This window comes from Xyrauchen texanus, chromosome 4 (genome assembly GCF_025860055.1).
Source record: "Xyrauchen texanus isolate HMW12.3.18 chromosome 4, RBS_HiC_50CHRs, whole genome shotgun sequence".
Taxonomy (NCBI): domain Eukaryota; kingdom Metazoa; phylum Chordata; class Actinopteri; order Cypriniformes; family Catostomidae; genus Xyrauchen; species Xyrauchen texanus.
The window spans coordinates 29584129-29649938 of record NC_068279.1 but is presented as its reverse complement, the minus strand read 5'-3'; the positions used below and the strand labels follow the sequence as shown (position 1 = coordinate 29649938).

The 65810-nt window shown below is 40.0% G+C and overlaps 1 protein-coding gene across 2 annotated transcripts; it reads right to left on the bottom strand.

The window, feature by feature from the left end:
* Positions 1-11613: 11613 nt before the first annotated feature.
* LOC127643105 (NADH dehydrogenase [ubiquinone] iron-sulfur protein 4, mitochondrial-like) lies at positions 11614-65195 on the bottom strand. Of its 2 annotated transcripts, XM_052125677.1 has the most exons (5): positions 65110-65195; positions 51221-51299; positions 13038-13210; positions 12048-12115; positions 11614-11785 (listed from the first exon to the last, which is right to left on the bottom strand). In XM_052125677.1, exons 1-5 carry the CDS (start codon positions 65178-65180, stop codon positions 11682-11684), a joined length of 495 nt encoding a protein of 164 aa, XP_051981637.1. In that variant the 5' UTR covers positions 65181-65195; the 3' UTR covers positions 11614-11681. The 2 variants fall into 2 exon arrangements, with proteins under 2 accessions (XP_051981637.1, XP_051981636.1); XM_052125676.1 differs by having other exon boundaries at positions 11614-12534.
* Positions 65196-65810: the final 615 nt, after the last annotated feature.

Here is a 65810-nt window from a genome sequence, read left to right as displayed (position 1 = left end):
TGTAAATACACTCACCTAAAGGATTATTAGGAACACCTGTTCAATTTCTCATTAATGCAATTATCTAATCAACCAATCACATGGCAGTTGCTTCAATGCATTTAGGGGTGTGGTCCTGGTCAAGACAATCTCCTGAACTCCAAACTGAATGTCAGAATGGGAAAGAAAGGTGATTTAAGCAATTTTGAGCGTGGCATGGTTGTTGGTGCCAGACGGGCCGGTCTGAGTATTTCACAATCTGCTCAGTTACTGGGATTTTCACGCACAACCATTTCTAGGGTTTACAAAGAATGGTGTGAAAAGGGAAAAACATCCAGTATGCGGCAGTCCTGTGGGCTGAAAATGCCTTGTTGATTCTAGAGGTCAGAGGAGAATGGGCCGACTGATTCAAGCTGATAGAAGAGCAACTTTGACTGAAATAACCACTCGTTACAACCGAGGTATGCAGCAAAGCATTTGTGAAGCCACAACACGCACAACCTTGAGGCGGATGGGCTACAACAGCAGAAGACCCCACCGGGTACCACTCATCTCCACTACAAATAGGAAAAAGAGGCAACAATTTGCAAGAGCTCACCAAAATTGGACAGTTGAAGACTGGAAAAATGTTGCCTGGTCTGATGAGTCTCGATTTCTGTTGAGACTTTCAGATGGTAGAGTCAGAATTTGGCATAAACAGAATGAGAACATGGATCCATCATGCCTTGTTACCACTGTGTAGGCTGGTGGTGGAGGTGTAATGGTGTGGGGGATGTTTTCTTGGCACATTTTTTGGCCCCTTAGTGCCAATTGGGCATCGTTTAAATGCCACGGCCTACCTGAGCATTGTTTCTGACCATGTCCATCCCTTTATGGCCACCATGTACCCATCCTCTGATGGCTACTTCCAGCAGGATAATGCACCATGTCACAAAGCTCGAATCATTTCAAATTGGTTTCTTGAACATGACAATGAGTTCACTGTACTAAAATGGCCCCCACAGTCACCAGATCTCAACCCAATAGAGCATCTTTGGGATGTGGTGGAATGGGAGCTTCGTGTCCTGGATGTGCATCCCACAAATCTCCATCAACTGCAAGATGCTATCCTATCAATATGGGCCAACATTTCCAAAGAATGCTTTCAGCACCTTGTTGAATCAATGCCACGTAGAATTAAGGCAGTTCTGAAGGCAAAAGTGGGTCAAACACAGCATTAGTATGGTGTTCCTAATAATCCTTTAGGTGAGTGTATATATATATATATATATATATATATATGAGAAAACAGCTATGGTAGGTTATATATATATATATATATATATATATATATATATATATATATATAGATAGATAGATAGATAGATAGATAGATAGATAGATAGATAGATAGATAGATAGATAGATAGATATGGAATCGTGTCACCACCAGTGCAGAGCTTGCTCAATATTGGCAGCAGGTTTATGTGATTACATCTGAACGCACAGTGAGGCGAAGACTTTTGGACAATGGCCTGGTGTCAAGAAGAGCAGCAAAGAAGCCACTTCTGTCCAAGAAAAACATCAAGGACAGACTGAAATTCTGCAGGAAGTACAAGGATTGGACAGCAGGAGACTGGTGCAAAGTTATTTTCTCTGATGAAGCCCCCTTCCGACTGTTTGGGACATCTGGAAAATCGATAGTCCAGAGAAGAAAAGGTGAACGCTACCATGAGTCCTGTGTCGTGCCAACATTGAAGCATCCTGAGACCATCCATGTGTGGGGTTGCTTTTCATCCAAGGGAGTGGGCTCTCTCACAATTCTGCCTAAAAACACTGCCATGAATAAAGAATGGTATCAAAATGGTATCCAGCAAGAGCAACTTCTCTCAATGATCCAGGTGCAATTTGGTGATGATCCGTGCATTTTGCATGTCACAAGGCAAGAGTGATAATGAAGAGGCTCGGAGATCATTACATTGAAATTTTGGATCCATGGCCAGGCAACTCCCCGGATCTTAATCCTATAGAGAACCTGTGGTCAATCCTCAAAAGGCGAGTGGACAAGCAGAAGCCCACAAATTGTGATCAACTCTGAGCACTAATAAGGCAAGAATGGATCGCCATCAGTCTGGATTTGGCCCAGAATCTGATATCCAGAATACCAGAGCGAATTGCAGAGGTTATGAAGAACAAGGGTCTACATTGTAAATATTGACTCTTTGCATATATTGAAAGTTTTTGCCAATAAAAGCCTTTAAATCTCGTGAAATGCTTATCATTGTTTTCCAGTATACCATCTACAAATACTGGAGCAGCAAATTTTGCAAAACAAAATTTATGTCACTGCCAATACATTTGGCCACGGCTGTATGGGGCTGTGGGGGTACAAAAGACAAAAAAGTATAGGGAACACATGGCACTCTAAAGGGAGAATAAGTTATGGGAACATATATATATATATATAGTTTGGGCGAGTACATCATTCTTTATGAACAAAAAAACATAATATTTTTCAAAACATGTTGCATGTAACTTATGGAAGACTAAGTTGATAATATGTGGGTTATTTCATTATTAAAGAGTTGTATTGAGTTTAGTCTTTGCATTGCCAATTTATGTATTTTGTTAAGAAATACCTATATAACCTGTGTTTGTTTCCTTTTAACATGTCCTGAACTGAACAATCCAAAACTATTTGTGATTCATTTGAAAGTTATAATTTCTGTTTAATATGTTTAAATGAATAGTTCACCCAAAAATGAAAACTAATGTGACTTAAACCTAAATTGTTATGGTATGTTTGTTAAATCATCATAAATGATAAAACAGATATAAAAATATTTTGCAATAACATTACAATGTAACTATTAATAACTTTTGAGAGGGCTCATGCTCATTGTACAGTGGAAGTGTGTGTACTGAGCAGTGTTTCATGTAATGAGAGTGCAAATAATTTACTGGTTACTTTTAAAGAAAAAAAAAAAAGCAACGTAACAATGGTATTTAAATTATTGTAATTGGATCCCATGTACCCAGGACTTTTAATCAAATGAATCATGTTTCAATACACTGTTAAAAATATTTATAAAATAATGTTATGTATGTAGAATACATTTAACACATGCATATATGCACATCTATTTGTTTCTTTGACAGCTAAAGGGACAATGAAAATGAACAAACAGGAAATGTACATTATTTTGAATTTGGACATTGAATTATAATGAGAGAATATTTTTTCGTATGAAAAGTAATTTGTAGTGGATACAAATGTTTTTGTAACTTGCCCCACACTGTGTGGAACCAATTTCCTTTGCAAACTGGATGTAGTTTAATTATATAGTAGTTAAAATTGTATGCTATGTCTGAGTTAAAGGAACGGTTGACCCAAAAATTTAAATTACTGGCCTCCATGCCATCCCCGATGTCTATGAATTTCTTTCTTCTTCAGAACACAAAATAAAAATTTTAGAAGAATATTTCAGCTCTGTAGGTCCTTACAATGCAAGTGAATGGTGGACAGAATTAAAACAGTGGTTTTAATCCAAAAAGCTCCAGTGGTTTAATCAATTTCTTCAGAAGTGATACGGTAAGTATGGGTCAGAAACAGATCAATATTTAAGTCCTTTTTTGCTATAAATTCTCCTCCCTGCAAAAAAGGTTGCAATATGCACAAAGAATGTGAATCACCATAAGCAGAAGAATGTGAAAGCGAAGATTGATAGTAAAAGAGGTCTTAAATATTGATCTTTTTCTCACCCAGACTTAACATATCGCTTCTGAGGATATTGATTTAACCACTTAAATAATATGGATTACCGGTACTTTTATTGTGTCTTTATGTGCTTTTGAAGCTTCAAAATGTTGGTCACCATTCACTGCATTGTGAGGACCAACATAACTTAATATTCTTCTAAAGAACTTTGTATTGAGCAGAAAGAAAGTCATACACATCTGGGATGGCATGAGGGTGAGTAAATGATGAGAGGATTTTTATTTGGGGTAAACTTAACTCTTTAAAAAAGCAAAATCCAAGTGAAATGGGAAAATCCCCAGAATGGGAAATTAGTATTTCAGAAAACTAAAACAGGTTCTTGCAGTACTTACCTGCATCATCCACTTTTTTCTTCTATTTGAACCTTCTAAGTATGTCCAGTCCCTGTGGATGAAAGGGAATACACAGAATGATGCTACCACCTGAAACGACACGGAATTTTGGCTCTCCCCAGACGTCATCTGACCACAGAATCTTACAGTTACAACTGGGTTCCTGTGTCTCTCACAATCTCCAAACAAGCATTCCCACGATTCTATTGTAGAAATGGCTTCTTTTGTGCCATCCTGTCCTATAAGCCAGTGTTATGCAGAACTCACGTTGACTGGTGCACATGTTCTCTATTCTCAAATTCTGAATTGTGAAACTCCATCAAAATGAGCATTGGCTTCTGTCTGTCTACTCTCACTAGTCTCCTTTCTGTTTGCACTCAGGGTTGTGATGGGTCATTTTTAGGCAGTGACTGGGTGCTTTGTGACATTTGACCAAAAGTGCACATGAAGACGTCGAAATTCTTCTTGGGGTTCTGTTCTTTTATTTATTTATTTTTTCATGTCTAAGGCAATTGTGTCCTTATTAGGTTAACTGTTTTTCATCTGTGTAAACAGCTTTTGCAACACAGTGACTCAATGCTTATGTAAACAGCAAAATGATTTACAAAAATAATTGTTTTATATTATAAATCAAATTCACACCAAAGTAATTTATTTTGACTTCTAATACTAATACTTTGGCATAAAAAAACGAAGCAAGTTTCAATCTAGGATGCACGATGAAAGCGAAAACAATTAATGTGTAGCAACCAAGATAGTGTTCATCAGAATGCTACAATGATGGGGTAAAATGATCACAAGTTTATAGAAAGCAGGCAAGTGCAAGCACTCATCTCAGCTCATCCCTAGACGTGTATGAGAGTAAACACATCTAGCCGCATTCAGTCTTTTGAAGCTTGACATTTACCTCATCCTCCCAATTCAGAAACATTAACAACACTAAACTTCAAGAGGCTTTGGATGGTTGAAAAACAAACTGCCTGAGAATAATTATTTACAAAGGAGATGAAGAGATGAGTTATCGAGCACATGGGTACCACACACAACAATCAGTAACTTTAGTAATCCTAAGTGGGCACGTAGTCACACTTCCAAAAGCTACTTAACCACATATTTTGCTTCAGAAAATATGGATTTAACCAGTCATTTGGATTATTTTTATCCTGACTTTATGTGATTTGTGGAGAGTAAAATTTTTGGCACCCATTCACTTGCATTGTAAGGACCTACATAGCTAAAATATTCTTTTAAAAATCGTAATTTGTGTTCTGAAGAACAAAGAAATTCATAGACATCGGGGATGGCATGGAGGCCAGTAAATAATGAGAGAATTTTTATTTTTGGGTCAACAGTTCCTTTAACTCAGACATAGCATACAATTTTAACTACTATATAATTAAACTACATCCAGTTTGCAAAGGAAATTGGTTCCACACAGTGTGGGGCAAGTAAAAAAAAAAAATGTAATTCACTACTAATTACTTTTCATACGAAAAAATATTCTCTCATTATAATTCAATGGCCAAATTCAAAATAATGTACATTTCCTGTTTGTTCATTTTCAATGTCCCTTTAGCTGTCAAAGAAACAAACAGATGTGCATATATGCATGTGTTAAATGTATTCTACATACATAATATTATTGTATAAATATTTTTAACAGTGTAATGAAATAATGAATTTGATTAAAAGTTAGTACCTGAGATCCAATTACAATAATTTAAATACCACTGTTACGTTGCATTTTTTTCTTTAAAAATAATTAGTAAATTCTTTGCAATCTCATTACATGAAACGTCTCGGGTTACATGTGTAACCCATGTTACCTGAAAAAAGCGGAACGACATGCTGCGCTGCTAAGCGCTATGGGGAACAATCCTAGTTGTGACTGAGCTGAATAATGTGTGTAACACGTCAATGAACATTGACTGGAATTTATAGCCTCGGCTGATGTAATTATTAGATGCACCTGCGGCCAGGCTATAAATGGATACGTCACCGGGTGTCGTCAGATACTTCTTTTTGAAGAGCAGTCCTGGGACGTCCCAGTGCGGCAAAGAAGCACAGCATCTCGTAACCCGAGACGTTCCCTTTACAAAAAGCTTCACTATGATGCTGCGCTGCTAAGCGCTATGGGGAATGCAATACACACGCCGCCGCACTTGGGGCTGTCCTGACCCCTACGGTTGTGCAGTGTACTCACAAAAACACGAGAAGTCTCAGACATGAGCTTGAGATGTCGACTCAAGGGCATAAGAGCCCGGAGTAGCATAAACATCTAAACCATTAAATTTTGATGAATGTGTACAGAGAGGACCAGCCTGCCGCATCACAAACTTGTTTAGGCATGGGCTGAGATGTCGACTCAAGGACATAAGAGTCCGGAGTAGCAAAGCATCTAACCCATAAAGTTCGATGAATGTGTGCGAAGAGAACCCTATCGCAACACAAACTTGTCATAAAAACTGATGAATGCGAGCGGAGAGGACCAGCCTGCCACATCATAAACTTGTTCAGGCATGAGCTGAGATGTCGACTCAAGGGCATAAGAGCCCGGAGTGCAGAACATCCAAACTAAAAAAGTCCAATGAATGTGTGCAGAGAGGACAACCTGCGGCATCACAAACTTGCTGCAGAGGGAGACCTCTAGCCAAGGTTTTAGAGGAGGAAAGCCCTCTGGTAGAGTGCGCCCTAAAACCTACTGGCGAAGCTTGATCGCACGCCTCGTAGGCCCGGGCAATAATGAGGATACCTCTTTGAGGGCACCACGCCCACCAAGCCGTGGCAAACCGCAGTGGCCACATAAGTGCCTGCTGACAGTTCTTTCTACAGAAAACCCAGAACTGAAGCAAACTGGCAGTTAGCTGGTTCTGTAATATGAACTTTAGTAGAAGGAAACGCATGCAGGCACATGTTTTTTTTTGGGGGGGGGGGGGCTGGGTGACTCGGGGAGAAGTAGAAGAAACATTGCCCTATCAACAGAGGCGAAGAGGTCCTCTTCTGCCTTGTAAATCAGATCAGTTCCAATTGGAGGGAGCCCTAGCACTTGAAATGGTCTCGATAACCTCAAGCGAAAACCCTGTGAACCTCATTTGGTACCCTTAGGGGCCAGACATGAAAGGTTTCACAATTCGGGCTAAGGATGAGAAGGTCCTCCCTGTTCGGAATCGCCCAAGGTGAGCCGTCGAGGAGAGGAATTAACTCCAAGAAACATATCCTGTTCGGCCAGCGCAGCGCCATTAATAGGAGGCAAGACCCTTGCTGGTGAACATCGCTAAGACTCCCGGGAGCAGAGAAACCAGGGAAAGAAACGCATACAGACGCATTCTGGGTCATGTATGTGTCTTAACGTCCAGACCCAAGGGGGCTGGGTGATTTCAGGGAGAAGTAGGGGAGACATTGCGCTATTCATAGAGGCGAAGAGGTCCTCTTCTGCCCTAAGATCTCACCCAAACTTGTTCCAAGTGGAAATAGCCCGGCAAAAGATCTCGATAACATCAGGAGACAGCCCTGTGTCCCTCAATTGGTACCCTTAGGGGCCAAACATGAAAGATTCCACAATTTGGGACAGGGATAAAATATTGCCCTGTGCCTGAGATAGAAGATCCTTCCTGTTTGGAATCGCTCAAGGCGAGACGTCGAAAGAAGAGATTAGCTCCGAGAACCAAGCCCTGTTCGGCCAGCTATCAGTAAGAGGCAAAAACCCTTGCTGGCGAACTCTGGGCAACTACTACCTTAGGGTGGAGTTCTTAACTCCCCCGTTGGTATTTTCTGTCTGGACCGTAAATCTGCTCCGATATACGGGCATCCAGGGATATAACTTACCTGAGTGACAGAAGCTTGCCCTGGGCCCTAAGGAGAATCCGACGTGTCAGAAATACAGCTGACAAGAACGTGGGTCTCCTTGATGATTTATGTAAGAGGCTACCACTGTATTGTCCACCCGCACCAAGACATGGCAGCCTCAGGAGGAGGTATTTCAGGGCCAGAAATACAGCCATCAACCCGAGACAGTGACTGTGACAACCGAGCTGACGACACTCCTATCCCCTTAAGCTGGATGACCACTTAAGGCCGCTACCCCGCCCGTCAGGGAGGCGTCTGTCGTTAGCAGCCTGCAACAACAAGACGCACCTAGAGTGGGACCCAAGGCAGAAAACCGGGGTCTGAACCACATTGAAAGGGAACGAAGCCTGAGGAACGTAACCCTTTTAAGCCTAGGGGTTTTGGCCCTTGGAAGAAATCCCCACAACAAAAATGGTCTCATGAGCAGAAGGTCCAGAGGGATCACCGTGGATGCGGTCGCCCTGAGACCTGGAAATCATTGATACTGATAACAGTGACCTAGCCTGACTTTGCTCAGGGTGATCTGAATGGACTCAATCCTAGCGGGAGACGGTTGTGCCTGCATTGTGATTGAACTCCATACGATGCCCCGATAGACAGTGTTCTGAGTGGGAGAGAGGACGCTTTTCTTGGCGTTGAGCCTCAACCCCAGAGAAACAGATGAGCCAAGACGATGTCCCTGTGCTGAACTGCCAGTTCCTGGAACTGTGCTAGGATCAGCCAGTCATCTACATAATTCAGAATACAGATGCCCCGGAGTTGCAAGGAGCCAGCGCTACATTATGCATTGTGAATGTGCGGGTAAAAAGGGCTAGGCCGAGTGAAAGAACCTGACCCTGGAAGACTTCGCCCCCGGAAGTGAACTTCAGGAACTTTCCATGTTGTGGCAGAACTTCTAAATGAAGTATAGAAGTGCGTCATAAGAACGATGGTGACCAGCCAAATGAGTTGTAGGGCTTGAGACACGACCGTCTTGACAGGCATCATCTTGGACTTGAACACCCACGGGCAGTTCAAGCTTTAAGATCTAAGCCAGACGCCACCCCTCACCCTCCATGGGAAACGGGAAGTATTTAGTGTAATAACCTAACTCTCTCTGGAAGGGGAACACATACCATGGCCCCTTTAACCAGGAGATTGAGTTTTTACAGAAATCCGGTTTACGGTAGTGAGAACACGCCTTTGAAACACGGAAAAGCGGCGAGTGAATTAAATCCTGACGCCCTTATAAGACCCACAGAAAAGAATATATCTGGCAGAAGTTTCCACGCTGCCAGGATCTCTGAGATGGGTATTATATTTTAACACTTCCTGTTGAGGGGTTGTCGAGTGTTTCGCGTCCTGAATAAAATGCAGGAACAGCGAAAACACCCAATTTTGATGTAAGCCTCTGCAACCCGAAACACCAAGAGGTGGCGGGAATGGAGGGGCTTTGAGGGGGTACCGGGAATGGTTAAGTGAAACACGCGCCCGCTCCGAGGGAGCTACCCCTAATCTAGGCGCAAGACCGTCAGGGTTTTCTCTTACTAGAAATTATAGTCCTGAGGTCTTGCTTCGGGGCTGGCGAGGGCGCAGACTGTCCCCAATCCCTGGGAGGAGGAGCACGACTCGCCATGCTTTGCTTTTGAGCCTCCCTTCAGACAGGACCGAGGCGGGTCTGAGGCTTGCTCGTCAAGCGCAGAACCCACACTCAGGTCGTCCAGGAGGTCGGCCTGGTATGCCTGTAAAACAGCATAGTGTGCAGAGCAGCACCAGCCTGACCTGCTGCTTGATAAGCCCTTCCCACTAAAGTGGAGGTTGTCCTACAAGGCTTTGAGGGGAGAGAGGGCTTCCTAAGTGACGATGCCGAGCCCGGCGAGAGATAGCCCGCAAGCGTCTCTCCGACCGGCGGCATCACTGAATACCCCCGTGCCTCAGCACCCACGATAGTAGAATATAATGACGTCGAGGTTACGTGAAAACGGGAAGAATCTTCTTAGACTGGAAGATAAAATCTATCCCCTAATTTGGAGATTTTGGGATCTCTTTTTCTCCGTAGATTTTTTATTGTGGACGGAAAGCTCTGAGGCGGGAAGAGAATCGCGATCCTCCTCATGATCCGAAGAAGCGTTGGAATGCGCTTCGAGATCATGTGAAGGACCAGCTGGGTTTGGGGAGAGAGCGAGAGAAAGGGATCAACCTGTTTCTTGCTCCTCAGCCAAATCCATGCAAGAGCCCCACAAACTATCTTTTTTTTTTTCGTGAGTGCAAGCGAGGCGAGCGCGAAGCACTTTGCCTGTTAGAGCAAATCGCAGTGCTCGCACCTGCCCTGCTGCAACTCGAGAGCAGCGTGCTCTTACCGCCAAACAAACAGCAAAAACTGATGCAGTGTTTGCGGCTTTCAGTCATTCTCTCATTTTTTTCTTTTCTTTTTTAGAAATATATATATATATATATATATATATATATATATATATATATATATATATATATATATATATATATATAATATTTTCTAAACAGAAGAGAAAAGAGAAAAACATTCACTGCACACTGCCTAAACAATTCTAACTCCTAACAGAGGAAAGAAAGATTTGACAGGGTTTGTAAAACACACAGAAACAGAATAGCTCTGAAAAAAGAGTTTCTGACGACACCTGGTGACGTATCCATTTATAGCCTGGCTGCAGGTGCATCTAATGATTACATCAGCCGAGGCTATAAATGTTCATTGACGTGTTACACACATTATTCAGCTTGGTCACAACTAGGATTGTTCCCCATAGCGCTTAGCAGCGCAGCATCATAGTGAAGCTTTTTGTAAAGGGAACACTGCTCAGTACACACACACTTCCACTGTACAATGGGCATGAGCCCTCTCAAAAGTTATTAATAGTTACATTGTAATGTTATTGCAAAATATTGTTATATCTGTTTTATCATTTATGATGATTTAACAAACATACCATAACAATTTAGGTTTAAGTCACTTTAGTTTTAATTTTTGGGTTAACTATTCATTTAAACATATTAAACAGAAATTATAACTTTCAAATGAATCACAAATAGTTTTAGGTTTTTCTTAACAAACTACAAAAATGCACATTGGCAATGCATTATACACATCCGGTCTCTTATCAGGCTAATTAAGCCTCCAAGAGGGATAAAGGCCGATTGCGGATGGTGGTGCGACAAGAGAGAGACAGATCGTTTACGGACATGTCCGTCATGTGTGTGTGTTTGTCTTTTGTTTAAGTTAATCATTAAAATATTGTTTATATCGCCAGTCCGGTTCTTGCCTCCTCCTTTCCATTGAACTGCTTTACACTGGTGCCGAAATCCGGGAAGGAGGAGGGATACGCCGTAGTAGAGTTCTCGCCACTACCATCCACCCAAACACAGCAGCCGCGAGGGGAGAAGGGGCTCCTAACCGACTGCCTAGAGCGGTCAGGGCTGAGAACACAGCCAGGCGTTCCGTCCGCCAGAGGCTGGAGTGCCTCCGACCTGCCCGGAGAGATAACATTAAGCCTCCGAGAGGGATAAAGGCTTTTGATAAAGGCACCACCATCCGCAATACCAATTTAGGTTTAAGTCACATAAGTAGGTGTGTACTCACACTAACAGAACCATTGTGTATTTAAACTTAATACAATTCATACAGTAAAATTCAAGATATCATTAGAAATAAAACCTCTGGTGTTGTGAAGATAGATCCTTTATTAGATATAGATAGCATGTTATTCTTTACAGGTCTGTTAAAGATAATACAGACAGGAAGAAATGACAGTCTACTTGGTCGACCTTCTTGTCCTTTTGTCCCATGAAAAGTTTGCTCCATATGACTTCACTCTCGGTTTCAGGACTCTCTTTTCTGTTATATCATAACTCCAACCTGTAAAAATAAACATTCTCAGCCAAGTATATCTTACAGATTGGATTTGGGTGATGTCCACTGCTGCTGCTGAGTAGCTTAAACTCCACATTGAAGACAGGGTGAGGATAAATGCACATCTTTATGCCACAAACAACACATTTCCTTCACAAAGTTCAATGTCCTTTCACTCAAAAGACATTTTTTGGATGCGATTCTGATCAGAACATTATTGTACTTAAAAATATGGTAATGATGTTGGAAAGATAATAAAACAAATTACCATTCTTCTCTGCAAAAGCAATCACGTCCTCCTTAGTACTAAATGTCAGCACCATGTTGGACAGGGGGCTCGTCCGGATTTTCCCTAAATTGGAAATTTAGGGAAAAATTTCCAATTTCCAATTTCCAAAAACACGGGGGCCGCACGGTGGTGCAGCGGTTAGCACTGTCGCCTCACAGCAAGAAGGTCGTGGGTTCAAACCCTGGTTGCCCCGGCCTGTCTGTGTGGAGTTTGCATGTTCTCCCTGTGTCTGCGTGGGTTCTCTCACGGGTACTCCGGCTTCCTCCCACCATCCAAAAGACATGCAGGCTAGGTTAATTGGTGTCTCCAAAAAAAAAAAATTGCCCTAGGTGTGGATGTGGATGTGGAGGTGAGTGTGAGTGTATGTCTGTCTGTGTGTGGCCCTGCGATGGATTGGCGACCTGTCCAGGGTGTCCCCCGCCTTTCGCCCAATGTTAGCTGGGATAGGCTCCAGCTCCCCGCGACCCTGTACACAGGATAAGTGGTTGACGATGGATGGATGGATGAATTACTTCACACACTGTATTTAGTAAATCAAAAGTCCTTAAAGGAATAGTCACCCAAAATTAAAATTTCAGTCAAAATTGACTAACCCTTATGTCATTCCAAACCTGTATGAATTTCTTATTAAGAACACAAAAGGAAAAGTCAATGAATATCCTGGTCTGTCTTATATGATGGCGGTTGATATTTATTCACTTCAAAGCTTAAAAAAGGACACAAAAGTATAATAAAAGTAGTGCATGCAACTCGTGCATCATATTCCAAGTCTTCTAAAGGCATTAGGAAAGTTCTGGTGAGAAACATTTTTTACTGACAATCTTGACATCCGTTGCACGTTCATAAGTGCATGAAGCTTTTTTTGTTTTTGGTGCTGAACAACTAGCACCAAGGTGAACTATTTCTTTAAGGGATTCTAGGGTTGGTTTGAGAGGCCAGGGTAAAATGATCACAATGATTTGTACTCACGTGGAAGCCCAGCCCATCAGTGCGTTCTCCCAACGTTCCCTGGTATCAAAATCCATTTTCCACTTCTGTGTGTTTTTGACTCCAGACTGCATGGCATTGCAGGCAGGCACAAAGATACGAACCTTGCGGGTCTTAATATGCTCCTCGGGAACACCGGTGAGAGTCTTGATGTCCTGAAAAAACAAGATATATATATAGTTTCACATTGTAAAAATATGATCACTACATAATGCAAACCATTTAATGTGAGTTAGTCAAAACTTAAGTTCAAGTGTGATTTGCCAGAAACAAAATTTCAAAGATCTAATATTTGTACACTTAAAAAACATTGCATAATAGGAGTTCTCACATATTTACACTATTCTCCTAAGGGCATAAACGCACAAATACTTTGCTTTTTGAATGTAGACATGCACTTGTCTAGACAAGCTAATTTCTCACACTCTTAAAATGCTTTGAGACAGCCTATTGTGAACCTCTCTACAGGTCTTCAGTCACAGGCCAGAAACCTGGGCTTTCAGGTGTGAAGGCAAAAAGAACGCTTCAGACTTGTATGCCAGCTGAATAGTATATTAAACCTGGGGCACTGTCAGCTGTTCAGTAGAATACATATTTCTGAGCAATGACCATATTAATCATACTATGGACCAGTTGATTTTAATTGAAGGGTTTAACTTTGTTTGTTTTTTTCTAATTGCAACAATGGTCTTTCAGAGCTCTGACATAATGAAAAAAAATATTTTATAACCAAACAATTCTTAAGTAAATACAAAATATATGGATTATTTTATGAAAATAACTAATATGCTGTAATTGCAAAACATTATTTTTGTAAGATGTTTCTCTTAAAACATGCGGCATAGTCCTATACAAAGTCCTTGGCAAAGAGAGTCCAATTCCTCTGGGAATTAGCAGTCAGTAATGGGAAGTAAAGGGAAGTCGGCAACAACACACAGACAAACCTCCCAGCAAGCCACCGGTAGCCACCCAAGGTTGTGAATCCAACAAGCAGCTCCCACTACAACGTGGGAACTTCACACATTTTAATGGTCATTACTATTTCAAAGAACACATTTTACATAATTGTCTGTCATCTGACACTTGATTAATATAAAGAGCTTCTTAAGCATGAAAAGCGAACAAAAGGCTGCCAAACACGCAGACTTAAAGTCTTCACATGAAAATCGCGTAGTCGGCACTCTGCAGTTTAGCACGCTGCAAAGAACATACAGTACCATATGGTCTATTTCATGGGACAACTTATGTAAGGAGTAAAAATATGTTTACCTTTATAATGAACAAGACTTTAAACTTTGGGGGATGTAACATTGTAAAATATGACTTCAATCACTTGCTTGGATCCACACTGTCTATTTAGAGATATATCAAAAACAAAGTTTTAGGAAACATCAGAATTTTCCATTACATATCTCTCTACAACTCATTCATCCAAGATTCATTTGGCTTGAACTTTGCAATGGCAAAATATCTCAACATGAGAATTTATCTTTTCGCTGAAAATACTCATTGCAGATAATTGAGGAATAGGGGACTCATACAAAGACACTGGTGAGCAGAATGACAATCAGTCTAAACAGACATGCAAGAATTATATTCAATGTCTACGATTAACAGACCATGGTATAAGTTCCTAGTTACAGAATCCGCTGGAGAGCAAATCTATAATATTATTGCTACAAGCAATTCCTTTTGTAACCTACCTTCAATCCAAATTTATACAAAATTGAATATGATGGTATATTTGAAAAATACTGAAACTACTTTCCATTGTCCAGCAAAATAAGAGAGAGAAAAAAAAAAAGGAGATAAAAAAAGTAGTCTAGACTTGCCTGCATACATTACGGAAACAAAAACTACGAGGGTGATCTATGCAACAGACGAATGGACAATGGCCCATAGACAAAGTGAGCGACTGTGCCTTAAATATGGTGCTTCAAGAAAAAAAAATGTAGGACAGCGAGAGAGACCACAAAGGAAAACACTGCACTTTTCTTTTTACATGTACAGGAAGCAAAATGAGAAGTACGAAGTTTGACACTATTCACAGAGCCCTCAATACCTGTATGTGCAGACAGAATGCCAGGCTTAAGAGATGGGGAGAAAATGCTGGCAAAGTCTTTGTCACGTGAAAGCGTGTCTATATTTCTGACACCTCTGGCTCCTCAGAGAATAAAGGGAATGGGAGCCCTTTCATAGCAGCAGACTGTGGGGCCGACTGCTTGAATGAGCCCTGCATGGAGCTCGGTAAAGCCAAGTGTGGCCAACGGTTTCATATCTAAGTGTAAACAAGAAAGAATTCACAGTGCAACCAGAACTACAGGAAAAAATATAAATGCTCTTGAGATGGGTGAGTAATACTTCTGACTTCTGAAAGTAAAACTTTGCTACTTTACCACAAATTGCAATCAATTTCACATTTTAATTAAATAAAATGCACTGATAAAGAAAAAAGAAATATATATATAACAGATTTGTAGTTCAAAGACTGATGATCCACATGTTAAACATGGAAGACCAGTAACATAAACATATTTATGTAGTTTCCAAAATATCTTTCACTTTTCAATATGAGACTAAGTGAAAAAGATTTGCACATAATCTCTGCCAATTAGCTGACATTACAGGCCTTCTTCAGTGCTGGGAGTGGTGGAGGCATAGTGGGCTAAAGCACTGCACTGCTAAGCAGAAGGTTGCCATAGCCACCACCACTGTGTTCTTGAGCAAGGCACTTAACTCCAGGTTGCTCCAGGGGGATTGTCCATGTAGTAAGGGCACTGTAAGTTGCTTTGGATAAAAGTATCTGCCAAAAGCATAAATGTAAATGTAAAATGCTGAAGGAAGAATTATCTTCCTATTCTGCAGGCTTCTTCAGCAAAGTTTTTTTTCTTAACTGCATTCATTTAAATGTTTGATGAGTAGATACAACTTGAGACCTCTGTGCAGAATTACATCGATCAGCCACAACATTAAAACCACCTGCCTAATATCGTGTAGGTCCCCCTTTTGCCGCCAAAACAGCTCTAACCCGTCGAGGCATGGACTCCACAAGACATCTGAAGGTGTACTGAAGTCCTGCGAGATGGGGCCTGCATAGATCGGACTTGTTGGTCCAGCACATCCCATAGATGCTCAATCGGATTGAGATCTGGGGAATTTGGAGGCCAAGACACCTTGAACTCTTTCTCATGTTCCTAAAACCATTCCTGAACAATTTTTTGCATTATCCTGCTGAAAGAGGCCACTGCCTCCTAATGTATTCCTAATGTATTCAGGGAATACCGTTGCCATTAAGGGGTGTATGTGGTCTCCAACAATCTTTAGGTAGGTGGTACGTGTCAAAGTAACATCCACATAAATGCCAAGACCCAAGGTTTCCAACCAGAACATTGCTCAGAGCATCACACTGCTTCCGCCGGCCTGCCTTCTTCCCATGGTGCATCCTGCTGTCATCTCTTCCCCAGTTAAATGATGGACAGGCACCCGGCCGCCTACATGATCTTAAAAAACACATGATTCATCAGACCAGGCCAGCTTCTTCCATTGATGGAGCCAGTTCTGATACTCACATGCCCATTTGTAGGCGCTTTCGGCGGTGGACAGGGGTCTGGATGGGCACTCTGACTGGTCTGCAGCTACGCAGCCCCATATGCAGCAAGCTGCAATGCACTGTGTGTCCTGAAACCTTTCTATCATAGCCAGCATTAAGTTTTTAATTTGTTGGATCGGACCAGATGGGCTTGAATTCGCTCCCCATGCTCATCATTGAGCCTTAGGTGCTCATGACCCTGTTGATGTCCTTCCTTGGACCACTTTTGGTAGGTATTAAACACTGCATATTGGGAACACCCCACAAGACCTGCCGTTTTGGAGATGCTCTGACCCAGTCATCTAGCCATCACAATTTGTCCCTTGTCAAAGCACTTCACATGAAATTCAAGAACTGACTGTTCACCAGGGGCATGTGTAGCTAGTAAAGATGCTGATTACCACATCTGGAGTCACAAGTTTGAATCCAGGGTGTGCTGAGTGACTCCAGTCAGGCTTCCAAAGCAACCAATTGGCCCGGTTGCTAGGGTGGGTAGAGTTATGTTGGGTTAACCTCCTCGTGGTCGCTATAATGTGGTTCTCGCTCTCGGTGGGGCACGTGGTGAGTTGTGCGTGGATGCCACGTAGAATAGCGGTAATGCACTCAAGCCACGTGATAAGATGCGCGGACTGACTGTCTCAGACGTGGAGGCAACTGAGATTCGTCCTCCACCACCTGGATTGACTTGATTCACTACGCCACCACGAGGACCTAGAGTGCACTGGGAAATGGCAGTAACAAATTGGGGAGAAAAGGGGAGAAAAAATAAATAAAGAAAGAACTGACTGTTCACTTGCACATGTTATTCACTTCACCTGTCAGTGGTTTTAATGTTGTGGCTGATCAGTTCATGTTGGTTTAAAATTAAATGAAGTTCTCCAACCAGTGCTGGGTAGATCTAAATTGCAATCTGGTACTGATTACAATTTACATAAAATGTTTTAATCAGTAATGCAAAATTTTCGATTATAATTTTAGATAATCTAATCAGATTACTTTTGGATTACCTTTATATTAAATTTAACCTAACTCTTGTTAGGTTAAGCCCAAAAAAAAACATTTATATACTGATTCCTATCTGGCTAAGCAGAAACGTGATCATGGTAGAGCGAAAACTAGAGTGAACATTGGCAGAGCATTTGATTCTTGGAGGGAACTTTGTTTGTTTTGGGGATCAAAACAGACACTGAATTGGCATTTTTTTATTGGACAGGTAAGCTTACATAACTGCAAAGCATGTGAAATATAGTGCCATAAGGATTGATCTGTGCAATTTTAGCTAAATTGATCTTACCTGCACAGTAACTGTCATAACAATGTTAATCTGTAATTATTCAGCAAGGTAAACTACAATAATACATTAAATGAATGCTAGACATTGTTCAAGATGATGTAAAAAGATCCATTCATTAGTGTAACATAACTTGGTCCATCCATCCATCCATCCAACCATCCATCCATCCATCTTCAGCCGCTTATCCGAAGTCGGGTCGCGGGGGCAGCTGCTCCAGCAGGGGGCCCCAAACTTTCCTATCCTGGGCCACATTAACCAGCTCTGAATGGGGGACCCCGAGGCGTTCCCAGGCCAGTGTGGAGATGTAATCTCTCCACCTAATCCTGGGTCTTCCCCGAGGCCTCCTCCCAGCTGGACATGCCTGAAACACCTCCCTAAGAGGCGGCCAAGGGGCATCCATACCAGATGACCAAACCATCTCAACTGACTCCTTTCGACGCAAAGGAGCAGCAGCTCTACTCCGAGCTCCTCACGGATGACTGAGCTCCTCAACCTATCTGTAAGGGAGAAGCCCGCCACCCTTCTGAGGAAGCCCATTTCGGCCGCTTATACTCACAACCTAGTTCTTTCGGTCATGACCCAGCCTTCATGACCATAGGTGAGGATAGGAACAAAAATTGACCAGTAGATCGAGAGCTTTGCCTTCCAGCTCAGCTCTCTTTTCGTGACAACGGTGTGATAGAGCGAGTGCAAAACCACCACCGCTGCCCCGATTCTCCGGCCAACCTCCCGCTCCATTGTCCCATCACTCATGAACAAGACCCTGAAGTACTTAAACTCCTTCACTTGGGGCAATATCTCCTTCCCTAGGTGGTAACTTGGTAATACAGAAAATATATACAATCTATTATTATAAAACAATAGCGCATCGATATAATAGCGCACATCAAAATGACAGTTGTGATGGAATCACATCAATACTGAATTGTCTCAACATATTTATAATGTACAGTCTATTTTATAAACTGCATTTGTCATCATCCATCAAATTTAGCTAACAGCTATTGATAAAGCTGGCTAGCTAGCTAATGCCGACATTGACTACATTTATACAATAGCCTATGTATCATGCAGAAAAAAGTGATTACTTTAAACTACAGTCTGGCATATTCAGATCTATATCCCCGCTTTGTTTTAGCCCTGTTCCAGCACTAGAGAGTCAAATATAAAATGCAGTGTCAAATTTCTAGTAAAACAATCATAACTGTCATTTTAATTATGCTACCTCGTCTGTCAGCATGATGCCGGTGAATCATATTGTTTCTTTGTACGTTACGTCATTGTTTTGGTCGATGCTCGTGTCCCTATGGAGTGTGTGCACAAGTGTGAGCACGAGCAAATTGTAGCTGGCTGCAGTTCACTTAATGGCCACAGGTGTCAATAAGGGTTTCTGAATCTTACATACTGCACCTTTAAGATCTGAAATTTAATTCAGAGTGTGCTATTAATGGTATAAGTTAACGGTTAACGTGGTCTCATTTGAACTTCAGTAATTTGGTCGTAAGTCGCTTGCATTTACATTTATGTATTTAGCGTCTGCTAAATGCATAAATGTAAAAAAAATATATATATATATATATATACACACACACACACAAACACACAGGGTTGGGGAGTACCGGAATATATGTAATGGGATTACGTATTTAAGATACAAAATATAAGTAACTGTATTCCACTACGGTTACAATTTAAACCATTGGTAATTAAAATACGGTTACATTCAAAAAATATTTTGATTACTGAAGAGATTACTTTGCAATTTATTGTCATTTGTTTCATTTAATATTATGTCCTTACAGATGGAAAACATTTATACATATAAATGATGCAATCCAAAGTGCATTTGAACAGCGATGAAACACTTATGATGTGTTGCATTCATACGAGCAGACAGAGACGTTTGAAGTAAAAGAAATAGAAATAAACCTTGTGTAAATTGACAGCTTTACGCAAATCTAAAATCTTATTTCTAGCCAGTAACATGCACGTGTTACCAGGCATGATCATATTGTTTATCAATAAAACTCACATTGGATCATAATTAATTTTTTCTAGTAAGACTTTAGATATTTAGGTATTCTTGATAATTTTTGTAGCTATCCTGTAAAAATATAAAAAAATCCTTAAAACAAGATCAATTAGTTTTATCTGGTTTTAGAAACAACACTGCATATACTATTTTATGTTTTTCAGAGTATTCAATGTATTTTTAGCATGTGTATTTTGTGTTATTGTACTGTACTGTGTTTCCACCAGCATCTTCACAAGGTTCTTTGCTGTTGTTCTGGGATTGATTTGCACATTTCGCACCAAACTTCATTCATCTTTAGGAGACAGAATGCGACCGATTTATTTTTATTTTCCCAAGATGTCAAGCAAAGAGGCACAGAGTTCGAAGGTAGGCCTTAAAATACATCCACAGTTACACCTCCAATTGACTATCCTAAGCTAAAGGCCTAAAGGCACAGTTAACGTTTTATGTAAACTTCTGACCCACTGGAATTGTGATATAATCAATTAAAAGTGAAACAATGTGTCTGTAAAGAAATCAAATGGAAAGGAGGCGGCGAGAACCGGCTTGACAATATAAATAATAGTTTTAATGATAAACTTAAACAAACACACACGACGGACATGTCCGTAAACTATCTCTCTCTCCCGCACAACCCCCCGCAGTCGACCTTTATCCCTCTCGGAGGCTTGATTAGCCTGAAAAGGGAACGGGTGTGTATGATCACGACCCGGCCCCGCCCTACCACAGTGTCTGTTAACAATTTTTGGAAAAATTACTTGTCATGCTCAGAGAAGATGTCCTAAACGACTTGCCCAAACTATAGTTGGATAATATGAAATCTGTGGAATGGTTAAAAAATGAGTTTTAATTACTTCAACCTAAGTGTATATAAACGTCTGACTTCAACTGTGAATATACACTGGCGGACAAAAGTTTGGAATAATGTACAGATTTTGCTCTTATGGAAAGAAATGTGTACTTTTATTCACCCAAGTGGCATTCATCTGATCACAATGTATAGTCAGGATATAAATAACGTGAAAAATTACTACTACAATTTGAAAAGTTTAAACTACTTCAAAGAGTCGTCAAAGACTTCAAAAATCCTCCATATGCAGCAAGGACTCTGCATTCTAGCTGTCAGGTTGTCCAGTTCCTCAGGATAGCACTTGCCATAGATGTGGCTGTCTTGTCGGGCACTTCTCAAACACCTTACAGTCTAGCTGATTCCACAAAAGCTCAATGGTTTTAAGATCCAAAACACTCTTTTCCAATTATCTGTTGTCCAATGTCTGTGTTTCTATGCCCACTCGAACCTTTTCTTTTTGTTTCAAAAGTGGCCTATTCTTTGCAATTCTTCCCATAAGGCCTGCATCCCTTAGTCTTCTCTTTACTCTTGTACATGAAACTAGTGTTGAGCGGGCAGAATTCAATGTAGCTGTCAGCTGAGGACATGTGAGGCGTCTATTTTTCAAATTAGAGACTATGATGTACATATCCTCTTGTTTAGTAGTACATCTGGCCTTCCAGATCTCTTTCTGTCCTTATTGTACTTTGTCTTTGAAGACTGTAGTGTACACCTTTGTATGAAATCTTCAGTTTTTTGGCAATTTCAAGTAGAGCGCAACTGATATGGGATTGAGACCGATACCAATTTTAGAGGGCAAAAAAAAATAAAACAAATCACCCATTACCGATATGGGGACGGATACTGTAAATTTATGAGCTGGAATGAAAACAGACCTTTTCTATGTGGATTGTGCACCAATGTGACTATGCAAAAGGTACTCCGAAGGCTGCTTACTTTTTTTAGAATTAACCATTTTTATTGATTCAAAGAAAATAACAGAACAGAGAAACACACAACATGTACACACTGAATCAACATTTAACTTTAACCCTCATTAATATCCCTCCCCAGACACCAATCCAACCCCAAAGAACACCCCTGTGGTCACATAAAATAATACACACACTTTATATATATATATATATATATATATATATATATATATATATATATATATATATATATATATATATATATATAATTTAACCCATTAATTTCAAACATCTTAAAAATATAATGTGTCATGGTTGGCAGAATCTTTCCATTCTTTAATAATTCTGTTTAAACTTCTAACAAAAGTGGAACAAATTCTGAATCAAAAGATCTGAAAAATTCAGTGGCAAAACCATCTGGCCCCAGAGCCTTGCCTGTAGGTAAGGCCTTAATTACCTTGTAAATCTCCTCCAAGGTTATCTCAGAATCAAGATCATTTTTTTGCTCAGTCATCAATTTAGGAAGTTCTAATGGTTCCATAAAATTTCTAATATCCTCATAAGTAAACAAATACTTGGAACAATAAAGATCAAGATAGAATTCTTTAAAGGGATTATTAATATCAATGGCTGAGGTAAAAAATTCACCTCCAGCAGATTTCACTGAGGGAATGGTAGAAAAAGACTCTCTCTGTTTTATATATCTAGCCAAAAGCTTCCCTGCTTTGTCCCCAGACTCAAAATATGACTGTCTTGCCCTGAATAACTAAAACTCTCGGAGGCCATCAGGCGACATTTGGTGCTTCAGCTCTGCCTCAGCACTTCTAATATTCCCTTCCAATTCTACAAGTTCTCATGCTTTGGATTTTTTGATGAATGAGGCATTATTATGATCTGACCCCTAAGAACTGACTTAAATGCCTCCCAAGCCACACTCACAGAGGATACAGAGGACCAGTTGGTCTCCATTTAGACATTGATTTCAGTCTTTAACATTTGTTGGAAATCAGGATTTTGCAAAAGGGATACATTAAAGCACCAACTACATGATCTCTTTTTCTCCATATGTTGCAACACCTCTAAACTCACCAGGGTGTGATCTGAGATTAGATCACAATTAGTTTTCAATTGAGCAATCCACAACAGATGAAATGAGGGATTTAGATATATATAAATAAAAATCTATTCTAGAAAAAATCTTATGAACTGATGAAAAAACAATGTATATTCCTTACCAGATGGGTTCAAAAGTTGCCAAGTATATCTGCAAGACCAAGATTTTTACACATCCTGTGAAGTGGCAATGTTGCTCTAGGGGGCTTACACTCTTTTGCTTCACTATGATCAAGGATTGAGTCCATCAAATGATTAAAGTCTCCTCCCAATCATGAGGGGTGCCAACGGCTTGCAACATCCCTTCAAGATCTATAAAAAAGCCCTGATCATCAGCGTTAGGTGTGTAAATATTAGCCAAAATCAACCTTTGCCCCTGAATTTCTCTTTACTCTGTTTAAGACATTTGAATTGTAGATATTTATTTATCAGTATAATGACTCCCCTACTCTTACTCAAGCTAGCACTAAAGAATACAATAGAAACCCATATCTTGCAAAATTTTTCAACTTCCTGCGAGGAAAGCTGTGTTTCTTGAAGAAGCACTATATCATATTTCTTACACTTAAGAAAAGAAATAACCTTTTTTTGGGGTGCCCCAACCCATTCACATTCCATGTGGAGAGAGATAACTTACTCATTAACATTTGACATATTGATATAATAATAATTTAAAAAGTTTATACGGACCACATTCCCCATTAGTGCAACAATCAAACCCTGAACTTCTATAGAAAAAACTGAAAAAAGAATAATGTGCACATTAACCACACGCATGACAGCGCTAACTGGCGTCAATCCCTCTAAACTCAAAAGGTACATGTATGCTTACGAGAACCCCCGCGTCAACTTTGCCATCAAATTGCTCAAGTTCTGTGCTTCAGCAAAAATTTTGTGAGGCAAAATTACATGACAGAACAAACTTTGTAAAACAGACCCCAGCCAACAGGCAGAAGAAACACAAAGAACATGTAGATTAATTCACAGAATGGTCTCGAAGGGGTGTTCATACACAAAACAAATTCAAGCTGATATAAAGCAGTTCAGTTTCTTCGGACAGACAAACAAGTGATCGGTGAGACAGCTGTTATGAGTACGACAGATGATGCAATCATTATAATGTCCCTTAAAAATATTCCACAAAAACAAAACTCCAGCCAACAGGAGGCATAAGCACAAAGATCGAACTGATTCATCTACAACTGTTCTGAAGCAGTGTAATTCCACAAAACAAGCTTCAGCTGATAGGCGGAACCATTACGAAAAGAAACAAAACAGGCATCCCGGTTCCTTGGATGATCAAGTGCCAAACTCACTCGGAGGCAGTGCAAAAAATCAAATCAAATAAAAATACACAATGACTTACTCAGCCCATCAACTTTATCAAAGACGTCCTTTATGTGAGCATGTATATATTTTGCGGTCATCCAGAGTGTCCATTCTCAATCTGGCCAGGAACTTTAGTGTAAAAACGATCTTCCGTCAATGCAAAAGTTTCTTGAAGGAAGTGTCTTTCCACAAAACAAACTTCAGCCGCTAGGCGGTGCCAATGCAAAAAGAAGCAAAAATGGTGCCCAGCTTCCTCAGACAATTGAGTCACTGAACAGCGAGTCAGTCCACTAATAAAAGAAACATCAAATGGCTTACTCCAATGTATTTATGAAGGAGAGTGCCAGTTTGGGACATGCCATTACTTTGCTGCTGTCCTTGGTGTTTATTCTCAGTTTGGCCGGAAACATAAGTGCAAAGGTGATCTTCCGTTGATGATCGTGTTTCTCTCTCGTAGAATTCGTAAAGTACAGGAACAAGAAAATATTGTGATTCTTCCAAGAAAGCTTTCCTTTGCTCCTCACCTGGCACAACATGAGATCTTTGTCAGATGATCTCTTAAATTTGGCCAGAATTGATAGGGGCGTGTCTCAATCAGCAGATCTGCAAGCCAGGACTCTGTGAGCTCGCTCGATTTCCAGCTTATGGCCTGTTATGTCAAGCAGACTCTGGAAGAGCTCGTCAAGGAATTTCACCATATCTCGGCCCTCCTCATGCTCAAGAATTCCAACAATCCATGTTATTCCTTCCACTCATATTTTTCAAAAAATTCCAGTTTTTCCAAAATGTGTTCCAAGTCTGTTTTGGACGTGGCAGGATAAGCGGATAATTCCCTTTCCGATGACTCCAGATAATCGATCCATTTCTCAACATCTGCCACTCTTGTGACCAACTCAGAGAACTTTGTTTTCATTGCCGTAATCGATCAATGTATTACAGCGAGATCCTCCAAGTCAGCAACAATCTTCATCAGCATCACGAAGATGTTGGACAGTTGACGATGGATTTCTTTTCCCGATGTGCCTTCCAAATAGTTTCCCCAGTCTGCAGGCCTGCCAGAGGCCTCAGCATGAACACGTAAGTGTCTTTTAAAGTCTCCAGTGTCTGAGGATTTTACTTCATTGCCAGGTTTACCTCAAAGAAAAAGTATGTAACTGGGTGAATCGAATCTCACTAGAGTATAACATTAAAATAATTAAGACTAGCAAAGTGCGCAGAGCTGTCGCTCACACGTCTCCTCCTAGTATGGTGTCCAACTTTCAGAAGGCTGCTTTCTTAAATATTTTTATCAAAGAATATTTGACATTATTATTAAACATTGTCAAAACATTCTAGAAATGAACACTGAGAAAATAAATAATAATACAAATACAATAAATAGTTAAACAGTACTAAATATCAGTACTGTATGTTCAGTATCAATCAATGGCTGACCATTTAAATAAAGAATAAATTAATATTATAACTAAATAAAAATCAGTACTGTATGTTTAGTATCAGTCAATGGCTGACCACTAAAATAAAAATAAAATAAATAGCTAAATAAACATCAGTAGTACTGTTTACTATCAGTCAAATGCTGACAATTTTAATTCTGTCAGTCAATTAGAGGCAGGTTGTAAAACTGAAGCATTTACACCTGCCGAGTCAAGAGATAAACAGCAGCAGCAGTGTTACACTGTATTCTGCTATACAAGTTCAGGGGAAACATTCAACAGTGGAAAACCAGACTTTTAAATATTACATTTAGTAAATGCATCAACTGAAATTGTTCGGTTGAAGGGGGTACCAAACTGTGAACACTGAAAAAATACATGTTTACACATTAGCTTCCACTCAGCTGACAAGGGATAAAAGTAGCTACGTGGTTAGCTAGTTAGCTCTAAATTTGTTGTCATGGAGAGTATAAGATGGATGTTGTTTATTTACTTTCCAGTATTGCATCTCACCAACTAGGTAACAACATAGTTTAAAAAAAAACACTTGTCTGCTGAGCTGCAAAAAGATGATGTGATGCTTACCTTTGAATCTGCTACGTTACTGACTGCACTGACAAACTATAGATGACTAACAGCAAACAGATCTGACAAACATGAGAAACATGAGAAACATGAGTGACTTGGTTGGCAGGGACAGGGTTATTTTTTACCTAATATTGACCTTAAGACATGCCAGTCTATTGCATAATGTGCCAACTCAAAAACAAACACAAAGACAGTGTTAAGCTTCATTTAATGAACCAAATAGCTTTCAGAAGTGTTTGATATAATGGCAAGTGATTTTCTAGTACCAAATTAGCAATTTAGCATGATTACTCAAAGAAAAAGTGTTGGAGTGATGGCTGCTGGAAATTGGGCCTGTCTAGATTTGATAAAAAAAAACTTTTTTCAAATAGTGATGGTGCTGTTTTTTTTACATCAGTAATGTCCTGAATGTACTTTGGCTGCGTCTCATTTGGAAGGCGGCATCCTCCGGAGGTCCCATTTGTTGGCCGCATACACTGTAAAAAATTCCTGTAAATTTACATGGAAATTTAACAGCAAAATGCTGCTTTCATGTAATAACAGCAAGTTGCTTTTTTTTTTACAATGCATTATGGGAAGACTTGTTCACTTCGGGTTGCGTGGTCGATCAACAGCAGTTGTCACTGTTATTTAACAGTATTATACCCTATTTGTATTTGCATCCAATGTGCACAAGGCGGCATTTTGGATTATCTGAATGAGGTAGGTTTGCAACGATTTATTATTGTATTATCTTTAAATGAGCTATTACTTTAAAATATAACATCTTAAACATCTAATGAAGCTTCTGTGATTTAAATCAGATGCCTCCATTAAATTATGTGTTTTAGGCAACTAATTGATCGACCGAGTGAAATTGAGCTCAGACTGCCGTCATACTGCCGTTTTATCACAGGTAAGAATCCCTAAATTTCATTCAGCCTGCATATATTTTACCAAACTTTATCCAAGTAAAAGATGAATGGGAAATGACCGAAATCAATAGTTTTTTTTTTCTTGTGTGGTAAGTTAATGTTAACGTGCGCATTCGGTCCATGAGAGACATTATTATCTGCCGGTGTAATTTGCCGCTTCGCGCTTATTTTATTCGCCCTGTTATCAAGTAGCCTACTTATAAAATAACAATACAGATCCAGTGAATCCTTTGTAATTTTAATTAGAAGCCGGTTAGTGAATGGGTATGATTTGCACGTACATTCAGAACGCGTTTGTACTGTCAAGCATGCAAGTGAATTATGAAGTTTGAGTTTTGAATTATGAGTGTTTATGAAACGGGCCCATGTGCAAATTATTATTTTTTGTCAGTAAATGGTAAGTGAGGTATGAACAAAATTTTAAATTCTGTAAACGTGCCAATGCAAACCACTGCTGGCTTGATCGCAGAACTAGGCCTATTAGCAGCATGACAGTGACTGCATCTGTTTTAGCCATTTTATAACGTATTTTAACGAGAATCGATGGCTTCGGTAGTTATTAACTAGATAATCTATCTGTTCTTTACAACGTGTTTCCTTGTCAGCTCTGCCGTGAAGGTTTTCTCTGCGATGTCTCCATTGAGACTAAACGTCAGAAGCTGGAGCATCTATTCTGTTGAGAAGGTGCAAAGGGAGCTGAGAAAGCTGAAGTAGAAAAACTGATGGAGACAACTTTCTGCCTGCAATGAAGCCAAATAAATATTGTGCCAGCACCTTCTGTTGCGGAGTTGATGGAAAAGTGGCCATACCTCTTTTTTCAGAAAGGCCTGTTCGCACATTTTGAGCTTCTCACTGACATTAATGTCCTGCGTGCACTCGAACTTTCTATGGAGGAGTGTGGAAAGAGCATCGTAGAGTTTTTTAAAAGCAAGCCTACCAACTCCGAAGTCAAGTCAATCCTTTCCAAAGATGAACCCATTGATTCATCTTACCACATTGTTCAACTCCTAATGGCTCACTTCATGGAAAAGCAAGAAGGACTCATTCTTCAAGAAAATGTAAGTTTATCTTTAGTTCTTACAATGAACACCTGTATAGGAATGGTTCAACCAAACATGATAGTCCTCTCATAATTTACTCCAATCAAAATATCATATTTTTTGTCATACCAGTTTGAATCAACATAAAGGTGAGTAAATGATGAGAGAATGATCATTTTGGATAAACTATTCCTGTTCTGAGTACAAAAAGCCTTTTACCTCTGTAGAATATTATCAAAGTTATCAGCAAGGATCACATTAAGATTTGTCAGTTGTCTTAAATTGTCATCTTTGACAATAGATGTCTGCCACTCCTGCTGACCTTGAAAAGACGGGTAACCTGCCTGTGTGTCCTCGTTTGATCCTGCTTGGTAAGTATATCATATAAGACATCTGCAATTTGTTTTACTAAAACAAGGCTCTCACAAGTTTTACTATTATGAGAGGATTCATATTTATGTGCTTCATTCTAGAGTTTACTGTCTTTGAATCATGTTTTATTACACTGTGCTGGTTTGAATTTGAGGACATTTTTATTCATCAATGCCAAGTTTGAGTCTTTACAACACAATCACTATACTTAACTTTTTTACTTTTTTTCCCTCTCGGAAGCTGGCTTAGCGTTAAAAGTTAAAGTTAAAGTTAAAAACAGACTAAAACAAGCTTTCCTTTTCCTTTTTTTATTTGTATATAGATATTTTAGGTTTTGTTATCTTGTAAGACATGACATTGTGTGCCTTTTTCAGTTTATAAAATAATGTATTAATTTCTCACTACCTTTTCTACACCAAGCTCTCCTGAGATCATAGAATAAACATGAATTTATCCATTCCTTTATGGTCCAGGTGATAGTCCGGAGCAATGGATGAAACGATGGATGATCAGTCTGGAAGGCCGAATAATCTGCGAGGGTGTGCAGCCAACTTTTCTCTCTGGACTTGCTGCATTGTTCTCTTTGTTTTACATATTGAATTTGCAGTACCAAGAGGAAGCAGCATCCACACTGGAATTCGTTCAAAGGTAACAAGTTTGGACTTATTTTATTTATTTCTAATTAATATGTTAGTATTAGTATGGTGACAATAGAATAGGTAACCCGAAACTTAAATTTATCCACCCTCAAGCCATCCTAGGTGTATATTACTTTGTTCTTTGAGCCGAACACAGTCAGAGTTATATAAAATTGTATACTGGCTTCCAAGCTTTGCAATGGCATTGAATGGACCCGAGTTTTTGAAGCTCCAAAAAGCGCATCCATCCATCATAAAATCCATACGACTCCAGGGGGTTAATGAAGTGAAACGATGGGTTATTGTAAGAAAAATATCCATGCTTATAACTTTTATAAACTATAATCACTGGCTTTCGGCAACAGCAGTACGCGAGTTCATGAGAGAGTTGAGTTCCGGCGGAAGAATGACCTCTGACCCGACATATGAAATCTTATATCAAAGTCCTTTTCTTTCAAAACGTCTCTTTTTAGACTTGTAATTCATGACCGGCATTTTGTGTTTTGCTCTATCCGCTGCACTTCCGCGTTCGTCAATTCTAACCTAAGCTTTCGCTACGTCTTCGCCATACGTCCTACGTCATGCGTCAGGTCAGAGGTCACCCTTCCGCCAGAACTCAACTCAATCATGAACACGCATATGGCCATGCCAGAAGCCAGTGATTATATTTTATAAAGTTATAAAATACAGATATCTTTCTTACAAAAACGCATGGCTTTTCTTCAGAAGACATTTATTAACCCCACTGGATATATATCGATTACTTTTATGATTGATTGATGCGTTTTTAAGCTTCAAAAACTTGGCACTGTTCAGTGCCATTACAAAGCTGGGAAGGATTTTATTTAATATAACTCTGATTGTGTTGGCTGGAAGAAGAAAACCATATACACTTAGGATGGTTTGAGGGTGAGTAAATTATGGGATAAATTAATGTTTTGGGTGAACTATTCCTTTTAAATCATTGTTCACTGAAGATATTCTCCTCTTATTTTTCAGACGTTTTGTTGGAATTAATCCAGAAAAGGGGACCAAGGCTGCAAGGGGAAAAGTGGTGTCCAAAAAATCTGGGAAAACCGTGCAGAAGAAGACCATATCTTTTAAAAAGACTTATGGACTTTGAGTGGCACTTCATTTAAAATGTAGCTGACACTCCCCACAAATGCAGTTTGTTTTCAGAAACATGGTGGGCTGGTGTGTTATATTTTGTTTATACAGAATTGTTTAGATATTAAAAAGGGCTGGTGTTTTGTAAAGCCTGATTTAAGAGGTTTTATTATTATTTAATTATTTTAAATAATTACATTGTTTTAGTGAAACTGTTTTTGGGCTAATGTTTGCTGAAGCCTCATTTGAAACTAGATTTGTATTTTATATACAGGTAAGTCAATTCTATATATTGTGTATTTTCTTAAAGGAGAACTCCAGTCAATTTTAACATTGAGCTAATTTCTTTGTAAATTTGGAGTGCTGTCAGTACAGAGAACAACGACAAAATTCGGTGTTGCCTACACCGTGTTATCCTCTTTTTAAAATTTGCACCCTGTTGACTTAAATGGGGCAAGTTTTAAACCTGTTTTTAGCCTCTTAACATCCTTGATGTGTCATTACAAGTGCACAGCCACGTGAGTGACTTTATTCAGAGTGAACACGGTGAATCTGACTGCAGTAGATGTGACAGATATGAATAAAAGTGATGTTTTATTAGCCAGCGCACATACCGTATTTACTTCCTTTTTTCGGTCGAAGTCCACAGTAGTCGATTGTCGAGTTCACGCACGCGATCATTGGTAACTAAGCAATTCAAGAGAACGCGCATGAACTCGACAATCGACTACTGTGGATCGACAATCGACTACACTTGTAATGACTAAAAGAGGCTAAAAGCAGGTTTAAAACTTGCCCCATTTAAGTCAACAGGGTGCACATTTTAAAAAGAGGATAACACTGTGTAGGCAACACCGATTTTTGTCGTTGTTCTCTGTACTGACAGCACTCCAAATTTATAAAAAAATGAGCTCAATGTTAAAACTGACCGGAGTTCTCCTTTAAGCCGTTTTTGCATTTTGATGGGTGCTTATTTGTATATTACTCGACTACCTGTATTTTTTTTATTTGCCTGTTTTAGTTCACAATAATTGAGCAGAAGTTATCTGGTGTTGTATCAGAATAAAATAAAAACTTAAAAATCCTAACTTGGCTTTATTCCTTTTTTGTAATCCATGACAAAAATAAAGTGCAGGGTTATAATAGCATTTAGAATTGAAATTATTGGGGTGTCATTGTAAAAAATAATCCTGTAAAAAAACAGTAAACTACTGGCAGCTGTGGTTGCCAGCATCATACCGTAAAAATACAGTGTGTTACTGTTGTTGAAATTAACAGCTAAATACCGTTTTGTCAGCTACAGTATAAAACTGTAAATTTACAGCATATAGCTATAGTTTTACAGTTTTATACTGTAGCTGACAAAACGGTATTTAGCTGTTAATTTCAAAAACAGTAACACACTGTATTTTTACAGTATGATGCTGGCAACCACAGCTGCCAGTAGTTTACCATTTTTTACAGGATTATTTTTTACAGTGTACGTCAGAGGCTGTCTCTTTTCAGAAAAGCAAGTAGGACACTTCAAATGTAGCCTTTGAATGAAACCTTCTTTCATGGGAATTCGGAGGATGCATGAGGTGTATCCTTCATGGGCACTAACAACCCAAAATTCTTTGCTTTAATGGAAATGTCTAAACAAATAACACTAATAAATAAATAAATAAATATATGTTCAAACACAAGGAATGTTGATTCTCAAGTTGAAGTACCTCAGCAGGTACAATTAAAATAAAGTATTAGACAAAAAGTACACCTGTAAAATCTATTTTCTTTTCTCATTACATCATTACAACCCCTAAATTTTACCTCATACATTCCCTTCTAAAGGGAATTTGTTCCCTTCTCACTCAAAGCACTCATGCTTGTTAAAGAGTGGCGTGCTGTCATAGCAACTATGTTACCTTACGTTTCCGTTCATCCTACGAAGGCAGTCTCATTTAAACAAGGCTTGTTTAAAGGAGAACACTCGGTATACTGCAGCCTTCAAAGGACATGACCTCCGGATGACATATCCTTCCAAACCAGACATAGCCTTTGTGATCAGTTGAATGCCACTTTGGTGAATTTAAGTACCAATTTCCTTCCGAAACAGCAGAATCTGAACATTATTCAAAACTATTGGCCACCAGTGTGTGTGTGTGTGTGTAATATATATATATAGTATATACAGTATGCGTGTGTGTGAATATATTACACACACACGCGTACTGTATATACTATATTGAGTTTAACAGATATTTCTAGAATTATGGACGGGTTCCCTGGGGAGTGTTAAACAAATGCTGGTATTTTCAGCATCACAGGATATTACATTTTGGAAGGCAGAGTTTACACATTGCACAATAATGTATTGTCCATGTGTCTTCATAAAAGTGAAATGATTTCTGTAAATCCAGTGGTCAAATGATGACTGAGACCGTTCCATCATTAGCGTAATTATAGAGTAATTATACCTGGCTAATGGCTAGTATCAAATCAATTTAATAGGATTGCAAATCACATCACAGGATTCAAGGCAAAAGGTGGTCTCTGGAAATAACTTGGGGTTAAATCAACAGCCATAGCCAACTTGTTGATTGCTCTTTAATAGCATAACAACTTTCAAGTGTGAGCAGTCTGACAACTGGGCTAATTACAGACCAACCATACAGACTCTCTGACAGAAATAAACAACATGTACTACTGGTGTGAGAGAGTCAAGGGTGCAGCTGACACAGAGGGTCAACTCTATTCTCACATTACAGTTAGGCCTAGTAGTAGTAGGGTGGATTGGGAATTGTAAATGTCTGTGTTATATAGACTCATAAAATAACTGACCCCATAAAATCACTGTCACCTATTGCTGTTGAAACCGAATGAAACAGTTGTCCTCTCATAAGGAAATAAAAATAGAAGCAAAGATAACATTAGGCTAACTGGCTAAGTACTAGAAACAAGGGAGATCTTGAAATCTGCAGACTACAGCGGTGGCCAAAAGTATTGGCAGTGACATACATTTTGTGTTTTGCTTCAGTATTTGTATATTACTTTTTCACATGTATCTATGGTATACTGGAAAACAATGATAAGCATTTCATGAGTTTTAAAGGCTTTTATTGGCAAAAACTTTCAATAAATGCAGAGTGTCAATATTTACAGTGTAGACCCTTGTTCTTCATAACCTCTGCAATTCACTCTGGTATGCTGGATATCAGCTTCTGGGCCAAATACTGACTGATGGCGATCCATTCTTGCCTTATTAGTGCTCAGAGTTGATCACAATTTGTGGGCTTCTGCTTGTCCACTCGCCTTTTGAGGATTGACAACAGGTTCTCTATGGGATTAAGATTCGGGGAATTGCCTGGCCACGGATCCAAAATTTCAATGTAATGATCTCCGAGCCACTTCATCATCACTCTTGCCTTGTGACATGGTGCTCCATCATGCTGGAAAATGCATGGATCATCACCAAATTGCTCCTGAATCGTTGGGAGAAGTTGATCTTACAGGACGTTTTGATACCATTCTTTATTCATGGCAATGTTTTTGGGCAGATGGTCTCAGGATGCTTCACTGTTGGCATGACACAGGACTCATGGTAGCGTTCACCTTATCTTCTCCGGACTATTGATTTTCCAGATGTCTCTAAACAGTCAGAAAGGGGCTTCATCAGAGAAAAAAACTTTGCACCAGTCTTCTGCTGTCCAATCCTTGTACTTCCTGCAGAATTTCAGTCTGTCCTTAATGTTTTTCTTGGAGAGAAGTGGCTTCTTTTCTGCTCTCCTTGACACCAGGCCATTGTCCATAAGTCTTCACCTCACTGTGCGTGCAAATGTAATCACACCAACCTGCAGCCAATATTGATCAAGCTCTGCACTGGTGGTGACACAATAACGTAGCTGACTCCTCAGGAGGAGACGATCCTGGGACTTGCTAGACACTCTGGGACATTCTGAAGCCTTCCTTACTGCAGTTGATCCTCTCTCCTTGAAGTTCTTGATGATCCATGGTTATTTTGGGTGCAGCATTCTTTGCAGCATTTTCCTTGCATGTGAGGCCATTTTGATGCAAAGCGATGATGGCTGCACATCTTTCTTTAGATGTATCCATTGCGAACAAGAACAAACTGATTGGAAGCACTTCTTCCCTCCTTTTATAGCAATCAGTCTGCTCTTATAATCCAATCAGAATGATAAGAGTGATTTCACATGACTAGTACGCGTGCATACTTTCCCAGGTGCTGCTGATGATTTGTGAAAAGATGTTAGCTGGTCGTTTTGCGCCAGGGCCAAAAAACTGTGAAATTTGGGTTCCCTTTACAAAAAGCTTCACTACGATGCTGCGCTGCTAAGCGCTACGGGGAACAACTCTAGCTATGAACCGAGCTGAAAAAGTGTGTGTAACACGTCAATGAACATTGACCATATAAATGGATACGTCACCAGGTGTCATCAGAAACTCTTTTTTCAGAGCCATTCTGTGTGTTTCACAAACCCTGTCAAAACTTTCTTTCCTCTGTTAGGAGTTAGAATCAGTTAGGCAGTGTGCAGTGAACGTTCTTCTTTTTTCTCTTCTGTTTAGAAAATATTATATATATATTTGTCTAAAAAAGAAAGAAAAAAAAGAGAGAATGACAGAAAGCCGCAAACGGTGCGTGTTCCCCTCTTCTCGCTCTATAGCTGAAGACGACACACATCAGTTTTTGCTGTTTGTTTGGGGGTAAGAGCACGCTGCTCTCGCGTTGCAGCAGGGCGGGTGCGAGCACTGCGATTTGCTTTAACAGGCAGAGTGCATCGTGCTCGCCTCGCTTGCTTTTTTTCCGTGAGTCAGCACTCACGGAAAAAAAAAAAAGATAGTTCGTGGGGCTCTTGCATGGATTTGGCTGAGGAGCAAGAGACGGGTTGTTCCCTTTCTCTCACTTTCTCCCCAAACCCAGCTGGTCCTTCACATGATCTCGAAGCACGTTCCGACGCTTCTTCGGATCATGAGGTGGATCGCGATTCTCTTCCCGCCTCCGAGATTTCCGTCCGCGATAGAAAATCTGTGGAGGAACTGCTCGATGTTGTTACTCGTGCGGTTTCCAGATTGGACTGGCCACACGAAAAAGAGACCCCCAAACGCTCCAAATTAGGGGATAGATTTTATCTTCCAGTCTAAGAAAGGGAATAGCCTCATGGGTCCCTTCCCTTCTTTGATAACCTCCATGAAGAGTTTTTTCGCTCATGGAGAACCCCTAAAAAAAAAAAAAAAAAAATTTAAAATTTAAAAAAAAAAAATATATATATATTTTCTTCCCGTGTTCACATACCCTCGACGTCATTATATTCGACTATCGTGGGTGCTGAGGCACGGGGGTATTCAGTGATGCCGCCGGTCGAAGAGACGCTTGCGGTCTATCTCTCGCCGGGCTCGGCATCGTCACTTAAGAAGCCCTCTCTCCCCTCAAAGCCTTGTAGGACAACCTCCACTTTAGTGGGAAGGGCTTATCAAGCAGCAGGTCAGGCTGGTGCTGCTCTGCACACAATGCTGTTTTACAGGCGTACCAGGCTGACCTCCTGGACGACCTGAGTGTGGGTTCTGCGCTTGACGAGCAAGCCTCAGACCCGCCTCGGTCCTGACTGAAGGGAGGCTCAAAAGCAAAGCGTGGCGAGTCGTGCTCCTCCTCCCAGGGATTGGGGACAGTCTCGCCGCCCTCACCAGCCCCCGAAGCAAGACCTCAGGACTATAAATTCTAGTAAGAGAAAACCCTGACGGTCTTGCACCTAGATTAGGGGGTAGCTCCCCTCGGGACGGGGCACGTGTTTCACTTCACCCCTCCCGGTACCCACTCGAAGCCCCTCCATTCCTGCCACCTCTTGGTGTTTCGGGTTGCAGAGGCTTCAGTCAAAATTAGGTGTTTTTGATGTTCCTGCATTTTATTCAGGACGCGAAACACTCGACAACCCCTCAACAGGAAGTGTTAAAATATAATACCCATCTCAGAGATCCTGGCAGCGTGGAAACTTCTGCCGGATATATTCTTTTCTGTGGGTCTTATAAGGGCGTCAGGATTTAATTCACTCGCCGCTTTTCCGTGTTTCAACGGCGTGTTCTCACTACTGTGAACCGGATTTCTTTTTATGTAAAAAAAAAAAAAAAAAAAACTCAATCTCCTGGTTAAAGGGGGCATGGTATGTGTTCCCCTTCCAGAGAGAGAGTTAGGTTATTACACTAAACACTTCCCGTTTCCCATGGAGGGTGAGGGGTGGCATCTGGCTTAGATCTTAAAGCTTGAACTACCCGTGGGTGTTCAAGTCCAAGATGATGCCTGTCAAGACGGTCATGTCTCAAGCCCTACAACTCGTTTGGCTGGTCACCATCGATCTTATGACGCACTTCTATACTTCATTTAGAAGTTCTGCCACAACATGGAAAGTTCCTGAGGTTCACTTCCGGGGGCGAAGTCTTCCAGGGTCATGTTCTTTCACTCAGCCTAGCCCTTTTTACCCGCACATTCACAATGCATGATGTAGCGCTGGCTCCTTGCAACTCCGGGGCATCTGCATTCTGAATTATGTAGACGACTGGCTGATCCTAGCGCAGTTCCAGGAACTGGCAGTTCAGCACAGGGACATCGTCTTAGCTCATCTGTTTCTCTGGGGTCCTCTCTCCCACTCAGAACATTGTCTATCGGGGCATCGTATGGAGTTCAATCACAATGTGGGCACAACTGTCTCCCGCTAGGATTGAGTCCATTCAGATCACCCTGAGCAAAGTCAGGCTAGGTCAAGGTTGCACTGTTATCAGTACCAACGATTTCCAGGTCTCAGGGCGAACGCGTCCATGGTGATCCCTCTGGACCTTCTGCTCATGAGACCGTTTTTGTTGTGGCCAAAAGCCAGGGGATTTCTTCCAAGGGCCAAAACCCCTGGGCTAAATAGGGTTACGCGCCTCAGGCTTCGTTCCCTTCCTATGTGGTTCAGACCCCGGTTTTCTGCCTTGGGTCCCACTCTAGGTGCGTCTTGTTGTCGCAGACTGCTAACGACAGACGCTGACGGGCGAGGTAGCGGCCTTAAGTGGTCATCCAGCTTAAGGGGATAGGAGGGTCGTCAGCTCGGTTGTCACAGTCACTGTCTCGGGTTGATGGCTGTATTTCTGGCCCTGAAATACCTCCTCCTGAGGCTGCCATGTCTTGGTACGGGTGGACAATACAGCAGTAGCCCCTTACATAAATCATCAAGGAGACCCACATTCTTGTCAGCTGTATTTCTGACACGTCAGATTCTCCTTAGGGCCCAGGGTAAGCTCCTGTCACTCAGGTCAGTTATATCCCTGGATGCCCGTATACGGGAGCAGATTTACGGTCCAGACAGAAAATACCAACGGAGGAGTTAAGAACTCCACCCTAAGGTAGTAGTTGCCCAGAGTTCGCCAGCAAGGGTTTTTGCCTCTTACTGACAACACCGTGCTGGCCGAACAGGGCTTGGTTCTCGGAGCTAATCTCTTCCCTCGACGGCTCGCCTTGGGCGATTCCGAACAGGAAGGATCTTCTATCTCAGGCACAGGGCAATATTTCATCCCTGCCCCAAATTGTGGAATCTTTCATGTTTGGCCCCTAAGGGTACCAATTGAGGGACACAGGGCTTTCTCCTGAGGTTATCGAGACCTTTTTAAATGCCGGGCTTTTTCCACTTAGAACAAGTTTGGATGAGATCTTAGGGCTGAAGAGGACCTCTTCGCCTCTATGAATAGCGCAATGTCTCCTCTACTTCTCCCTGAAATCACCCAGCCCCCTTGGGTCTGGACGTTAAGACACATACATGACCCAGAATGCGTCTGTATGCATTTCTTTCCCCGGTTTCTCTGCTCCCGGGAGTCTTGGCGATGTTCACCAGCAAGGGTCTTGCCTCCTATTAATGGCGCTGTGCTGGCCGAACAGGATGTGTGTCTCGGAGCTAATTCCTCTCCTCGACGGCTCACCTTGGGCGATTCCAAACAGGGAGGACCTTCTCATCCTTGGCCCGAATTGTGAAACATTTCATGTCTGGCCCCTAAGGGTACCAAATGAGGTTCACAGGGTTTTCTCTTCAGATTATCGAGACCATTTCAAGTGCTAGGGCTCCCTCCACTTGGAACTGATCTGGGTAGATTTTACAGGGCAGAAGAGGACCTCTTCGCCTCTGTTGATAGCGCAATGTCTCTTCTACTTCTCCCAGAGTCGCCCAGTCCCCCCGGGGCTGATCGTAGTAACGCATACATAGCACAAATGCGCCTGCATGCGTTTCCTTCTACTAAAGTTCTTATTACAGAACCAGCTTACTGCCAGTTTGCTTCAGTTCTGGATTTTCTGTAGAAAGAACTGTCAGCGGGCACTTGCCTCGCCACTGCCAGGTTCTATGTGGCCACTGCGGTTTGCCAAGGCTTGGTGGGCGGGGTGCCCTCAAAGACGCATCCTCATTATTGCCCGGGCCTACGAGGCGCGCGGTCAAGCTTCGCCAGTAGGTTTTAGGGCGCACTCTACCAGAGGGCTCTCCTCCTCTAAAACCTTGGCTAGAGGTCTCCCTCTGCAGTAAGTTTGTGATGCGGCAGGTTGTCCTCTCCGCACACATTCATTAGATTTTTATAGTTTGGATGTTTTGCCACTCCGGGCTCTTATGCCCTTGAGTCGACATCTCAAGCTCATGTCTGGATAAGTTTGTGATGCGGCAGGCTGGTCCTCTCCGCTCACGTTCATCAGTTTTTATGACAAGTTTGTGTTTTGATAGGGTTCTCTTCGCACACATTCATCGAACTTTATGGGTTAGATGCTTTGCTACTCGGGGCTCTTATGCCCTTGAGTCGACATCTCAGCCCATGCCTAAACAAGTTTGTGATGCGGCAGGTTGTCCTCTCCGCACACATTCATTGGACTTTTTTAGTTTGGATGTTCTGCACTCCGGGCTCTTATGCCCTTGAGTCGACATCTCAGCCCATGCCTAAACAAGTTTGTGATGCAGCAGGCTGGTCCTCTCCGCTCACATTCATCAGTTTTTATGACAAGTTTGTGTTGCGATAGGGTTCTCTTCGCACACATTCATAAAACTTTATGGGTTAGATGCTTTGCTACTCGGGGCTCTTATGCCCTTGAGTCGACATCTCAGCTCATGCCTGAACAAGTTTGTGATGCAGCAGGCTGGTCCTCTCCGCTCACATTCATCAGTTTTTATGACAAGTTTGTGTTGCGATCGGGTTCTCTTCGCACACATTCATCGAACTTTATGGGTTAGATGCTTTGCTACTCCGGGCTCTTATGCCCTTGAGTCGACATCTCAGCTCATGCCTGAACAAGTTTGTGATGTGGCAGGCTGGTCCTCTCCGCACACATTCATCAAAATTTAATGGTTTAGATGTTTATGCTACTCCGGGCTCTTATGCCCTTGAGTCGACATCTCAAGCTCATGTCTGAGACCTCTCGCGTTTTTGTGAGTACACTGCACAACCATAGGGGTCCGGACAGCCCCAAGTGCGGCGGCGAGGGTATTGCGTTCCCCGCAGCGCTTAGCAGCGCAGCATCATAGTGAAGCTTTTTGTAAAGGGAACGTCTCGGGTTACATGTGTAACCCTTGTTCCCTGAAAAAAGCGGAACGAGATGCTGCGCTGCTTTGCCGCACTGGGACGTCCCAGGACTGCTCTTCAAAAAGAAGTATCTGACGACACCTGGTGACGTATCCATTTATAGCCTGGCCGCAGGTGCATCAGGTTACATTATCCGAGGCTATAAATTCCGGTCAATGTTCATTGACGTGTTACACACACTTTTTCAGCTTGGTTCACAGCTAGAGTTGTTCCCCGTAGCGCTTAGCAGCGCAACATCTCGTTCCGCTTTTTTCAGGGAACAAGGGTTACACATGTAACCCGAGACGTTTTTGTGATAAAGTTAATTGTTTTGGCCAATGAAGCTTTTTGCAATTATTTAAAATGCATCTGATCACTCTGCACAATCATCTAGAAACAATGTGAATCAACACCACAACAACTGAAGCAGAAAACTTTGCGAAACACAAAATTGATGTCACTGCCAATACTTTTGGCCACGGCTGTACAAGTTACTACACACATGTAATCTATTACATAGTAGTCTAATTTATAGACACATGACAACACCAAATGCTAGTTCAAATCCCAATGTTATTCTTTATTCCATAAATTATTTTCCAATTAAAATATGCTTAGATTTAAGTATGGAAGTAAAAGTTGTGTTTTTTTTGTATGAACCAACTCGCTAGACATGTCATTAGAGCTGGTTTTTAAGATTGTTATGCAACAAGGAATAGCAATTTCTTTGATTTATTAAATGACAGCAATGGATTCTTTTCAAATTCTTTCAAAATGAATTTGTTAAAGAGCTCATATTGTGCTAATTTATTCCTATTAGTTAGACAGCTAACAACGCAAGTCTTGCTACGTGCACTCTTGCAGTAAGACAATTATGAAATATTGTGCTAATTTACAGGTTCATAATTTTATTTTGGGGGTCCACTAGAATAGATTTACATGCTTTAATGATCAAAAAACACCTAATTTTTCTCATACTGTACATTTATTTTCCCCGCTCTTTATCCTCTGGCTCAAACGCTCTGATTTACCTCCCGTCTCTTCAAAGTCCCCCTTTCCAAAAAGCCCAGTCTGCTCTGATTGGTCAGCTGGCCCACTCTGTTGTGATGTCATATGCGTGTGTCGGAAATGTAATGCCCCTTACCATAACGGAGTTTCAGCACCCGAGTCTTCCTGAGCAGCCGTAAACACTACTGTAACTATGGTAACAGTGCAAACGGTTTTTGCCGTACCAGTTTAAGTCCGATAATAAAAGTTTGGAAGAACAAGCTGATCGACCCGAACCACCTTCGCAAGCACGAATATAGCAGGACATTTCACAGTGGTAAGTTTTAATTTAGTAGCTTTCTTACACTGTTGATTATTGTGAACCTAACAAAGCTTCAAGTAAAAGACACGTAGTGCATCTAAGTTAAGTTTGCTGGAATGGGGGTAGCTGAACTTTTTCACCCGAGATATGAACAGAGAACAGAGGCTTACCCCCTGTTGCATTTTACGGGCTGTATTAGAGAATTAGTGAGCAAGTTAGCCACTGACTACCGTGGATAGCGGCCATAACATTACAGCTTGTAATTATACACAATATAAAGACACTTGAGATCGACCATTTTGTTACACAGTTTTAGGTAAAAGCCAGCCCACAGCTTAATAATAAAACCCTTACCAAAACAATATCATTACATAGCAAGTTAGCAGAGCACTACCATGGATTGCAGACATAAAATGACTGTTCATAAAAATAAATCCATCTCCACACTTGATTAGTTTTCACAGTACTCATGATAGTAAGAACAACAAACAATCTGCATAATTCGACACAATTGTAAGTAAATTGGGCTCGCAGCTGATTAGCAAATCTATTTCAACACAATAACATAAGCTAGCAGGTTAGCAGAGGCCTACAGCTGAGCACTGGGTGTACACCGTAGTTACAACACAAAACTCTGCATTTGAACTTTCCGTGCCAGATTGGGAACAAATTGGGAACTGCAACAACTTTCAGGGGTAACCAACTTGAAAATCCGCCATTATTTGTGGGTGTACTGCTGAGAAATAGTGTTAAAAATAACTTTTAACCACTGATACTTCAATTTGTCTGCATTTGGAAGTCCAAACAAAGAGATTTTACTTTCACAGTGAAGAAAAAATGATCTTCTCGACATGGCGACAACACTAACCCAACTCATCCTGGCCTCGGCTATAACCACGTTTGTTTGAGGGTGGGCCAAAATTGTCCTTAGGCGGGCATTATGCAAATGTGTTTCATAGTGACGTAGACACTTTAAGTATGGACTACAATCCAGTGGTTTCTTGTAGTTCTTGAGCAGAGTTGTCAGAATAACTCCCTTTGGTGTGGACTTTGTGCTTTGTAACTTTGCAGACCTTTCACATTCACAAAGAGCTATGTTACATACTGAAGGAAAGGTAAAATACAAAAAAACATAATAGGGCCACTTAAAGCCTTTCTTAAATTAGACCGAATTTGTCTGAAGTGAACTCATGAGATTAACAGCTCAATCACGGAGTTGAAAGTCACCACTTTCGGTTATTACTGAATTTAAATGAGCCATCAACCTCTGATTGAGCTGACAACCAGTGAGTGATCAGATCCCAAGAACACTTGCAGCAGTTTGTTGACTGATGGGATGAAAAGAGAGCTGCTACTTATAAAAGTAAAACAGCAGCAACTAAAAAAAATAAAAATAATAATAATAATAATAAAAAATAAAAATAGCAAATGTTTTAAATTTCAAATGCATTTCTGGCAGAAAAATTTTAGTTTGGTTTAACTAAATATATAAGATACATTTTATCCAGGAATGGCAAAACATTCATTTTAATCATCCATCATTAAATCACAAGTAGGAAGGAAAACATCTGACGTTTTCATTCCTGACTAATTATGCAAGGCTTATTTTGTGTGACTGTATATAACCGTATACTAACAGTGAGTGATACCTGACAAGGTAATGTGCAATTATAATAATTGCCTCTGGAGTCCTTTTGAATTAAGCATACCCTAAGATTTGTTTTATGAATTGCAGAATTGTTATATGTTTTCGGAGTTGAAGGAAACCATTTTCCAGGAACACAACCTGTTTGTAATTACAGGGGGCCAATATATATATGTTGTTGTGGTCACAAATAAAATGGTACTCGGTCCTTTAAAATAGTAAATTATAATTCTCTGAATAAAGGCTTTAAATGTGTGTGTTTTTTTAAATGCGTCCAAAATGTGATACTTTGGGTTTTTAAAAGATATGCAGTTGTTTTTTTATGTTCACACAGTACAAGACAAACACTGTGTCTGCATTACTAGCAATATGCCAGTTTCAGTCATCTTTTCTTTTTTTGTGATCAAAGAAAAGACAAATTCAATTTGAATTTCTTGTCATCACTGATGTATCTGTAACATGACATCAGCTGGCTAGCAAAAAAAAAAAAAAACACAATTTACTGTCTTCAAATTGTCCCTCATTGTTTTTTCCTTCCAGTAGAATCTTAAACCAATTTTTTCTTCAATAATCCTAACGATGAACTTGACATACAAAAACAAAATTTGGACCACCTTAGAAATCACCTTACAACACTAAGCTTTTCTATGGTCCCAGAAAGCTTGGAATATAGTGCACTTGTCATATGGACTACTGTTATGTCTTTATACTAAACCTTTAATAGTGCTTTATAGTATTTGTCCTTTATGAAGCTTGACAGCTCCTACTCTCTAGACACTGTTATTCTATGGAATAGAGTTGCTTAAAATATCAATTTTTATGTTCCAATGGGTTTTGAACAACATAAGGGTGAGTAAATGAGTGAGTAATCCTTTAACTGGTGGCTCATTTTTTGAGCACAGACCTGACAAAGACATCCTCAAAATAAAAATAAGTCTCTTAGGAGATGCTGTACACAATTCAGAATTAAAGACAAAGAAATAATTTAGAAAATCTTAAACTGATTGTTAATGATTACCTAATAATATTTGATTACAAATATATGACACTGTCCTTGTCACAACCTAAAAACTTATTGATACTTTTCTTAGACAATGTCCAGTGAGTTTTCTAAAATGCTACTTCAGAAGCTTGCCAGATAACCACATTCATTCAATTCCTTTACAATATACACACATTTGCTCTGATATGCTGAAAAAGGCACAGTTAATGTTTTCACATTCACAATTATGAATGACATCTGAATTCCGTACTGTAAGTGACATATTTTCAATTCAAATGGCAAATTTCGCCAAATGGTGAATAGTTTACACCATTGGAAATTACTATCGGTTGGTACAACGTTTTAATCATATGGTCAAAGTGGTCCATAGTGGTCAAATTTTGCATGTATAGCTCGATACTTTCATCTTACATGACACTAACTCTCTTAACCTGAACTGCTTGCTGATGCGTGCCACTGGAATAAATCAAGAGGTTTTCACTTGGTTTCTGAAACTTGAGTCCCGTGCTTCCCGCCTTCATCAATTTGATTGGCTCAATCTCAAATGACATTGACGAGCAATGTTAGACTACAGAGCATGCAAAAAGTTAAACTTTTTTAAACCTTTATGTTATTCATGCAAAACTTAACTATACGGCAATGCATAATTGACTGCAGCAGAACAGCAACAAGGATATCAATTATATGGGGAGGGGGAAGGGACTTGTCCCACTCAATGTATATTGCGGTAACGGCCCTGCATATACCTACCCTTCTATTCCTTTGAAAATAATATAAACAGAGGCTTATACAAAACTATTCCAATTCACGGCACACTGTAGCATTCCAAGTTAACAACACAACACAGAAAAAAGGGCTTGCAAAGGTGTTTCTTAAAAGCAGTAACAATTCCACAGGAGACCCAGACACCCATTCAGTCAAAACAATTTCTGTCATGAATGCTGGAAAATAATGAATAGCCAACTGTGGGAATATAATGGAAATTCAAATTAAGTAACATTTACTACATTAATCACAGACCAATTATAATTATTATTAAAGACCAAGCAGCTACATTGTCAATAATTTCCAGACTATGAACAGAAAAAACTGTGCTGGGACCACTTGAAAAACCACAGGGTGGTGGAAATGATGTGACGAACACAGTGCACTACAGCTGGTGCAAGTCTCCTTCCTCTGCCACACAAAGGTGCTGTTGAGTACTTTAAAGGTTACTTTCTCAAGTGTTAAGCAAATTAAATACCATTTAGCAGCTAATACACAAAGCCTCTTGTCAGATCCTCTTCAAAGAGCCATATCCTTTGACCTAGTTGCCGGTCTTGTTTTTTTTTTTCTCTTTTGGACAAGCACCTGGTATGAGGGGACAACTAAACAAAACAGACACTTGAGATGTATGCAGAAGGGAAAGGGGGAGGAGGATGATGGGATCACTGCTGCATCTTGAATTCAGTCTACCTAGAGCTTATTGACGCCACACCAACATTTAAGGAAACATGTTTGACAGTCACCTGACAGTTCACTCAAAAATGAACATTCTGTAACAATATCATCACTCTCATTTAATTCCAGTGTGTGTGTGTGTGTGTATATATATACACACATATACATAGTGTAGTCAAAAATACCAGTACCCCGGTACCAAGTCGGTACTCAAACAAAATAGTATTTACGATACCAGAATTTCTGAAGGTACCGGGGTACAGAGTACCGGGTCTACCCATGCAGAGGCGGGAACTTTCGAACTTTTCGAACGCTCACAACAAGCAAAAGATGACGACAAGCAAAGCTGCTGCGGAGCCTCAACTGAATCTTGTCGAAATGAAAAGTGGAAAAAGCAAGGTAATTTGAGGCTGATGAAAAGGGAAACATCACAGATCAGCAAAAACCTATTTGTAAACGCTGCTGTCGCAATTTTCTGACGATAGGAGGCAACAAATCAAACTTAATAAAGACAGACACCCAGATTTATTCAAGCAAATAAAGCAGGTGATAGCATAATACCATTTGCATTAGGGCTGAAATGTTTAGTCGACATTATCGACATTGTTGAAAATACAAAATTTATGAGAAAAATGTTCGTTGTGCAAACACATGCACTTTCAATAAAAGACTGGCATAAAAAGTTTGTTTTACAACCATAAAGACTGGACAATCGCCCTATGCCATACAGCCAGCTGGCATTCTGGAATTATAGCCTAAAAAATCTTGCTGGCATGCCTTATAAATGAGCGTTAGAAGCAGCCAAGATCCTTAGGCTGGTTAGTGTAAGACTCATGGTTACAAGAGATCCCTGCATGGGCTCAGACATTCTGTGTGAGTGTCTGTATCACTGGCCAGCAATGCAGGCTTTCTCATGGCCCAGCATGCTTAATCAAATTGTAATTAACAACAAAAGCAAGCCAGTGCAGGCACCAGAAGGAGAAAGTGCCAGGACACTGCCACAATCATGCAGGACTCTAATTACCATCATTTGCCATGCCACATATGTAACTGCACTGCAAAATGGTAAATTTGCAAGCAATTTCACTAGATCTCAAAAGGAATAAAAGATTTTATATTTTTTATTCTGCTCCTCTTCAAAATCGGATATTAAAAAACAGATTTCCATTTTTAATTTTCAAAAAGGTACTTGAAACTTATTTCAAGTTTAATTTGTTTCTAAACAATTTTAAAAGTTAATTAGCTGACTTAAAGAACTTGATCGAAACATTAATAACATTTGGCATTTTCCTAAACCCTTGTTCAGGCATCAATCACATGGGAATAGTGGTCGTCCGATATGGGTTATTTTATGCTGATGCAGATGCCAATATCACACAATTGAATATAATAAATAACACACATAAAATTCCACAAAAAAAAACCTCTTACTAAGCACTATATCTACTAAATTTCACCCAAATCCTTAACCTTTACATAAATAATACAAAAAATAATATTGTATTTTTAAATGGTGATAGCTGTTTCTTATGATTTATGTTTAGTAATCAAATTTTAGTAATTTAGTTAATGTATTAGGAAGAAGGAAATAACAGTACACATAGTAGTCCAGCAACCATGAATGGCATGTCCACATTAGCAAATCGCATTTTCTAAAAAAATACAGAATCAAATCAATAGTACATGCAGTTCATAGTGAATAAGACATTTACGTAAAGCACATGTGAAGAACTTTTACTTTGAAGTTGCACTCACGCACTCGTGCGGGTCAAGTGCAAGCAGCATTCTCCTGACAGTTTAAATGGCCTGGGTCACCTGCTTGAAATGTCATGGATTGACTCATGATTTGTGAATCAGAGGAACTTTTGATCCAGATCCTGTAGTTTTGATTGTAGCCGATAGAATACACACTTCAGGGGAAGATATTACATGAGTGCTCAATGTGAAGAAAATGCTGAATTTTCATGAAGATCGTGAATTACATATTTTTAAATGCGATATCTGCATATTTGCAGATGGTATATAATAGAAGGTTTATTGATTTTTGTCTTTTATCATTAGAAAAGAAAGTTAAAAGTGACAGGAACTGGAACTGCTGAGGAGAGGCTGATTGAATACGTGCTTTAGAAGTAGATAAATGAGCGCTCCACAGGACACTGGATTTGCTCAAGTTTTGTGAGGTTTGTGTATTGTATCGGTTTAAACGATATATGCGCATTTTGCAGATAGTATATGATATTCGTTTTATTGATATTTGCCTTTTTATCCTTAGACAAGACAGTAAAAATTTATAGGGAACTGTTGAGGAGAGAGAGGGAGAATGAAACAGGTGAGCACTTTAAAATAATGAGCTCAAACACGTCTGCAGCGGCTCTGATATGCGGACCGTTTAAATGAGACTGTGTTGCACACCCGTCTATTATTGTAGTAACATGATGGAACATAACAACAAAACGAACCATGACTGGTAATTTACATGTCTCATGTCACTTCACATGCAAGCAGGCAATTATACCTTGTGGTAGGTCCGAAAGTGCATTGTGTTAGCAGCATGAGATACCCGGTTTCGCATCCCATGATGAAACCCGGAAGTGTTTGTATAATTAGTGACAAATGCAATTCAGAGTTTGGATTCCCCCCCCAACATTACATTTTTACTCCACTTGGGAGGTCCAGTTTATAAAATCTGAATCCCTCTTCACTGTATTTCATCCTGTACAGCTGAAAACAACTGACTTTTGCAATTAAACATGCTCATATGTGACCATATGACCAACAAGTACCGCTTTGGAATTTTGGTAAGCAAAGACTTAGTTTAGCTATAGAAGTCAACCTGCAGTTTCTGATTTGTGAGATCAAAACTGGTGTATGTCTCATTTGCATCACTATGTTACCTACATCACCTTTTTTAGTAACTGAATACACTGTAAATACCATTCTGAACAATTAAATCAATATGACTTTATAACACCAACAACATAACAAAAATACTAAACAATAAGGGCAAATACTGTATATTTTTTAAGTCATAGTGTTTTATCTTTTAATCAAATTTTCAATCACGCTCTCTAAAAGCCATTTTATGATTAAATAATGCACCTTAAAATCTAGTTTGAGTTCAAATTCCAAACTCCTTAGAAAGCTGAATTTGAAGCTATTCGTGATGCCTTCTGTCCACCCCATCTACATTCTTCCTGGTCAACATGTCTTCATGTTTCAGGGATAAATCACAGGGTAACGCATGAAAATTAGAGATCCAAAGAAATGTCTAGTACAATTTATTCTGGTCAAAGAGAAAAACACTCCAAGCTGATACAATATAAATTCTACATGACTTTCTACAATGATCTCAGATCACCAAGAATCTTTACAGAGCTGAGCACCTCAAATATATTTGATTCTGCAGAAACAATCGGCAACTGTTTGCAGCCCTCAAAAAAGGCAATTTCATTTCAGAGAATGCAGTGGTTATTTTTATATATAATGTGTTTAAGTGAAAAGAACGTGTTGTATAACTTAACTGACAGAAGATGATTGACATGATGACAAAATACTGCTGCACTAGTATTTAAAATTTTTACTTGTATCATCTAAAATTGTACTAATATTTTGCTTCAGAATATAATTGGGTTTCTTTTTTTTATCTTGAGTAAGGGTCACATTAACAGTATTGCGAGCTGTTGGCTGGTGAGTGCAATGAATACATGAAGTTCTCTATTAAAGAAAAACAAATCTACAGGAACAAAAACACATTTTTGTTTCATATAACTGGAAATGCTTGCAGTAAGTGTATAATCCCTATCTTTGAATAAGACAGGTAGCCAGTACAAACAAATAGCTTGCTCAGTGGGCAAAGCTCGACTACACTGAGAGAACAACAATGAAAGCTTGGTGGCCAATTATAAAAGGACAGCCGCTGCCTTCCTGTGGGTCTGCTACTGTCAGACTTTTTTTCCCCCTTTTTCTTTCAACTCTCTCTTTTCGGGGGCCCTTTTGCAGCTTCACTTCAGAATGGCCCCAACTATTAAACAAGAGCCCTCAACCAGGCGGGGTGTACTTGCCTGCTCAGACACAATCAGACAGTCCACCCAAACACCCAACTCTGCCAAACTCATCCTACATATTCAGGCCAACTGAATGTCTGAAGTCTCATAGGTAAACAAGGTCATTGTTGTCTCATCAAGGACATAAATAAAGATTAGCAAACTTTATCATTTTGTGTGTTGAGAGAGTATTAACCTTCTGAGAGTATTAACAATTTGTTGTAAATGGGGGAGCGCAAGGCTAAAACAACCAACATGTTATATAATTATGTGCAATACACAAGTCTATTTATATTATCCAACAGATCCACTTCTGCCATTACATACATTGCTCTGTACATAATATACTGTATTTTTGTTCTTTATATAATAGATTTGCACTACGTGTGTGTATGTATGAAGGTGAGTGTATGTACGTATAATTAATTATTTTTATTATTTTTATTTTTTTAATTACCTATGTCTTGCTGCTGTTTTTGTATTGTTGCACACTGAAAGCTCCTGTCACCAAGACAAATTCCTTGTATGTGTAAGCATACTTGGCAATAAAGCTGATTCTGATGTTAGGACTCAATGAAATGTAAATATATTTAATGTATATTTAAAAAACATTTATATATATAAATAAGGAATGAAGGCTATATTTCAAACTGAATATTTCATATAAACGTGTACACAACAGTCTTCAAAGGCAAAGGATAACTAGCTCTAACAAGTACAGAAAGAGACGTGGAAGGACAGATGTACAACTAAACAAGTGGATAAGTACATCAGAGTCTCTAGTTTGAGAAATAGATGCCTCACATGTCCTCAGCAGACAGCTTAATTGAATTCTACCCTCTCAACACTAGTTTCATGTACAACAGTAAAGAGAAGACTCAGGGGTGCAGGCCTTATGGGAAGAATTGCAAAGAAAAAGCCACTTTTGAAACAGAAAAACAAAAAGAAAAGAGTGAACAAAGAAACACAGACATTGGACAACAGATAATTGGAAAAGAGTGTTATGGATCTTAACCCAATTGAGCTTTTGTGGGATCAGCTAGACTATAAAGTGCGTGAGGAGTGCCCGGCAAGACAGCCACATCTATGGCAAGTGCTACAGGAAGTGTGAGGTGAAATGTCACCTGAGTATCTGGACAAGCTGACAGGTGGAATGTCAAGGATCTGCAAAGATGTCATTGCTGCACGTGTAGGATTTTTTGATGAGAACACTTTGAAGTTGTTTAAGAAGTTCTGAACATTTATTTCAAATTGAAATATTATATTTTAATGTTATTAATGTCCCGACAATACATTTTGATCAGTTGAATGCCACTTTGGTGAAAAAAAGTACCAATTTCTTTCCATAAGTGCAAAATCTGTACATTATTCCAAACTTTTGGCCACCAGTGTTTGTGTGTGTATATATATATATATATATATATATATATATATATACATAGCAGTAAATCCTATATATATATATATATATATATATATATATAGGATTTACCAAGCTTCTTGGAGAATTCGCCACATTTCTTTTTTATATTTAGAATGTATCAGTTGCTTCTGTCTCTTCATGTAATCCCAGACTGACACGATGTTCAGTGGGGGTCTCTGGGAACCATGCCATCTGTTGCAGGGCTACATGTTCTTCTATTCTATTCTATTTGCAGATGGAATGTTTGGGAGTCTAAAATGTATATTACCTATTGACACACTACAGCTAAAGATACAACTAACAATCTTAAGACAAATGTTTTTGTTAAACATCTTATAAGACTTTTGCACAGTACTGTGTGTGTGCAAAAACAATTAAAATAATATAAATACCTATGGTCTGTCTTTTTTTCTTTTGATCCGTATGATTTTCAACCAGGTTTTATGAAAAAAAATGTGACCCTGTACAATCCAAAACCCAACACAGTTAAAAATCAGTCAAAGTCTCTGAAGCACATTCAGTTCATACCAGCTTCTCTTCCACAGTGATGAGCTGGGATCCCTGTCCCTGTTGTTCTGCCAGCCTACATCCTGATGTGCTTAATGACCTGCAAAGGAAGGAAATGAAATTGAAAAAAATATTGAGATAAGTAGACTGTACTTATGTAAAAACATGCACACAGTAAAGTGTTCTGAAGGGGAAGGATCCATGTCAAGGGAAAGGAAAGAGGAAGGCACACAGCTTTCTCCTTGGTCCCCATTAATTCTGCCTGCTGAGTTTCTGGCAAACCAGCCAGTAAGAAACAAACAGTCATTCCAGTCATCCTGCTGATCTACCAGTCACAGCCTTTGTGAAAGCAGTGGTACAAAACCATGTGAACTTTAAGAGTAGCTGGTTTTTCACAAACAAAAAATGTATTAATAAGGCAGTAGTTCCAAGCAAGGGAACCCCACACTGACCTTTCATAACGATTTTAAATGAACACAAATGGCCGGCACATAATGGAACTTAAAGCCACTTTGTTATTTGGACAAGTTACTAACTACTGTACGAACTTCTTTTGCAAAAGCCTACTATCTAATGGTCTCTCTGTCAGGGGACAAGTGTTGTCAAAAATACTGGTACTTCGGTTGCAAGTCGATACTAAAATAAAAAAAGATGTAATTATACCAGCGTTTCTGCAGTACCGAGCCTGGAGCAGTAGGGCCGCTGCCAGGGGCAGAGGAATGTCCCCACGTGCCGCCAGAAACGCGGAGGGGCATTCTGTCCACTGGGGGTCAGAGGTTTGACTCCGCTCTGCCTGGAGAGGAGCGGCTGTGGTCTGCCTGAGAGGGTGGAGGACTGATCGAGGACCATGTGTGTTTTTGTTTTAGTTTATCATTAACTTAAACAACCCAGTTCTCGCCGCATAGTTTCCCTTATAACCCCTTTACATGCACTTATCCACTGTGAAACATGCAGCACATGTGAAATATATATTTATATACAGTTGAAGTCAGAAGTTTAAATACACCTTAGCCAAATACATTTAAACTCAGTTTTTCACAATTCCTGACATTTAAATAATAGAAAAACATTCCCTGTCTTAGGTCAGTTAGGATCAATGCTTTATTTTAATAATGTGAAATGCCAGAATAATAGTAGAGAAAATATATATATTTCAGATTGTTTTTATTTTATCACATTCCCAGTGGGTCAGAAGTTTGCATACACTTTGTTAGTATTAACTTGGGTCAAATGTTTTGGGTAGCCTTCCACAAGCTTCTCACAATAAGTTGTGGGAATTTTTGGTCTAACCAAGTCATGTTTGTACGCCTCCTTGCTCACACAAGCTTTTTTAGGTTATGACCACAAATTTTCGTTCGTATTGAGGTCAGGGCTTTGAGATGGCTTTTTGTGATACCTTGACTTTGCTGTCCTTAAGCCATTTTGCCAAAACATTGGAGGGATGCTTGGGGTCACTGTACTTTTGGATAAACCATTTGCGACCAAGCTTTAAATTCCTGGCTGATGTCTTGAGATTTTGCTTTAATATATCCACATAATGTTCCTTCCTCATGATGCCATCTTTTTTGTGAACTGCACCAGTCCCTCCTGCATCAAAGCACCCCCACAACATGATGCTTCCACCCCATGCTTCATGGTTGGGATGGTGTTCTATGGCTTGGAAGCATCATGCTTTGTCCTCCACAAACATAACGATGGTCATTATGGCAAAACAGTTACATTTGTTTTTTATCAGACCAGGGGACATTTCTCCAAAAAGTAAGATCTTTGTCCCATGTGCCCTTGCAAACTGTAGTCTGGCTTTTTTATGGTGGTTTTGGAGCCGTGGCTTCTTCCTTGCTGAGCACCTTTTCAGGTTATGTTGATTTAGGACTCATTTTACTGTGGATATCGATACTTGTCTACCTTTTTCCTCCAGCATCTTCAAAAGGTGCTTTGCTGTAGTTCTGGAATTGATTTGCACTTTTCTCACCAAACTATGTTCATCTCTAGGAGACAGAATGAGTCTCCTTCCTGAGCGGTATGATGGCTGCATGGTCCCCATGGGGTTTATACTTGCATACTATTATTTGTACAGACAAATGTGTACCTTCAGGCATTTGAAAATTGCTCCCATGGATGAACCAGACTTGTGGAGGTCCACATTTTTCTTTCTGAGGTCTTGGTTGATTTATTTTGATATTCGCAAGCAAAGAGGCACTAAGTTTAAAGGTAGGCCTTAAAATACATCCACAGGTACACCTCCAATTAGCAAATCAGAAGCTTAAGTCTAAAGGCTTGACATCAATTTCTGGAAATCCAAGCTGCTTAAAGGGACAGATAACTTAGTGTATGTAAACTTCTGATCCAATGGAATTGTGATATAGTCAATTTAAAGTGAATCAATCTGCCTGTAAACAACTGTTGGAAAGACTACTTGTGTCATGCACAAAGATGTCCGAAACAACTTGCCAAACTATGGTTTGCTAATATGAAATCTGTGGAGTGGTTAAAAAAATTTGTTTTAATGACTTCAACCATGTTCATGTAAACCTCTGAATTCAACTGTAATTAAAAATCACAGCATTTGTGCTTTATATAATTTATAAATAAAGTTTTTTACAGTAATATAATTTAAAACATAACACTTAAATATTACCACATACACAAACACCAGTAGTCTAAAATACAAACACTCCAAAAATGTGTCCTACATTTCATTTTTCAGACTCAAAAGGCCAGTGTAAAGAGGTGAGATTTCAGACATGACTTACAAGGTTCCCACATGTCATGGAATATCATGGAATTTTAAAAAGTCTATTCCAGACATGGAATGTCAGGGGATTTTATATTGTTTTGGTCCAAGCCATGGAGAATCAGGGAATTTTCTAAATGCCAAAATGCCAAATGTATCAGACCGATACCCGATCCTTCTAAAAATGTCAGTATCGAAGTCGATACCGATCCAGGTATCGAATCGGGACATCCTTAATTGTGAAGAAATTTTCTAACAGTACAGGAAGTTCATCAAGGTGACTGTGCCAAAGAGAAGGGCAGATTTCACTGACTTAAATCCTGCCAAAGGTCAGGTAGACACCCCATTCTATGAAACATTTGCAGGAGAGGTGGTGTACGAAACACTGTGGAATGTTGTGGCACTCCTCCTAATGCTCTCGCATGGAAATGCAACAGTGGAGACAGGTTTCAGTCAATAGACAAATAGAGGTTGAAAACATGAATCAAAGCACATCTTGAGGAACAGAGAAGACTTAAAGGAGCTGGCACTGGCTGGAAAAATAAAACATGAAAAGGAAACTTTCTCTGAGCTAAAGAAAAAGAGAGCACGCCTCCAGAAAGATGCCTCAGCCATGAAGCAATCTGCCGATGACCTTGCACTAAAGGCAGAAAGTGTAGGGAATCTTATATTCATTGCCCAGTCTGCAAAAACGAAATGTGAAGAAATAAAAAGACTGAATGATGAACTTGATGACAAACAGAAAATCCTTCAGAGCGTTCAACCCCTGAAAGCATAAAAACCATAAATTAAATTCTGTAGAAATAGCACAGAAAAATATAAAAGTGCATTAACCAGTACAAGCAAACAAGCCAAAAAAAGAAGTGTGTGTGTGTGTGTGTGTGTGTGTTTCTGATGGGTAGTTTGATTGTGCTATTTGTTAAAGGCAGTGTTATCAGAACTTCATGTGTTTAATGTTAATCCAAAGCATTTGATACTTCAGAGCTAAGATCATGTAAGTATTCAAGGAATATCTGTGTAAATTCATTAATATTGTTACCATTTGAGAACAAATATTTTGGTCAAAGTTTGTAGCATATAAAGGCCACTGTGTTCATAAGGGTGTATAGGCCTAGCAATATGTGATCATAATTGTGCATTATGTTTAAGCAGTAAAAACTTTTAGGTTACCGTTGTAACCTCCGTTGCCTGATGGAGGGAACGAGATATTGTGTCGAAGAAGCGACACTAGGGGTCTCTCTTGAGAGCCTCGCGCATCTCTGAACTTGAGAAAAGGCCAATGAGAAATTGGCAGACAGAATTTGCATGTCCCGCCCCCAGACAGTGGCTCGGTTCAGCGTCGTGGCCGGGAGGACACAACGTCTCGTTCCTTCCATCAGGGAACGGAGGTTACAACAGTAACCAAGACATTCCCTGTCTGTCGTTCACTTCGACGTGTCGCTCACTTCGACGCTGCTTTAGTTTGGTCTGCCGGAACCAGAAACCAGAACCATTGATCAAGATCTCTAACTCTGCAATAAATTTATGGCATCTATGCTTACATCATTTTATTTGTTTCCCTGTCTCAACCACGGGACTCCTATCCTGAGGTCACCAGAACCAGCTGGATTCAGCTCCATTCCTGCTTCGTGTTGGATTCCACTGCTATGTGTCTCTGAGTGATGATGACTTCATGCAGCCGTTGCCAACCATACATCACTTCAGTCTATTATGATGGACTTCAGAGGATGAAATGATGCCACCTCCAACCATAAGACATAGGATACTTCATATGCTTTGTATGAACCTTGGACGGACCACACCGAACCTCACCTAAATTACAGGTGAGATTGAACTGCGATGAACCTCACTGATCTCTGCCTGCTTCACCTTTGTCTATTGATGGACTACACTCTTGAAATGGAATATATAGACTATCAATTACCAACAAAACCCTTCATCAGTCAATTAACAAGGACAACTGCATCTGTGTGAACTTCTGCAGTTAATATAGGATGGACTTCAAAGACATTATTCATTAATCTTACGGTTCATACAAAATCTGTTTAAAAACTGTCCCTTAACACTTAGTTTAATAATTTTAAACCATGACTTGCACTATACACAAGTAATATTGGCATTATATTCATGATGTTAGCCAGAGGGGAACTGGACCCCACAGTGAGCCTGGTTTCTCCCAAGGTTATTTTTCTCCCATTAACCAACATCTTATGGAGTTTTGTGTTCCTTCCCACAGTCGCCTTCGGCTTGCTCACAGGGGTTATAAATATAATTATTTAATTATTTATTTTTAAACACAATTCAAAATCGTGTTTTATCTAATTACACAATGATGACTCATCGACATTATAGACATTACAGTTTTATCTTCTGTTAATGCCTGATTTTCTGTAAAGCTGCTTTGAAACGAAGTGTGTTGTGAATGGCGCTATACAAATTAAATTTACTTGACTCTTGATGGAACCGAGTGTGATCAGGAGGGCTGTCTTCAGGGAGAGGGCCTTGAGCTCGACTGATTCTAGCGGATCAAAGGGGGTCTCTGGAGGCCCGAGAGGACCACTGAGAGATTCCATGAGGGGAACAGGCTTGGCCGGGGAGGGTTCAACCTCCGGGCGCCTCTAAGGAATCTGATATACCGGCCAGAGCACCCGTGCAAGTAGGTTCACTGGGGAAAATGTGTACTTGCGAAGCCCCCAGGGCCAGCTGTGTGCCAGAGCGTCTGTCCCGAGAGGGGCCCCCGTTAGGGAGTACCAGAGCTGGCACAGGGAGGTCTATTGGGAAGCGAAGAAGTATACCTGTGCTTTGCCGAACCGTTTCCAAACCAGCTGGACTGACTGGGGGTGAAGCCTCCACTCTCCGCCGAGCGTACCTTGTCACGACAGCGCATCTGCTGCCGTGTTGAGGTTGCCCGGGATGTGAGTGGCGCGCAACGATCTGAGTCGCTGCTGGCTCCAAAGGAGGAAATGGCAGGCAAGTTGTGACATGAGAGGGGAGCGCATTTGACTATTTATGTACTCTACAGTCACGGTGCTGTCTGAACGGATCAAGACATGCTTGCCCCGAATTAGCCAGCAACTCTAGGCAGTTGATGTGCCAACGCAGCTGGGGCCCTTTCCAGGAGCCAGCAGCTGCATGCCTATTGGTGCCAGGTTGGTGACCCAACCCTGTTTGGAGGCGTCTGTGGTGACCAGAATGCATCAGGACACCTGTAAGGGGATTCCTGTCCACAGAAAACAGAGGTCTGTCCAGGGTTTGAAAGTATGGCGGCAGGCGGGGGTGATGAATACACGGTGTGTGCCGCGGCACCATGCCCATCTCGGGACTCGAGTCTTGAGCCAGTGCTGAAGTGGTCTCATATGCATCAACCCCAGAGGCGTGACCGTCGATTAGGATGCCATATGCCCCAAGAGACTCTGGGAATTTTTTAGTGGAACAGCCGTGCCTGGCTTGAATAAGGGGAGGCATTTCAGCACCAACTGCGCGTGCTTGTTGATGAGGCGCGATGTCATTGAGACTGAGTCGAACTCCATGCCGAGAAAAGAGATGCTCTGAACCGGGACGAGCTTGCTCTTTTCCCAGTTGACCTGAAGCCCTAGGTGGCTGAGGTGCCTTAGTAACTATCGGGAGTGGGCCAGGATGAGGCAGTCGTCGATGTAGTTTAGTATGCAGATGCCCACTTCCCTTAGTGGGGCAAGGGCTGCCTCTGCGAATTTCGTGAAGACACGAGGGGACATGCCGAAGGGGAGGACCTTGTACTGATATGCCTGGCCGTCGAACGTGAACCGAAGGAAGTGTTGGTGTTGAGGCAAGATCGAGACATGGAAGTACACATCCTTCAGGTATACCGCTGCGAACCAATCTTGATGCCGGACGCAAGATAAGATGTGTCTTTGAGCATTTTGAACAGGAGTTTGTGCAGAGCTGGGATGAAAACTTGCAAGATCGGTTGTAAGCCACTGCCTTTCTTGGATACGATGAAGGGCTGAAGAAAGCCTTCTTCATCTCAGCTGGAGGGACAGGCTCTATCGAGTCTTTGAGTAGAAAGATCGCGATCTAGGCATGCAGGGTGTTGGTGTCTTCCCGGTGCACCAAGGTAAAGCGGACGCCGGCGAAAGGGGCGGTGGCCTGGCGAACTTCATCGCATAGCTGAGTCGGATGGTCCTGACCAACCACCGTGACGGATTGGGAAGTGAGAGCCACATGTCCAAGCTCCGTGCGAGGGACACTAAGGGGATGATCGTTTTTGACGTACCCGGCAGGGCTTCGCAGCGGGGTGTAGCAGGAAATGTGGCGTCAGGAGGCTCTGATGCTGAGAGAAGACTGGAAGCACTTACCATGGACGCCTACATGGGACCTCCTCCTCAGACACTAACCCACCCCCTGCCGGGTGTGCGGAGGTAGGTAAGTGCTTCGAGTCTTTTCTCAGCACCAGAGCCCCAGGACGCATCGGAACCCTGGACTTAAAAGTCTTCAATGATCACAATGCGCCGTGACCCATGGCGCAAACGGTTTATCTGGAAAAGTGAATTATCCGTCAAAAAACACATCCCAAAAGGACAATTCAAAATAAAATGTAGATGCCTGGAATTGAAGAAAAATATTTTACAACTGTATAATAAAATATAATATTCACTGTAATAATAATAATAAAAACATCATAAGCAAGACAGATGTCGAATAAAAGTTTGGCAAAAAAAAATGCCATGACCTGTTGTAAAGTTCTATTTTCACTTGTTAAAATTGTAAGAATTTATTGATTAGACAGCATTTTGATATTGAAATTAAAATGTAATAAAAATTATTCAAAATTAGAATTATTAAACTATAATTCTAAAAATAATAATGAAATAATAAAAAATAACTAAACTGGTGTGTTCAATAGCGCATTACTATATTAGCATATTTTTTCTATGTTATCGAAATTGGTATTGAGAACCATGTAATTTCATTGGTATCGGTAACAACTATTGAATTTTGTTACCATGACAACACAACAGGGAACAGACACTTGTTGTAATTTTAGTGACCAAATATGTTGTTTACAAACTAAATATTACAAATATATTACAGATTAAAAATGACAAATGCAAGATAACACTGAAAAATATAATCATTGCTATATATATATATATATATATATATATATATATATATATAAAGGACTGGGCGATGAAACGATATCGATATAAAGTGGGTACGGAAAGTATTCAGACCCCCTTAAATTTTTCACTCTTTGTTATATTGCAGCCATTTGCCAAAATAATTTAAGTTATTTTTTTTTCCTCATTATTGTACACACAGCACCCCACAGAAAAACACAGAATTGTTGACATTTTTGCACATTTATTAAAAAAGAAAAACTGAAATATCACATGGTCCTAAGTATTCAGACCCTTTGCTGTGACACTCATATATTTAACTCAGGTGCTGTCCATTTCTTCTGATCATCCTTGAGATGGTTCTACACCTTCAATTGAGTCCAGCTGTGTTTGATTATACTGACTGGACTTGATTAGGAAAGCCACACACCTGTCTATATAAGACCTTACAGCTCACAGTGCATGTCAGACCAAATGAGAATCATGAGGTCAAAGGAACTGCCTGAAGAGCTCAGAGACAGAATTGTGGCAAGGCACAGATCTGGCCAAGGTTACAAAAAAATGTCTGCTGACCTTAAGGTTCATAAGAGCACAGTGGCCTCCATAATCCTTAAATGGAAGACGTTTGGGACGACCAGAACCCTTCCTAGAGCTGGCCGTCTGGCCAAACTGAGCTATCGGGGGAGAAGAGCCTTGGTGAGAGAGGTAAAGAAGAACCCAAAGATCACTGTGGCTGAGCTCCAGAGATGCAGTCGGGAGATGGGAGAAAGTTGTAGTAAGTCAACCATCACTGCAGCCATCCACCAGTCGGGGCTTTATGGCAGAGTGGCCCGACGGAAGCCTCTCCTCAGTGCAAGACACATGAAAGCCCGCATGGAGATTGCTAAAAAACACCTGAAGGACTCCAAGATGGTGATAAATAAGATTCTCTGGTCTGATGAGACCAAGATAGAACTTTTTGGCCTTAATTCTAAGCGGTATGTGTGGAGAAAACCAGGCACTGCTCATCACCTGTCCAATACAGTCTCAACAGTGAAGCATGGTGGTGGCAGCATCATGCTGTGGGGGTGTTTTTAAGCTGCAGGGACAGGACGACTGGTTGCAATCGAGGGAAAGATGAATGTGGCCAAGTACAGGGATATCCTGGATGAAAACCTTCCCCAGAGTGCTCTGGACCTCAGACTGGGCCGAAGGTTCACCTTCCAACAAGACAATGACCCTAAGCACACCGCTAAAATAACGAAGGAGTGGCTTCACAACAACTCTGTGACTGTTCTTGAATGGCCCAGCCAGAGCCCTGACTTAAACCCAATTGAGCATCTCTGGAGAGACCTGAAAATGGCTGTCCACCAACGTTTACCATCCAACCTGACAGAACTGGAGAGGATCTGCAAGGAGGAATGGCAGAGGATACCCAAATCCAGATGTGAAAAACTTGTTGCATCTTTCCCAAAAAGACTCATGGCTGTATTAGATCAAAAGGGTGCTTCTACTAAATACTGAACAAAGGGTCTGAATACTTAGGACCATGTGATATTTCAGTTTTTCTTTTTTAATAAATGTGCAAAAATGTCAACAATTCTGTGTTTTTCTGTCAATATGGGGTGCTGTGTGTACAATAATGAGGAAAAAAAATGAACTTAAATGATTTTAGCAAATGGCTGCAATATAACAAAGAGTGAAAAATTTAAGGGGGTCTGAATACTTTCCGTACCCACTGTATATCACGATAAAGAAAATCCACGATAAGCTTTTGAGGAATTTTCAATATTTACTGCGTGTCGCTAAAACACATGCAGTTCGGCTTTCTCAGGCTGCGTTTCCACTGGGGCGGACGAAATCCGCTCAAAGGCGCTCACAGGGCTAGGAGAGAGCTTGCTCTGCCCCGCTGCCAATCCTACGATCCACCTAGCGAGCATGACGATAGGAATTAGGGCTGCACGATTTGGGGAAAATGTCATTTTGCGATTATTGAGTTTAATATTGTGATATGCGATTGCGATATAATAAACAAATGGTATCATATGTCAGCTTGTTTGGTTATCAAGGAAAATACACAAATAGATTACTGATAATGCTGAAATGTGTATTTTTCAACTCAAGTACACAAACTAGCAACAAGAACAACTATAAATGCACAGTGTTTTCAAATTAAAATATTTGTACAAAATGAAATAACATCTTTGCATTACTGCAAACTTGTTATTTTATCAATATTACACCTAAATACAATGAAACAATAAATAAGAACATACAAATTTTCATGAAAATAAGATTGTTCAAACAAACAGGGACATTTAAGCAGGATGTAACATGTACTTTGTATAAACTCTTTTGAAAAGTAAACTGGATATAAAAGTGTGGTTCACTCAAACTGTAGTTGTTGTTGCTGTATCCCTGCATGTGTGTAGACTAGAGGTCGACCGATTAATCGGTCGGTACTGGTGAAATTAAGAAAATAAATGTATTATTGCTATAAAGAGAAAGTTATTTTATCTCTCCAGCCATTTCTATGTATAATAATATGAAACCATTTGTCTGTGATGCAATTTAGCTATTCGCAGTCAGAGAGAGAGAGAGAGAGAGAGAGAGAGAGAGAGAGATCTCTCTCACGCGGTGCCACAGCGAGCACAACACGAGCTCTGCTTAATGAGTGACGACGGAGGACAAAACTAACATTCAAACGTAGCCTGGTTTAGATCTGTGATATTAGTCTGATTTTATGTTAGATTTCGACTTCCAAAGATTATAAAAATAATATTTATACATAAGCTGCATTCTGTCTAGCACAACTTCCTTCCCTTCACAGCGGTGCACTGACATTTCTCCCTAAAACTCAAACTTAACGTCAGAATCAGCACGATCGGTGATTGTTGTACAATGCAGTCTAGCTACTGTTGCTAAATTGCAGGACGCATTTAATAATAAAAAGAGCGCAAGAGATACCATACCGTCTAAATGATCAACTATACACAAAAATATGTCAAAACGACTGGCTTGGAGATTCACTTAAACACAGTTTATGTCTTAAATGGACGTAGAATGGAAATAGTTGGGAGAAAATATGGTGCATCAGGAGCCTATTAGACTCGGCCTTAAAGGGGAAGCAGTCTAATAAACATGCTGACGATTGAGCAATTACTGCGAATCAAACAACAAAAGGCAAAGAGAAAATCACTTACAGCTCTTGAATGAATAACTTCTGCATTAATAGGCATTAATCTATCTATGATAAACTATGCAGTGTTATTTTACAATTGATTACTTTATTAGATTTCTTTTTAGACCACACCTGAACAGTAATGTTAGTAGACCTTCCTGAAATTAAATCACTGTGCCTACATAATGTTTATCTTTGTGTAATTGTTTATCTTTTGTTTATCTTTGTTCTTCAATATATATATATATATATATATATATATATATATATATATATATAACAAAAAGAACCGTTAAGAATACAGTTAAAGTACCGGTCAATAAGCAGTATCGGTAAGAGTAGTAATACCATTAAAACCTTAACGATACCCATCCCTAGTTATGCCTGTGCTTCTCTTGGATGCTCTGAATATTGGATTATGTGTCTGGATTGCCCCTTAATTAAAGCTGCATTTGGATCTCAACCTTCGTGTATCGGAGCAGTTCGTAACACCTGCTTTGTTTATTTAATATATTTGTTATACATTATTTATACAATATGTTTTTACATTATCCATTTTTAATTTAAGTGTACAAGTGCAGATTGGTCAAGTGTTCAATAAATGTATTTGTTGAGAAATGTTGTCTATCTTAAGTAATTATTTGTGTTACATTTTATCTTTCAAATAAAAGGTTCAAAAAAGAGGTTAAAAACAAGCACATATCGGCCAAAATAAATCGGCAGCATTAATCGGCCATCGGCCGACCCAGATTTCAAAAGATTGGCATCGGCCTGAAAAAAACCCATATCGGTCGACCTCTAGTGTATACACAAAGCGCCGCATGAGTTAACGTGGTTTCAAAGCACCTTTTAGACCATAGCGTTTTTCCCTTCTAAATGTATTTTTATTAATCAGCATGTTACGAGCCTTTAATAATAAAGAAATCGAATAAACAAATCGATTTCTGCTCTAATTTTGTGAAAATTAATTAGATGTCTGGAATGTAAAAGTTAAGACTAAAATTACTAGTTGGTAATAACACTGGTGGTAACTCACTTTAATGAAAATATACAAATGTTTTTTTAATTTTTCAAAAAACGTTTTCTAAATTTTCTCTTGGGACACCCCTGAACCCACATTCAGCATCATTCCACAGTCACAAGGGCTTCTATGCCCCATACTTGGGTATCTGAATCTAAAGAAATATTTTAATGTAAAAATATTCCAACAAATACTGGACTGATGTCACTATGCTTCAGAACAAACAGATGATCTTTTAACATTAATTTTCAATTGATAAACAGTAAAAGACAGTAAAATTGGTAAAAGATCCCACAGACCCCAATGCTTTGGCCGTCTCTGGACCCCCTGTGCAGTTTTGTAGAGACTATTTGAACTTTTTAGAATTTTTTTTACTTCTTTTCTTCCATCAACTTTAAAAAAAGAAAAAGAAAGTGCAATGTGTAAATGTACATCGTGATAAATATCGATATCGAACAATATGAAAAAGATTATCATGATAACAATTTTGGCCATATCGCCCAGCCCTAATATATATATATATAATTTTTTTTATATTTCACAAATTTTCAATGAATAGCCAAGGCAGTGTGGAGGAAGATCTTAAGCTATTCTCAAGGTGCGTACACACTGCCAGCGACTTTGTCGCCAGTAGTAACGTTTATAAATGACATTCACAGATGTCATTCCATTGCTGTTGACAGTGAATCTCTTTTCTTGCCACTAAAAACAAACATTTTGGAGGGAAAAGACTAAATATAAATGGAATCAGTACATAAAATGCTTTATATCAAAGATGAATGAGAAACAAGGCGTGCTGTTTGCCATAGCGGCTGTTTATCTGCGGCGAAAATGCAAATGTCGGTCTGTCTGGGTCCACAAAATCCCTGCGATCTCAGATACACAATTCCACGCAGTATTTTTCTTAAAAATGTCCTTGTACGTGGGAAGAGACATATCATAGAGCAAGAATTTTCTAAAAACAAGAATTAGCCTTTCATCCATCTTTCCGTTACTGCAGGAGCTGAGAGAGAGAGAAGGATCACGTGAGCTCTCCCGTCTTTTCTCCTATTGGCTGTCGCTTCCGTTAGTCACTCTTCATTTGAATAAAGTTGAACTTATCTCAACTTTGTCGCGTCGCTGGACACACCTACATCTAGTCGCCAACGGTCGCGACAGCTTGTGTCGCCGGAAGTCGCTGTGCTCTCATTGAAAATGAATGGTATGGAGTCGTATGCACCTTAAGAGTAGAGACTGTGTGCAAATTAACTTCATCTTAACTTAAGAATATTTTAGATTGGTTAACTAACATAACACGTGCACATCTCTCTTACACACACACACACACACACACACACACACACACACACACACACACACACACACACACACACACGTTGTGTTACAATGTTTTATGGGGACTTTCCATAGACATAATGGTTTTTATACTGTAGAAACTATATAGTCTATCCCCTTACCCTAACAGAAAACATTCTGCATTTTTACATTTTCAAAAAACATAATTTAGTATGATTTATAAGCTGTTTTCCTCATGGGGACCGACAAAACGTCCCCACAAGGTCAAAAATTTCGGGTTTTACTATCCTTATGGGGACATTTGGTACCCACAAAGTGATAAATACACGCTCTCTCTCACACACACACACACACACACACGCACACGCACACGCTCACGCTCACGCTCACGCTCACACACACACGCACGCACGCACGCACGCACGCACGCACGCGCACACACACAATTCATTAGAGAATAAAGTGATCATATCAGTGATAGTTAGCTAACCGGCTAACTGTGACACTCTAAACATACATGCAACAAACATTTATCGAATGTTCTTTCTGTGCACGTAAATATACAAAGAACAAATATTTATTTGAATTGTTTGTTATTACCTGGCAGGATTCACAATTGTTCTTGTGACTGAGTTAAGAGCGAAAATTCGGCTTAAACTAAAGAATGACATGGAAAAAGTCAGGTTGACGTGATATGTGCTCTGTACGGCAAGTCCAATGGTCCAAACCTCTGCGGTGCGTATTTCGCCTTTCCATAAAAGACACAAACTCTGAAATGTTTCTGAATGTGTTTGAGGTGTTCAGCTGAGAATTAAATAAAACACTAGTGGATGTGGCTAGTCTGTTACTGATAAGAAACTAATGACACTTTCTAATTATACCCTATTTTGAGCCAGCGCTGATTTTTTATGGTAGCATCCTTTGAAGCCTATTAGTTGAGGACACTACCAAAAGCAGTATCACAATATAAGACTTCTGGATGTATGTTAAAATAAATTAGAAATTATTATTGTTATTATTATTAGTTATTTGTTTTTTTTTTTATTTATGTGTGCTCTGTTTTTTTGGCACCGTTGTGCTGCATTATCGTAATCAGGCAATATTTTTACCACATAATGCCTTGGTGTAATTGTGGGTTTTGAGTGCATAAAAATGAATATACGACTATGATTGAAGATTAGGATTAGGTTTACTAGGTTAGAATTAGAATGACATGGGCCTCCACACGCACTAGGTGTCTGTGATAACGCGCTCAACAAAACACGTGATAAGATGCGCGGATTGATGGGCTCAGATGTGGA

Bases quoted from the DNA above. Each gene is read 5' to 3' on its own strand.
- LOC127643105 (XM_052125676.1), bottom strand. From the start codon at position 65,180: ATGTCATTCTTTAGTTTAAGCCGAATTTTCGCTCTTAACTCAGTCACA. The intron at 51,300-65,109 runs GTAATAACAAAC...CTTCCTTTGCAG, and splicing joins ACAATTGTGAATCCTGCCAG to GTCATTAAGCACATCAGGAT. The intron at 13,211-51,220 runs GTATGAACTGAA...TTGTTTTTTCAG, and splicing joins TCACTGTGGAAGAGAAGCTG to GACATCAAGACTCTCACCGG.